Consider the following 56,483-nt stretch of genomic DNA (forward strand, 5'->3'; position numbering starts at 1 on the left):
ACCCCAGCACAAAAATACATATCTGCTATTGGGCGTCACAAATCGTAAGTATATGAACACATTATTTATATATACACTTTATGTAAAACCACAGTGTAAGGAGCTGTGGGGTAGAAGTATAATACAATATATAAAATCAAGTTAAGCATATCTTAAAATTTTGTACAGAAGTCAAAATGTTTAAAAAAAAAACTAACTTTATAATTAACATTGGATAAAATTTAAACGATTTTAAAACATTTCTGTTGCCAAATATATCATTTTCTTGTCGGCCTGAGATGATTACACTCCACCAAAATGCGGCGCACAGTCCAGTGTACACCGACAGTGTTCACACTTAGGAGGAGGGTCTTTTAAAGAAATTTAAAAATGAATGGTTCAAAAACGTATGGCTGATGCGAGCACGGCATAGGGCTACTTCATCCTTCCTGCAGCGCCTGTAGGATGACTGCCACTCTCTCAGGACGACTGCCTTGACAGAATGAAGCTTATTCACAATCGCACCGTCCCCAATGCGTCAGACATATGGTTAAGGACCACACAGATTTTTGAGAGAAAACCCACTATCGCCACTTCATGGACTACTCTTTCCGATTAGTAGCAAGGGATCTTTTATTTGTGCTTCCCACAGGCAGGATAGCACAAACCATGGCCTTTGTTGAATCGGTTATGGATAAACTGGTCGGTGCAAGTGGTTTACACCTACCCATTGAGCCTTGCGGAGCACTCACAATTGTTAAAATGGCATGGTGTTCTTACCTAATTGGATTTCTTTTTTTTCTTTTTTTAATGGAACTGAAGAACGTCTCTGGTGGCTATACAACAGGTGAATGATGGCATCACAGTTGATTGATGGCATCACGGGTGGTTGATGGTATCACAGGTGATTGATGGTATCACAGTTGATTGATGGTATGACAGGTAGTTTCTGTCACTGTTTGCTATCACATTATTATTAGTAGTAGTAGTAGTAGTAAACGACTGAAGATGGGGATACTGACAACGGGGAAGACGCTGAGAATAAAAGACATAACATAAAAACAGTCAAATAATTTACAACGGATTGTAGCCGTAAGGTTTAGATTCGATGCCATCGTCTAAAAGGTATCCCTTATCATCTAATGGTGTCAGTGCAATTTTCTTTATTTTGATGGTATATAGTTCATTATGAAAAGATCTAATCTGATGATAAGAGGCCATGGTTTGTTTATGTTTTAAAAGACAATCTTTGAACATCTCGTGACGAAGATGCTTACGAATAAATGTTTTCTGAATGCCCTTTGCTCTCAGTTCTTCCTTCGTTACACCTTCAGTTTTGTCCACTATATATGAATAATTTTTTGCTCGCAGCCCTACAAATTCCCTGATGATTTGTCCCCCCGCTTCGTCCTTCATGACACCGATAGCTTTGTGTCTGACTGTAGAATGGAGCGGGTGGTCTTTTGGATAGTTGGACGTGTCAAAAAGAGATAGATTTGCGTGCATGAAATCATAAGGGTCTCTCAATGGTCTACCCACGGGAGCCGAAATTTGATATAATAAACTATCAGTGTCAGTCATGAGTACTTTTAAACATTTTCCATATTCTTTTAGCATGATATTGTAATGAAAATCGTATAAAATACGTTTGGCGTGTTCCAAAATGGTGAAGCCAACGGACACGGGTTGATTTAGTGTGACTGACACTTTTTCCATGCTGACGGCGACCAAATGTTCCGAAAAGATATTAACAGATTTGAAATTAGGTTTTGCCGTGTACCATCGCAATTTTTTTTGGTCTGTGATTAGTTCTACCTGTTGATAATTTCTGACATTTTGCAATTGTTTACCATAGACCGAATTGGATAATAATTTAAACAGATCTTTTGAAAATTCGTCCGTGGCTTCTTTGCGTTTTTGGGTATTAAAATCAATGTATGGTTTCATCCATGGATCTTGAATGAATGTTAATACTTTGTGGATTTTGACGAGTTTCAGGCCCAATTGCAGGTAGAACTGTAAAGTGAAAAAATGAATGATATAGTGACTCTTATCTTTTAACGTCGAAAACAGTTTGGTTCCCGTAGATTTTTCGATTTTGTTCCCCATTTCTTTAAGAAGGTCTTTGTGGTAGGGGGAGAACTGGTCGTAGGGGATGCTCTCTTTGGTGGGCCCAACGGGCAAGGTTTGATGAATGCGATGCAATTCTCGGGGATATTCTAAATCGCAGTCTAGAATATACCCCACGTCTCCCTCGAGATCAAGGTGGAGCCAACCGATGTTATTTACATCTTCTTGTGGCATCCATTCAAATTCCCCTAGAGGAAGTGGTAACGACATGGCCGCCCCATTCAAATTCCCCTAGAGGAAGTGGTAACGACATGGCCGCCCCATACAAATTGTTAACATCAAAATAAAGTAAGGTCGACTCGGTTTGGGTGGGGTCAAAATCGGCCATGTGTCTGTTATTGGATTGTGCATATCTGTGATTGATGGATGCCACTCTCCCTCGAATACCCTGTTCGATAAAATTGTACATGTCGGGGTCCGTGAACAGATCTAAACTCACTTCCGTCATTTTCAAACATGCATCCATGGCCATCCCCGGGAGTGTGTAATAATGGAGGGGATCTAATTTGTAATATTGCAAACACATGTCACGGAACGCTTCCATGACGTCCGTTAAAATCAATGTGTCTACGGAGACGTAAAGCTCCATGAACTCTCGGACAGACTGACAATGAAACGTGTCCCATATCCCACGTTCAAACAGATATTCTTCTTCGGTCACGGTCTCTTCTGTCAGAAAGGAATAAAACCCATCCCGACTGGGGAAGACAGTTTCTTCTGGTTTTTCAAAACTGTCCACATATTCATAAAAATAGAGAAGTTTCCGGGTGAGCAAGTCCACGTGATCGGGAAAGTGACCACGAAGATACTTGAATTGATCTCGGCCTCTACTTCTCAAATTGTTGGCCAATGTTTGCAAGCTGGTATTTAAAAACTTATAACTGTCTAAAAACCGGAGGCCATCAATTTCAAACATGAGAAAGTGTTCCGAATTATGGGGAATACATTTAAGTTTGCTTCCAGAAAACAATTCTGCCGCTTGCAAAATCAAGTGGTTGTCGTACCGAGATGCATTGTGACAAACCACAGGGACAAATTTACACTCTTTATAATTAACATTGCAATAGGAATGACACACTCCCCGAAATTCACCCGTCAGGTGGTCGTGGTCTATATGTCGGTCATGTTCTATTTCGTCCCCGCACAAATAACACACAGTCGTGCATTCGATGAGTTGTTTATCCCACTGCGTTAAACGCACAGGGACCGGGTCTTCCAAGATCTCCTTAATCTCCTCATAATCTGCCAAAATGCTTTCCATAAAATGGTGGGCAGCATGTTCCCCACTGAACTTCTTTAAATCAAAAGAGTGGATACTAGGTTCCCGACAGACAATTTGATAAGAGTAGCCACATGGGACGTGATGTTGAATGCGTTGAGTGTGGTGACCATCAGGATTGTCTTCCTCTAAAGGTGACAAGATGCATTCAAAGTCGCTGAAAATCACGAAGGGAACTCTGACCGTTTTAGACATGTGACCTAAGCCAAATTGTTTCGTCGTCTTGTCTGGTTCGGGCATTGTAGTTTTTTGAGCTTTGTGATAGCAGTATGATTTGTGATTCAAAAGGCAATCTTCCGAACTGAATGTCCAAAGACATTTGCGACAGATGTATTTATTGTTGTGGTTATTGGATTGCCTCACCAATGCAGCCAATGAGGTGATCAAGACGTAATGCGACGTATCTTCTGTATTTATAAATAAAAGGTCGATGTGACGCTTTGGGTAAACGTGTGACACATTGTCACTGATTTTTAGGGGAAAGATTAAATTTTCTTCGTCTTCTTTTTTTTCTTTTTGACTATAGCCATACACGTTAATACTAAGATCATTTGCCTTTTCGAAATTACCCACATTTTTTAAAGCCATGGGGAATTTAAATCCTTCTACGTGCAATTCAGATATGTGTTGAATGTAATCATCTGGGAGATCCTTATGAGATGTAGATGAGGGGTGTAAATGAGCCAAAATGGCATAGATGAAACATTTGTCATCATCTAAATTCCTAATGTTGAGAAGACTTCTCTTTTTCCGTAATTCGGAGGGCAAAGGAAGATAAGAACTACCGCGGAACGGTTGAAACTGTGTTACTGTCAATTTAACATTCATGACCTCTTCAAAATCCAAACTGGATGAATCTCCTTCAAAATTATCCATATCAGTCATAATTTTTTGAAAAGCTTCGATATACATCATATTCAAATCGTCAGCTGTAGTAGCTGGGGTCATTTTAGTCCTAAAATACGGTTCGGTGTAGATCTTTTCACCATTGGGTGTTACTTTGCTAAATTTAAATTGGGTACATATGCCCCATTTGATGGAATGTTTTAATTCTGTTTCTGTTTGTAAATGTTGAACGATCTCAGGTTGAATTATTAGTAAGTAAAATATAGGATCAGCTCCCTCTTGACCACTAGGAACAAAATCAAACTCTCGCACCTGCCCGTTAATGGCTTGACGAGAGCACCCATTCGGTTGTCTGTTGGACCTCTTTGGTTTTGGTTCTACCCCACCCCCTCCTTGCTGCGCGGGACGTTTCAGATGTTTATGTTTTGTATGTGTCGTGAGAGCTTTGACAGATGGAAATTGTTTTTCACAAGCGCGACATGTAAAAGATTGATTGGAAGAGGTGGACGCTTGAATATCAGAGGCTTTGCATGCAGAAATATGTTTTCTGTAGCGGTCAAAGGATGATAGGACCAGGCTACATGTCTGACACGTCAAACTATCACTATCGTTTAAATGATACGTTTTCATGTGTCTCTGTAAATTATCCTGACGATTAAACGTTTTCAAACATTGCTCACACAAAAAAAACACTTTTTTACAGGTCCACAATTTGCTTGATGTCTTATTAATGATCGTTTTGAACCATATGTTTTGCGACAAAACTGACAGGTGTAGACAGGGGTGGTAAAAGAATTTTGAGACATGATTCCAAACTTTTCTTCTTATTTAGTCAAATAAAAACTTTATGTGATAGCAAACAAGAATATGGTAATGCTGAAATCAATAACAAAGAGTAACATTATTCTTAGTAATCAAAATAAAACATGTACTGACTCAAACCAACATTGTCCATGATGATAATAAAGCAGAGGTCATTGACTTGGTAAATATTTTACTTTCGATTACAAATTTGTGTATATTATTTGGATATAGGGTGATCAAATTATCAAAACATGTTATATAACAAAAAATACTCATTCTACTCTTAAAATTATTCATATTCCCTATTTCATCTTCTAACAAAACAATGTGTTATTGTACTGTAAAATTATGTTACTCATACATAAAATATTATTCATTATTAACTTATTATTCACAAATGACTTACCAAATCTACAATAACCAGGTATGTAGAGGGTTTTTGTTCCGTACGATCTTGTCAGCTGCGGTGTTCCAACGATAATAAACACTGCCTTCTTCTTCTGAACGCTTGATCAATACACCCGTTTGTAGCTGACCAACTTTTTTTTTTTTAAATATAAAATCGTGCATATATAATACATTAAACAAAATGTTTACTTATGGTCAAGGTACACGAGTCCACACCTTATCTTGACCACTTGAGCCATTTTTAAAATGGACAAATGTAACTTGGTTAAGCTTGTTGACTGAACACTTTAAAACTTCTATCATTTCGGCTAGTTCACCTCGATTCCACATCTCAGATTATTTACTATTACTTAGTACTAGTAATGGGATTGACCGTTTTAGTTTCTATTTAAGAACATTAGGCATATCATATTCAACCTGCCTCGATGGCGCAGTGGTTACACCATCGGCTCACAGGCTGGCATATACTTGGTTCGCACCCCGGTACCGGCTCCTACCCATAGCGAGTTTTTAATGACTCAGTGGGTAGGTGTAAGACCACTAAAACCCTCTTTCTTCTTTAACACTTCTACTAATTCACTTTCCTATCTGGGAACGATATGAATAGCATTGGTCATAACTAGCGCCCCGGACAGGCGTGCGCTATAACAGCTTGCTCTGATTGTGCATATTAAGAACTATCTTTTTACCTTTACCACATTCAGAAGACGAGTCTATTATGTATATATGAACACGTGGGGTGTCATCAGGCGAGTCTAACACGAACGAGTTTGTTAATTTCTAATTTAAACGTTTTCAGTGGACAAATATAAATACGGTTAAGCTTATTGTTTGTACACTTTAAAACTTCTATCAATTTGGTTTCTTCACCCAATTCCATACCTTATCTTGACCACTTGGTCCGTTTCTTTCTTCAATGATGGGCAAATACACATATGATAAGCAGCATAACTATTTCAAAATCACATTTCGTAGGATCTAAATATATATATATATATATATATATATATATACATATATATATATATATATATATATATATATATATATATATATATATATATATATATAACATATATGTATATACTCCCAAATAAAAAACACATTATTTCTCCGTTCATCACAACTTTCAATAGCGGTTACTGTTTCCAAAATATCAATTAACCTATTTACACGCGCCCGTCAAAAATGACATTTTGAACACGCCCACCTTTCCATCACGTGACGTCACAGTCACGCCCATCTGTCCATCGTAGTATTTCTCCGTTCATCACAACTTTCAATAGGGGTTATTGTTTCCAAACTATCAATTAACCTATTTACACACGCCCGTCAATAATGACATTTTGAACACGCCCACCTTTCCATCACTTGACTTCACGCCCATCTGTCCATCGTGTGACATCATTCACAAAAAAAACAAAAACATTATTTCTCCGTTCATCACAACTTTCAATAGCGTTTATTGTTTCCAAATATCAATTAACCTATTTACACACGGCCACGCCCCCTGCCAATCCCAGGCCACGCCCACAGCACCTCATTCCGGACCACCTGGCCATCTTAGGCCACGCCCCTTGTCAATCCCAGGCCACGCCCACAGCACCTCAGTTCGGAGGTGCGGATACATCCTACTTTCCCTCTACTGTGCTAGTGTCTGGTCGTCATCAAGATACTGATAGTATTCGCAATGACAGTGAATTTCAGATGAGTTTATACTGATACAAATTGAACTGGTTGAAAATGATTATTTAACTAAGGCTCGAACATTGACTAGAAGCTAGTTGGCTGAGACTGGCTTACCATGGACATTAGAATTTAGTTTTTTTGGCAGTTTAATTTAAGGTTGGGGTAGTGATGTGTTTGGAGTGATATCGTCATTTTGTATATTCATATTTTGTATATATATTTGTTAAAATGTTTTGTTGTTTGACTTGTTTCTTGGACAATATGTCTTACTGATAGTCAATCTCTCATCCATCTGTGACAATATTGGTGACCATCATATATTTACATGGCCCATTTATTTAAATCTGAATTTCGATAGCACCAGTGCCCTTCTTGGCTCCTAAAACTATAGGGTAGATACAATAATTGTTGTTTATCTATCAATTTATAAGCAAGCTATAGCCAATTCCCTGATATGGCCACCATTTTGGTCGCCATCTTTGATTTTTCTTCAAGGGTGCCCGGGTGGCACCCGGTAGATTATTGATGTGCACCAAATTGTGCACACTTCGATCCCAAATTGGCATTTGGCTACTGGTCTATATGTTCCATTGACAAACATGATTTTCTTCTGACTAAGCACCTTGGGTTTGCATCTTTCTAATGTCATGATACCAACTTGTAGGTTATGTAAATACCTTCTGAGTTTCCCATAACAATTGCATTCTATTTAATCACATAAAATATTTATTATAATCAATTAATGCTTGTCCTAAACTATAGTCAAACAGTTAAAACAAGTAAAAATGTTAATTAGAATTGAAGATATGTGTAAAGAAATGTATTTTGAAATTTTATGGTGGCCATTTTGAAAACAAATGGTGCCATTCCCCCTTAAAAGTAAAATTTCATTGAGGTCCACATCAAATTTTATTTAGTACCTATCATAGCATCTTTTATCAAATGTGAACGATCCATGCGCTGAATATCAAGGGCAAGTATCAAATTGTACCCAAATCAGCTCAATGGCAGAACATCCCTTTGTCATTCAGATCTGCCTAACCAGCCTCTACTATAGGGACGAGATAGTACACCTCTTCATTCAACCTGTTCTGCATGCTCCAGGTACAACTAAACTTGCAGGACAACAATGCTCGAGCCAGGAGATCCCTAGGATGGACTACGTCATCCGCTATCCTGATTTGGCACTCATGGAGCATGAAAACTATCACCCCTGTCTGTTGATGTGAAGCAACTCACCTGCAGTAGGAGTTGCAAATCATCCCCAAACAAATTCCTAGGAACATAATAAGCTTTCCATGTTGCAGCGCTGAATCAAATGTGTTGTAGCTAATGTTGGCCATACCACCATTGACTTTGCTGCCAAAAGCGGGGTGTGGTCATTTTAGAGTAAGTGTAACTATTCTTGTTGCTTGAAATCAAATAGTCCCATGTAAATTTGTCTTATATGATTGACATTACCAGTGGATTGTGTGGGGTTTTAAAAATGTTTAATGAAGTGTTCAATTGGCCCTTAACTGCTTGTGACTAGTATATGTCATAAGTAGTTCACCAGTAATGGTTTTAATCTCCATTAACACAGTTTATACAGCATGTATAAGACTAAAGGCATTACATATAAATACCTTATTATTTACTGTCATTTTGACAAATCTTTGTTTCTGAATTATGTTTTAAAGTAATCTCAAGTTTTATCTCCACCCACTAATGAAAATATTCATCTACTGATGATATACACCCTTACGTGTATAAAAAAGAAAAGTTAGATAATAGTTGAAATATTACATTCATTTTTTTTTAAATGTCCCTACCATCGATGATAGTAAACATACAGTAAGGTTATTCACATATATATATATTTTTTTAAATTATAATAATAAAATAATAATAATAATAATAATAATTTCTTATAATATGGAAATTTACCCTGATCATTTAAATAATGGATTAATCCATCATATGCTTATTTAGTTGTTAGTGTCTACATAAGAAGGTGTTTACTTAGCTGAAATATATATTAGCTAACAAATAAGTAAATTAATATACCATATTTTGGGAAAAGTACCCTCGGTGGATGATCTTGTATCCCTGGTAGTTAGGTACTATAAAATCCACCCTTTTGAAACCTTAAGTGTCTCAATTTCCTAGAACTATCCCTAGCACTGATAGCAAACATACAGTAAGGTTATTCACATATATTTAAAAAAAAAATAATAATAATAATAATAATAATGATAATAATAATAATAATAATAATAATAATAATTTTTTATAATTTAGAAATCTACCCTGATCATTTAGATAATGCATTAATGCATCATATACATATTTAATTGTTAGTGTTTATATAAGAAGGTGTTTACTTAGCTGAAATATATATTAGCTAACAAATAAGTAAATTAATATACCATATTTTGGGATAAGTACCTTCGGTAGATGATCTTGTACCCTCGGTAGTTAGGTACTGTAAAATCCACCCTATTGAAATCTTAAGTGTCTCATTTTTCTAGAACTATTCCTAGCACTAATAGTAAACATAAAGTACGGTTATTCACAAATATTAAAATATAATAATAATAAAAATAGAACAAAAAATTCTTATAAGTTTTTTGGGGGTTTAATTTAAGGTTGGGGTAGTGATGTGTTTGGAGTGAAATCGTCATTTTGTATATTTATATGGTGTATATAAATTTGTTGAAATATTTTGTTGTTTGACTTGTTTCTTGGACAATATGTCTTACTGACAGTCAATCTCTCGTCCATCTGTGACACATACCACGGCCTTTGTTACACCAGTTGTGGAGCACTGGCTGGAACGAGAAATAGCCCAATGGGTCCACCGATGGGGATTGATCCCAGACCGCCCTCGCATCAAGCGAATGCTTAATCCACTGGGCTATGTCCCGCCCCACTTTTACAAAAATAGAAAATGAAAATTACAAATAACAAATTGTAAATATACCCTGATCATTTAGATAATGGATTAATCCATCATATTCATATTTAATTTTCAGTGTCTGCATAAGAAGGCATTTATTTAGCTGAAATTGACATTGCATATAAAATGAAAAATCTACCCTGATAAAATTATATCTGAAGTTTATAATTTTTTCAAAAACTACCCCCAGTATATATAGTATATGTGCAGCTTTGGTGCAATATAAAGCCCTGACATTAGCCAAATAGCATTCTGTATATAATCTTCAGACTTTTTTCCGGCACTTGCACCATGTGTTACCAATGACAATTCCATTGTAGCCAAATAAGGTGAGTCACTAGGGTTCCAGAAACAGAAAAGATAAAGATAACCAGATAACCAGACAACAAGACAACCAGATAAATACAAGTAAGCCTATTAACTAGATAATATGTATCTTACCAATGTTGGCAATGAAGTGATAAGTAAGACTATCAGTATCCAAAAATTCGGGGGCGTGAATCAAACAAAACCAAACCAATACAACTTCTGAGATGAAACCCGGTGTACATGTATACAATTGTTGATCAATCAATCAACCAACCAATCTCTCGACACAATGAATTGTTGACGGGAACTAGAATTACCATATATGCACCATGCTTTTAATCAAAACATACACTATAAGGGTAAATTAACACCCTTCAAATTAGATAGGTAGGCTAGTATAACTCCCCCCTCTACCCTTGTATTTAATTATAATCCAAGGATAGGGGGGGTGGGGGGTGGCTCTTGAAATACCGTTGGATCACTAGAATAGGGACTTAGGACAGTAGGAACAACCTCAACATCAATAGGGCTCACATACAGATAGCACGCACGCCGCATCAGTACATAGGGTGCATTGACTAATAACAATGCACCCGCCTCCATTTAATGGCCCAGCACGTACTCTAATAAGGAGCTGGACAAAAGAATACCAGCTCCGAGTACACACCTGCACTGCACCCAGGGGAAGCTGGACAAAAGAATACCAGCCTACCCTACCCAATCCCAAAAACTGCTGCTGGTCTACTCGGTACTTGGTGACACAAAAGGAGGAAACAACAACGGCCACAACAACAACTGGATCATCTCGACAAAACCCCCGGAACAGCTGCCTTGCCTGCCAGTGTCTACACAATTGCACGAATCTCCCCTGGGTTGTCATGACACGACCAAAAGCGGGCAACCTAGGGAGACACCACAGCAAACACCGAGGTCTAATTAACGAGCTACTCTTGACTCGCTAATATCAAAACTTATACTAGCTCCGTTTTCGGCTGACCGTTCAAAATTCGCGCCAAAACTCTCATCAAAACTGCGCACCTTTTCTCTTTGGCATATTAACTGCTCCGTTCAAAATTCCATAGCACCACCACCACCCACCCCCGCCTGTTACCGATCTTGATCGGACTGCTGGTGCTCCCTTGCACCTGCCAGTGCAGGCGATCCCTCCTCTCCCTTCCCCACCTTTTCTGTCACGGCCGGCCTCTATGCCCATGACAGGCGTGCGCTACAACAGCTTGTTCTGAACGTGCACGTAAAACCCTATGACCTGACCAAATAGCATGTAATATAATATACCACATTGTTAGGTCAGTTGTTGGGTCATTTTACCCCATTCCCTCATCTTACCTGTAGGTGGTAGATAATGAATTAACCCACGATTATATATTAATTTTTACATATTATACTGTATATATATTCATGTTTACATATCTGATACAGGCGTTAAAAAAACAAAACTGCGATATATTATATTATTTAACGGGGAATAAATATTTGGCCGTTTGTATATAAATAACATATTTTATCTATTACTATTAATATTTATTTTAGGATTCTATTTATTTTATTATAGGATATTCTTAATCTGCGTTGAGAATATCATATTGGTGCATTAGACAAAGCCTTTCAGGGTTGTTTCTCGCCATACTGGCTAGGGACGAGCCATTGGTTGGTTCTATCCAATGGTTATGTGTATTTGGTGTCACGTGATTGTGAGTCAGGGCCCGTGCAGCGCCTAGTGCAGACAGTCAGAGTACACGTTACATACTTACACAGGGTACAACGACTTGCCTTTTCCTTATATATATATATATATATATATATATATATATATATATATATATATATATATATATGTCGAGGTTGTTAATTATCGTTTGAAATTATTTTTACAAAACCACGCGTATGGTGTGATAGAGCGTCACCATTTGAATAAACCATCGAACCCTTCCCAGCCTTGTTGTGTTTGTTTTGGGGAAACGAATACTTTCGAGTAGGCTACATTATCACGTATTATTAATACTGTGTCACGTTTACTAACGATTAACAATGCAGCGTTGTTTGTAGTCCGATACATCTGTTATAAACTCAGTTGACGACAGGTGTATCGGACTACGTAGGTACATCAAAACATCGAAGTACAGATAAAAAACAACAACAACAAACAAACATTGAAAAACGCTTTATTACTTAATATTTTATTAAATGCTCGTTACAATAACACAGATCTATATTTGGAATAATTTACCAATATAGTAGGGAATTAAGCCTACTCGTTCATATTTATGTTTATTTCCCGCGGAAACACTAGACTCCTTTGTGAGATGGGGCGTGGCTTACGAAAAAGGGCGTAGCTTAAAATCGCATTTCGCGAGATGTTACAACCTGCTTGCTACGATTAAGTATTTCCGGTCATTAAAGCTTAAAATTAATTCTTTTACGTCATTTTCCACAAAATATTTTATAAAATAGTACATTTTAATTCATTTTTAAAAAATATTTATGGAGTCTCGGTGGTGTCTTGGGGTATCTTGGGGTGTCTTGGCTGTAAATAGTGAGACCGGAAACTACCCGAGAAGTATCTGGAATGATGGTTGATGATTGCAATATATTTTGTATGTTTGGCCAGGTTTGTTCATCTTTATCATACAATTACATAGCTTTTTATTATCCAGAAGTACATCGTTTGTTGCCAGGATGACCACAACAGGACTCGATGTTAACACGAGCCATTGCCTTGGCCTAATAGTAATGTGATATATCGTCGATGACCATTCCGATGATTCGTGCTTTAAATTCCGTGAGATTTGTTTTATGTCGTGCAGTTAACCCAGTCATCATAATTTTTTTGTCGTCTGCTTATCGTTCTTTTGTAAACGGATTTTTATTTTGCTTTATAATAGTGTAAAAGTGTGTACATATAAAAGTATCAATAAAAAACAGTTATAATTGTTCTCAAGCACATTCCCTTCAGAACATGTCGCTGGTTTTCAACTTTCACTTTCAGCTGAAGGCCTAGAAATAATTTTGGAAAAATATCCGCCCGGTCCCCCCCTCCCTAACCCTAATCCTAACCTTAACCCCAACCCTAACCCTAACCCCTAAACCCTAACCCCTAAACCCTAAACCCTAACCCCTAACTAAAAATAATAATGGAGGGGACAGGGCGGATATTATACCATAATTTTTTGGTCATAAATGAAAATGTGCCAGTAACCAAATGTTCAAATAATGTTAAGTACTTACTGCTGTCCTGTATTAATCATGTACTGTTACATATACTGGTACGTAAAAGTTTATATGATGCAATGAATCTCCTCTAAACAGTAGCCTAAACCTAGTTCACCAAGGTAAACATCTACGGTCCGTTTTTTTACATTTTGACATTTATTGGACCCGATGTTTACAACTTGAACAGCAAAAACAAGCGTGCAGTTTCCGCCCAGATTTCAGGCGGAATCGATACAACCATGGAATTAATTATTTCGTGGCGAAATATGAGATGTACCAATAAATATAAACACTTACTGTATAAAGAAAACTTCCTGAGTCACGTTTTACGCATAAATAGACAGTTTGTCCAAATAGTAATCCTGCATTAATCCAATTTTCAGTTACGAACAAAATCTCGAATATTCCTGCCGGCCATTGTGAGCATATTTAAAATGTGATTGAAAACGGTTGTTGGAATCGGATTATTTTTATTATTATTCGTCTCGGGTTCACGAGTTTATTCCAAGATATTTAATGGAATATCACGTTTTATAATAATAAATAAATAAACTTAATTAATGAATAATATTGTTTAAAAATCAATTAATTGATAATAAATTAATAATAACAATTAAATTTAACTGAATAAAACTCCTAAAATAACTAATGACCAGTAATTATAGCTAAAAAAAAGAAATGAAATAAAACAAAAAAGAAGAGAAAAAAAGAAGAGAAAAACCTTTGAAACACATGTAAGCAATGGCCTGTAATAATAATATTTAAAAACAATTACTAAAGGAAATAATAATTTTGGAAAAAGTAAATAAATGAAGGCCTTAAAATAAGTAATGACCTGTACTAACAATCATTATTTTTTTAATAATAATAAAAAAGAATAATACACCCCAAAACTTTAATGTGATAATATTATTAACAATGCATATAATGCAACCCACACAAAGCACATATGTAGAAACAAAAATAACAAAATAAATAAATTTAATAATCAATTCCATTCAGTTCCGCAATATTTCTTTTTACTGGGTGTACGTAAAATGCTTGATACGAATAATTCTCGTTCTGCAAAATTTTCATTCCGCATTTTCGATGTGCTAGGATAAAAATAGCTTTCAAATGTTTAAATGTGTCATCTTCAAACATCTAATCCTGGAAAGGTTACCAAAGGTATTGTACTTAATATTTTTGTCTAAAATTTATTAAAATATGTTGTTGTACGTGTTGAGGCTCTTAAATAAAGCACATATGCCTGATTTTATTAAATCGTGATTGCAAATGGAAAATTCGATCCAATGGATAAACGTTACGGCACAGCAATAAACATCACAATAATAAATATCGTGCCGGAGACGTTTATCTTGATGAACTAGCCTAAACCCATAGGCCAAATTGGGCCAATCCAGTTTACAGGGGTTTGGATTGAGGTAAAAGTATTTGTTGTATTCTGTTCACCATTAATTATGCAAAAAGTAATCACACTATAAATACAATCGGTAGAACTTTCCTTTGGCACTGTCACATATAAAGAACATTATAAATACTTATCATAAATACTTAAAATAGAGTTAAGAGTTAGGGTTAGTGACAGTGCCAAAGGAAAGTCCTTCCATACAATCAAATGTGGATAAAATAATGCAATAATTTATAAGCACATGTCTTGGGAGGTGAGGTGTGTTTTCATCATCAAACAAGTTGCAATTTCATTTGAAAATGAAATACAGTCGATATATTTCCACAAATCTAAGCCGAAGAATTAACAACTAAAAATAAAATGCATGATTGTCCGGTCACTGCGAAATGGTCTACGAGATGAAAACGAATTCCAATCTTTCTCAAATTGAATAACTTTATAATAACAAAGCGAGTAGTAAACATACTGACTAATGTATACTTACTTCAAAATAAACTTCCATTTAACTTTGGTTGCTTAAAGGGACATTCCTCAGTTTGTTGCAATGCTATAAAGTTTCCGGCTAATAAAACCTTTTTTAATTGTTAGAATAACAATTTACTTACATTTCCTTGTCCAGAATATTTATATCTGTATATCCAATGTGTTTTTGGTCCCCCAAATGTTCGTAGTAGCTCAATATGCATTTTTGCCAAATATTTTTTCGTACGTATCGATTTATGTTTCCCTAGTACCTAGTCATTTCGTACCATTGCAAAAAGTCATTTCGTACCTTAGTTATTTCGTACCATTGTGAGAAGTCTTTCCATACCATAGTCATTTCATACCAGTATATTAAAAACGAATCGACCATAGCATAAAAGCAGTGTTGTTTTTTTGTTTTTTTTAAATTTACTTTGACAGTTTGAAAATCAGAACACATTATTGTGCAGCATATCGTTATTGATTTACCATAACACCTGTCAACTGTTATTTCCATTTGACCTGACAAGAGCCGTATTTGGCATGTACTACTAACGGCCAACTTCGATGTTTTCTGAAATTGGCTCCAATTGACCAAAGTGTGCTTTTTTTTACATTCATAATTAATAAATATGCTAATAATAATAAATAAATAAATAAATATGAACAATTTTTTTCAGTTACCAGCTGAAAAGGTCAAATATTACTTATTATTACTTATTATCTTATTTAAGAAATAAACAATAACAACCACTGAAAACATTGACTACCCTATCAATTACCAAATCAGCCAATTGCTCATGTTTATTACTTATACACAATGACAATATTTTTTTTGTTTTTGCTGATCAGAAACGCCCTTAAATTAACAACAAATTTGTTTCAGTGTATGGTACGAAATGATAATTTTTTAGGGATAAAATTAAATATTTAATGATTTATAAAGTCAGTTGCAGGTGGAGTTTGCATCTTATATTAGATTGGGTACGATATGACGTATAATTTTGCAATGGTACGAAAGGACCAAATTAGGTACAAAATGACTATGGTACAAAAGAACCAAGCTACGAAATGACTATGGTACGAAAGGACCAAGGTACGAAGTGACTAGCAACCGGCCGAAACGACCAGATACCCATAAAATTGCACCATCACAGTATTATGAGTATAATGCTTGGGTTGGGGCGAGTTGACTAATGGACAAAGTTCCGATCTTTCCAACATCTATAGATCTCTATAGCTATAAGTACAAGTGACCCTAACCCTAAATGCTAGAACGATCAGAAGGCTTGCCAAGCCGAAGGCAATAGAAAAGAGACAAGATCAAAAAGTTGTTGAAGTTGAAAAAAAAGAAGGAAAAAAAGAACATTATTATGAAATCTTGGAATTGTTATCGGCATCATTTCTACTTGTTTTGTTTAAAATGCGTCCATTCGTATCGCTTAGTTTAACGGAATTTTTTTTTGTAATACTACTGACTTGTAGGAAACAAATGGAAAGTCGTTGGTAATCAATGCAAAACGTCAATATTAAAAAAAAAAATAACATTAAAAACGTGCTTTCCATACGGTTCGTCCACAGACGATTGGTCTACTCGATGACTGCATTTTTTTCATACATATTAATAGTTATTTCTTTGACATTGTAATCGTTTCTTAACATTATTTTGTGGTATACTATAACCCAAAAAGTAAAATAGAGTTAGAATTCAACATTAATATCCATTTTTTATTAACTGTTTGTATTCATTATCATGCCCCGGACGATTCATCCACTCGCTCGTACATTATCTCGCATGTCACGATGTGGTAAATAGGTAATGCAAGCCTCCGCGTTGGAAGACTTTATTACCCCCTCACCCCCCCCCATGCCATGTTCTCCTTCAATGGCGTACATTATATCCATTGTACCCTCCCCCGTCACATGTTATCCCCATATGCCTAATAACCTCGAAATAAAATAAAAACTCGTCTTCAATTCCAATATAATTAAATGTACATTAAAAAACAATTCAACAAAACAACAAATGTCATTCAAACAAAGTGTGTTCGTTTTAGACGCGACTTGATTCAACTTTCCGGATCTGGTTTCACGTACTGCGATTTTGTGTTTCCGTTGACTGGTGATCGTATTGAGTCAGTTTTGTCGGAATCGAAGGAAAGGATCGGCGATCTCCCGTAACCCCCCCCCCCCCCCCCCCCCCCCAAAAAAAAAACCTGCACTTACTGAAATGTGCATTTGCTAGATCGGGGAACTTTCTCGGATTGAATCATTGCTAAAACTAGGTTGTAGAATCAAACTTTTTGTTGAACTTTGGAGTAATCATCTATCAACAATCGGAGAAGTTGGGTCATAACACCTACCCACCCCCCTATGAAAATCTCGACGGATTTACACGATTTGGAAAAACGACCCTTAGAGACCCAGAAAAAGCGGAAAATCCGGCATATGCCGGAAAACTTTCACCCATGGAAATGTACTGGGGAAATAAAAACCCAGTGGACGAATAGTCCGGAACTGATTTTTTGTAGTGGACGAATCATCTTGAGTTACTCAGTGGACGAATCGTCCGTGGACAAATTGTCCAGTGGACGAATCGACTGCATCCCAAAAACGTGTACTCGCCGAAGCCATGTTGAATATTGCATTGTGGGAAATTTGTGTTCTCGTCATCACTGCGACCTCTGACCTTCACCTTTCCGCGAGGATTTCAAATAATCGTGTCATGGGGAATCCCGAAAGTATTGTTCTATGTAAGTATTTCAATTTCGCACTTTTCATTGATTTTTTTACACAAATGTATTACAGGTGAGTTTACTAATCCATATTACTGTCTATTTTATTAGCTTTAAAGTCAGGAATGTCCCTTTAATTAATTGACATTTTTTAAAAACGCAACATCAGCTGAAGTGAAGGTACCATAGTGACAACTATTGAACTAACCCGGAGTCTCGTCCAAGGTAATATTCTGCAATAAATGACTGCTAACTGTGGGTCAGTGTGGTTTCAGAGGCACAATTTACATTAAATAAACACAATGGAACTAGATGATTCGTCCCAGTTTTGAAAGATGGGCCTAAACTTTCATGTTAAAGGATGTGTTGGTCGTTGAGCCATTTGCAACTTGTAGGACTTCTTCGGGTCCATTAATAGACATGGGGGGGAAATCTTTCCCAGGGAAAACATGAATGAATTCTAGTAACAGTATAAGCATGTGCATGATATGGTTTAAAAAAAAAAAAAAAAGACTTACATGTAAGTATGCATTTTAAAACATACTGCATCACACTGCTTCAGAAATATTTACTCTTAATGTTAAGTTTGTGATTACTAAAGCTTGGCAAATGACACATTTGTACCGGGTAACGTCCATGACTAGACACTCATTTAGGCTCGTAGAAACGATATCTGGAGTGGTGGGTGGACACAACCTTTGTGGTAGGGAGACAAGTCATATTTTCAATTTTATTGTCCGGGCCTTTTATTTCCAGACATGTTCTAAGGTCTCACTACACAGATCACTTCCGGGTGAGAGTTCATTCATCACGGTCCACTATAGTTCCTAATTGTGACACGTTATGGTTCACATAATCACTTTTAGGAAATGGTGAAGAATTAAAACAATATGTATGTTTAATGGTAAGCCTTCTGGCTGTATTTTGCCTATGTTATTTTGTAATGTTGTGCATCAACCTTTTGGGACATGGGTATATAGTGCAAGAGACAGCCGGAGTGAATCGGTTAATGAACTACCTGTTCGGACCGGTACTACAACCAGATGCGGTCATATACAAAAAACTAAGATGGAAATGTTCTCAATTTTGGAGTGAAAATACTTTTATAATGTATGTTTGCAATGGTGTATGTTGTTAGTGGCAACGAGAACCTGTTCTATTGGCAATCTTCGTTTGAAGTTGGGCAATTTAACATGGGTTTCAATGGCGGATGACATCTGTGTAGTAAGACCTAATAACAAATCAACAAGAAACCACGTAATCGGGATTATCCCGCCTTTTCACAGGTTAGTTTATCGATTATAATTTTGTTTTGTCATACAAAATTATTTTTAAGTAACATATTTCATAAAATTCACTGCAGACATATAGATAGATATAAGTTACACCTAAATAATAAAATAATAATTGTTGACTAATATATTTTTATTCTTAGATTAACCCGTCTAACAGGTTTTCATTTTATCATATTACCGATGATGTAATCAGTAATTAACAAAAATCAGAGAAACACTGACTTTCACATTTGTGGTAAACTACTTCGTTTTAAACTTAAACAAAACAATAAACTTTTTTTTCCTTTTTTTAAATACGAATGGTATCGAATATAATGTTTCAATCAAATAAATTATTTGTCAGCCGAGATGTTCTGAGTGGGGAATTCGGAACTCAATCGCAGCTACAGCTCCAAGGTATTCCAATTTATTTATGAGCTAAGATTATTATGTTATCAAGACCATGTTTATTTAACTCAAACCACGATATTTGTATGACATTTTGCGATGCGACGCTGCTGATTTTGTGTGGTACAACAACTGCTAAATATTATGATACTGCTTTGTAAAAAACAAAAAATTTACTTGTTCAACAGATAACCACTAAGGTACATTATGCTTGTACGAGTAAATTTCCACTTGTCAGGACAAATGAACAAGTGCTTATTTCGAACGCTGGGGTAAGTTTTAAGGTTAGGCTTAGGGTTAGTCTTAGAGACTTTGATATAGAGGGGTATGGGTCGAACTCTTTCCATTGCAGGAAGGTGCCAAAAAGTGTGGGGGAGCACACACACACACACACACATACATATATGTACATGTATAAATATATAAAAACCACTGCTGCTGCTAAAAAGTGGGGGGGGGGGGGGGGGGGGGGGGGGGGGGGAGTTGCATGTGGGAGCAACTAAACTCTTCCCATAACCAACTCTACCCAGTCATTGGTCAACTCACCCCAGCCATTGGTCAACTCACCCCACACTGTTTAGTCAACTTGTGTCATTACCGTTTTATTAATTAAACACACTCTCTCACAGATGGTTGACCTAATTAATGACCCAACAAGGTATTATATGACAATATATACATTTGATTTGTACCTTAAAGTACTTTATTGAACCATCTATATAACCACCATATCACACTTATTATTGATATTTTATAAAAATAATTCAATTATGGGTACAGTCCATAATTATGAGAAAAATAACGGCTATTTGGAGAGCAGAGGTGTGACATATTATTTTGAGTCACGTTATGGGCATTCCCCGAATAACCGCAGTGTCAAAACAATTTACCAAGCTCGTGTAACGAGAGCGCTTGACCGTCCTATGCGACGTAGGGTAAATAGAAAAACAACAATAGATTGCATCTATAGATAAATTTATCGTTAGTCGTATGTGAAAAACTCAACATCTGGATCACGAACACCTCCATTTTCCACCATGTCAAATTCATTATTATGCAAAATATGCCATAACAGCTGACTTGGGATAGGAATTGTTACATTTTTACAGAATACGCTGAACTAAACGATGTTTATTTATATACGATGTGACTATATATATATATATATACGAAGGCTGTGTATATAGCCTCCGCTAACGAGGGCTGGCTATATTCACAGCAAAAATGTATATAGGCGGTAAATAAGTATTTGATTAATCTATATTACCGAACCATCAGGGGAGTACATGAATTTAGCGGATCCTTTTGTGTATGTTTTCCACTGACATGAATAGCGTAATATTGCCCGTACAGTACTAGCAAAGTAAATAATAATAAAAAAAAAAAATATTAAAAATAATACACTATTATTATTATTATTATTATTATTATTACTACCATACTACTACCTTTTTGTGGTGGAGGGGGCAGTGTTTTATCTGGGGGAGTTTTGGCTATAAAAATGCAAGATTAACGTGATATGTGCCAGGCTGAATGTCCCTGCACGTAGAACTGGATTCAACTGGGTTGAGTAATAATTCAATCTGATTAAAATTAGCTCCACTATTACATGTGGATCTAACAGCAGTCCGTTGGAGCTCATGTCCAGTTGACCTTTCATTCGACCAATCAAAACCTTACTTGTAGAATCATGCCAGATTGGTAATAATTAAGACAACCTTTGGACAACAAAACATGCGACAGTACACTATGGGTTTTTTTACGCTATACATTAAACCGAATGACCACTTTGCGAACCAGTCAAAATAATTTAATAATAATAATAAATGGTGAGTTAATGTTCTGAAAGTTTTATTATACTACTCAAAAGAATTTAAGGGTCAGACGATATTTTCGACATTATTTTCTGAATGTCATTTATATTAGCTAGACCATAATGTCACGCATGGTATTGTTCCATTTTGACGAAAGTGGGTCTAAGCAACCCATAAATGAATTAAAATCCACTGTCATTGACACTGTCGACTAGTTCTAATGGCGAAAACATGCTTACATTTGCACGTAAATTAGGGCGAAAGCGAAAGGTCTGCTAAGTGCCCATAACTTGCTTTTTCACAAAGTGCTTCATTTGCACGCTTTGTACGTGTATTCCATGTTCCCAATGCTGAATTTCCGTATAATTGGAGCTTGCGTTTGTGTACGGTGCACACTCCAAATTCGACAATGGTACGACTTCAACTGACTATCGAAGATCGAGGAAGGGCTAAATTGCTTGGCTTCAGGATGGCAATACACAAAGAAATGTTGCTCTGAGACTTGATGTCAGTCAGAGTGTCGTTGGCCGACTGTGGCAACGGTGCCAAGCAACGAATTTTGTTCGAAATCGTCCACGTTCGGGAAGACCCTGAAGCACTACAAATAGAGAGGACCGCTACATCACCAATATGGCTCTACGTCAATGCACAACCACTGCACGCCAATTACGTGACAATCTGCGGACTGTGACTGGAACTCGAGTGTCTGATCAAACCATACGCAATCGTCTGAGAGCCAATAATCTACGCTGCTGTCGCCAGGCTGTTCGACCACCACTCCTACCACGTCACAGAATGGCCAGACGTCACTGGTGCACGCTTCATCTGCGGTGGCAACGTGTTCAGTGGGGTCGAGTGATGTTCACTGATGAGTCCAGGTTTAGTCTCCAGTTCAACGACGGTCGGGTTCGTGTCTACAGACGTCCTGGGGAGCGCTTCGCTGACGTTAACGTTAGACAACGTCACCAGTTCGGTGGTGGCAGCGTCATGGTGTAGAGCGGCATCTCTATCCACCACAGGACCCCCCTCTATGTGGTGGATGGCAATCTGAATGGAATCCGCTATCTGAATGAGATTTATCCGGCCGTTGGTTCTCCCAGGCCTTCAGCAGATTGGCGGCGGGGCAGTTCTGCAGGATGACAAATGCCAGAACCCACAGCGCCAGGGTGGTAATGGACTTTCTCAGACAACAAGGTATCGCCAGGATGGATTGGCCAGCATATTCGCCCCTGACTTGGCCCAATAGAGCACGCCTGGGACGAATTAGGCAGTGAGAGTTCGGGGATAACCCATGCCCCTCCGGCCAACCTTCATGATCTGGGTCAATCTTATGGCAGAGTGGCAGGCCATTCCCCAAGAGTTCTTTCAGACATCTGATCAACAGCATGAGGCAACGATGTGTCGAGTGTATTCGCGCCAGGGGTGGATTCACACACTATTAAACGAATGTTCTAATGTGTAAAATCCGTGTTTGACAACCTTCAACTTTGACAGCATGTCATGTGACTTTCTTGTATACAGTGACGTTTATTTGTGGTTTTTTGTAAATATGGAACAATAAATAAAAAATTTGGTGTAGTTTACATCATCAATCTAATACACTCTGAAAGTTATTTGGTTATAAATTTTTGACCCTTAAATTCTTTTGAGTAGTATATTTTATTTCAGTGTAGTCGCAATTATTTTCGTTATGAAATTAATAATATATTTTTTATTATTTGCCATATATATAGCTGGCCCCCATTTGCCAAGTCTCTATACACGGCAGTCATTTATATAAAATCCAAAAATACATTACGCGGTTGTCGTATATATAGCCTCATCACTACGAGTCTTGCCGTAATATTTTAACGTATAAACATGAAGAGTTCTAACTTTTAAAAATGAATCGTGTCATGGAATTTCCTCGATCGTAGTTCAATTAAAATGTTTTGGATCATACAGTAAATAGGTTTGGTATTCCAAATGAATGTAATTTTTATTTATAATCCATATTTAGAGAAATAAGGCCCACTAAATCCATGATTGAGCGCCTTTAAATATAACAATAGTTTGAAGTTGCTCAGTCACTGATGGTTGACCTAATTAATTACCAACAAGGTATTATCTGAAAATATATACATTTGATTTGTACCTAAAAGCACTTTATTGAACCATCTACATAACCACTATATCCCACTTATTATTGATATTTTATAAAAAATAATTGAATTATGTCGACAGTCCATAATTCAGAGAAAAATAATGGCTACTTCGAGAGCAGAGGTGTGACTTATTATTTTTGAGTCAAATGACTGGCATCCCTTGAATAACCGCAGTGTCAAAATGATTTACCAAGCTCGTGCAACGAGATCACTTGACTGTCCTCTGCGACGTATGGTAAATAGAAAGAAAAGAAACACACAATGAAAATAAGTTACTAAAAATTAATTAAAATGTACTGAATGATAAGCATGTACATTCATTTATTTTAGTAACAGAAGCATATTAAACATCAACAATCCTGACTAGTTAGGCCTTTGCATCTATAGGTAAATCGTACGCGAAAAAATCTAAACATCTGGATCACAAACACAGTCATTTTCCACCATGTGAAGTTCATTTTTATGCAAAATATGCTGTAACAGCTACCCTAGTTCTGCACAAAATTTGAGTACAGGTACCCCATACATGTTTCAAGCACAAGGCTACCTAACACAGTGGTACCAGATGAAATAAAATTGCATATTTTTTTACCCAGATGAAACTATTTTTGTTTACAACCAACACACTCGCATTTATCACAAATCGCAGGACTTGTGGTGTTCACTTCTCTATCAAAAGTTGGGTGCACCTCCAACTTTGACCCAGCCGGAAGTTATTTGGTTTAGTACTGCCTGTACTGATAACATACATTTTTCAAAAAGTGTCCAGTTGTGTGTCTTTATGACAACCAGGACCTGATGTATTCTGACATAAACTGACAACCTCACTGAAACTGTTGTTTCTACAGTCCAGCCTAATATAATATACACCTCATAAGACATATATATTGCACAGTTTTGTACAAATGCAATATGTCATTAAACAACAAAATGTTTTAAAATAAAACTCCTGAAGATATTTACTGCCATTTACTCAGGTAAATGTGTAGAGACAACAAAGATAGTCAGAGTACACCTATCCTTTTAAAGAATTCCATTAAAACACATGCACTTGACTGACCCCTAGATTATGAAGACCTTAACAGGCACATCAAAGAAATACAAGTACTAGTATTAAAAAAAATACACTGTCTGAGGAAGGAAAGACCAACATGACTGTACCTGTATGAAGTAATGACTTAAAAAGTCCTGAACATTAGTGTTGGGAGAAAATCCTGTATGCTGGGTGTGGGTTTCTTCAAGTTACCAGATGTGGGAATTTCAAATCCATCGGCCATGCTGATTTTCATAATGAACCATCAAAACCATTGGCAGCCACCAATATTCCTGACTATATTTTATTTATAGCTTACTGTAGTTGGAGGTTTTAATAGTTGTGATATGTGGAATTATCATCCAGCTTCCACACATTTATTTTTGATTAATTACTGAATGTTTTTTTTTTTAAATGACATATAATTATCCGAACATCTATTTTCTTGCATTATTTTCTAATCTAGAAGAATACAATGTGTATATTGGATGTATTCCTACAATCTGTAATCCATCATTTTATTTAGCTAGTAACATTGGGTAATACAGCTTTAACAATAAAATAAATTATCAACTTAAATCTGAAAAAAATTGGTTCTGAATCTAGTATAAACTTAAAATGCTCTTCATGAGAGCAAACTAAGTGATTATTAAAAAAAAAATTTTTTATCTGGAGATCTAAATATATGTTTAACAAGCTTATTGTTGTGGATAAATAAGAACAGAAGGAGGCACAATAATTGAACACACAAATTTAATTATGTTTTTGGTAAAGTTTTTCTTCAAATTTACTTAAAATTTTGCATAAAACTACAAATTTGTCTAAAATATAACTTAGCACCCTATAAATATGTCAAAATGACAATAAAAATCAAGTTCTTTACAAATTTAAGTTTTCAGAATTTCATACATGTATGAAAAATTACTTATGTTAATTATTAATGGAAACTAAAGACATTAACCCACTATTGGCACATGCTATTTTTAATATAAAAATAAATTGCTATTAAAATCTTAGTTCAGGTTGCCTATATATAATACCATATTTAAGAACAGTTGTATATGGCCAGTCAAATACCATGCAAAACGAAATTATTCAAATCTTTATAGTATGAATTATAGGCCAAAATCAACTTTTCCTTAGTGCTAACTTTGATTCAAACTCCATTCAGAGCCATGTAGGCCTACAGTGATTATTGTCATGGTCAAGGTCATTGTGACCTTGCATGGTCAAGTGATGGCGAATTAATCAACCAATATAGTTTAATTAAATAAAATGACAAAATCATGTTTTTTTATTATGCACTAAATATGTGCTATAGGGTGTATACTACCAAATCAAATCCCATAAACGACAATAGTAACATGTGGCTAAAACTCCTACCTGCAGCGTATCAATCGACATAAACGCCACAGATATAAATACTACCAACCCTCACCCTTGAAGTGAACCAGAAAATATTGTGGGTCAAGCTGCTCATTTCTGAGATAACGGGTAGCGTCTATGACTACCCTAGTTCCACACAAAATTCAAGTACTTATTTTTACATGTACCCCATACATGTTCCAAGCACAAGGCTACTTGATACAGTGGTACTAGATGAAATAAAATTGCATATTTTTACTACCCAGATGAAACCAAGACACTCACATTTATCACAAATCACAGGACATTTCACAAGAGGAGTTCAACATTTTAAAAATGAAGCATGTCATGGAATTCCCTCGATCGTGTTTTAATTAAAATGTTTTGGATGATACAATGATGAGGTTTGGTATACCAAATGAATGTAATTTCCATTTATAATCCATATTTAGAGAAGTAAGGCCCACTAAATCTGTGACTGTGTGCCTTTAAGCAATAATGTGCATTATATATTGTTGAATATGCACACCAGTCAGTCCAAAAGCCTTGCCTGATCATTCCTTTAAAGGTATAAGGGACAAACTTTGTGGACTTTTGTATGTTATTGATAATAATATTCTGTAACAATCCAGAAAGATTCAGCTCTGTACTCTTTATTTCCGAGTTAAACACTAACCCTGACTTAATTTACCTGGAATGTACTGTCCTTCCCACAGGGAACGCCTTTTTTCATACTATGAAATGTACTACAGGTAATTTATTTCTCAGTTGATTGTTTTCAAAATTGCACACACAAATAGTATATTTTCGTTATTTTCAAAACATGTTTACTGTTTTTCTTATGACTAACCAAACTAAAATTATTTACAAAAATCATTTATAGGTGGATGGGACAAACTATGGGTACGTTAAGAAAACAGGCTAAAACACAATTTTGCCCATGAGTTGGAGCGATCAACAAGCGGACCCTTTATCTAGAAATGTTCAGCTACACACACATGCTATTCGTATAAATTCCCCTTCAAGGTAACACCCCCATCCCAGTCTACGCCCAGACTATGTACATGTGCTATGTTTGCCTGCCTTTCCAACTTTATAAATTGTTGCTAAATATAAAGCACAGTAATGCCTGGCATGTCGACATTACCTGTGTACTTCTGTCTCCCCAATATAAAAACATTTTAACAAGTGGTTGTAATAGTGGAGTTTCACATTAATATTAATAAATAAAATGACACCAAAGTTGCAGATGTCCATTTTTAATTTCGTCACAATTATTTATGGAAAGTAAAGTTTGGGCTGAGTTGACCAAACGCTGGGGTGAGTTGGTAGGGGTCGAGTTGGCTTTGAGGCGAGTTGACCAGCATTTGCATATGCCCCCTTGGCCCCAGCTTTCTATGCCAGTGGTAACCCATCATGATCATGTAAATGATGTACTTGATTAAATGTGCAAACAAAAAATAGGTTATGCAATCTATTTTTACACGAGCAACATGTGAACAAAACTATTGCTCTCACAATTTTTAGAGGCCTGCTTTAAAGTTATTAAACCGGTACTTCATGATTATTAAAAAAAAATGAATGTTACCGTAACTTATGACTGAAAATTGCACGACCAATCATTTCATTCGACACAAGTCTAGTTTTGCATAACCCATTTTGCGTTTTTGCCAAAAAAAAAACAAGACATTCTGGCGGGCTAATAAATTTTAATTTGTTCTGGCCCCGTGCTTATAAACCTTAAAGTCTAGACTGTAATAAAGTCCAGACTTTAACGTCATGGCAACGCCATTCAAATAGCATTACGTTAAAGTCTGGACTTTATTAAAGTCTAGACTTTACGTTTTATAAGCATGGGCCCAGGTCCGGTGGACTAATGAAATATTAGGGGTGCCACGATATGGTCAAAACTGTATTGCAATATATTGCGATATAGTTGATATTATTTAAATTTAATATATTTTTTAAATTTTTTAATGAAAGCAGAAGGCATTAATTAGTAACATAATGTTCTTGGTCATTTTTATTTTTTAACACAATACTAGTTTACAAGAAAACCGGTGTGAGGGTGTCAAATTATTTATAAATTGTCACATTTAGAAATCCTTACTATCGGGCTTTTCCGTTACTGCTCACTTGACACGGAAATGTACGTATTGAGTTGCAATGTTTCGGCAGATCAACCGAACCAGAGGTTATTGGCAGAGGTGTTTTGAACGATCAGCCGAAGTATTCCAAGTTCAGGGATAAACAGTGAAATGCGATTCTCACTTGTTGGTTTATTTCTTTGAAGATGATAGCCGTAGTCGTATTTCAACATAAATGAACAATGAATAATAATGTGTAAATAACAAAACATTTATTTGTAATTATCGTTAACTGGTTATTTTTATTGGACTTTCAACACATTTTGTTTAGAAGTTAGAACCAAGTATAACAGACCTATCACTTTGTATGCCAACAAGTAAGCCGAATACGCTTGACGTGATTGTTACATTTCCTGTCATCACCAATTAATAAAATGATGGGTTTTTTTGTTTGTTTGTTTGCCAATATCAAGTCAAATAAGATACGAGGAAAAAATTGTGTGTAAAAATTGCGATACGCCAAACTACTGTGGTTTGTATCGAGCTGATCAATTATCGCGGTATACTGGTTTATCGGTGCAGCACTATGAAATATATTTCTGCGCCCCTGCCATACCTGTCTATATTTTGTGGTAACCTGTCGGGGCTTGAATTTAACAGGGACAAAGTTCTGCTGTGCTTGAGTTGTATGCTCTGGACAGTGTCCTGGGGTCTAATGCATGAATCGAGACAATGACGTTGTCTCGGACTATTTGCGAACGCTGAAACTTTCACGTGAAAGTCAGAATGCATGAATGAAGACAAGCCAAAGTCTGGGACTACTGGAGGGACGAAATCGCTTGAATTTTGGACCTGCTACAACCCAGGCGTAAATACAGTAGTCTCTGACAACCGGTTACATTCAGTATAGCTGACGTTGCACTGATGTGTTTTATAGACTTGCGATTAGGTTTAACTGAATTTATACCCACATTTTGGACGCATGGGCAGATCCAGCATTTTGTAAAAGGCAAATTATCCGACCTCCCAAAGAGTGCAAGATCTTTATGCGGGTTTGGGGACATGTTCATCGGAAATTGTTGAAATAGAGATACCCAGAGACGTGTTTTCATAACAGTTGAGTGTTGTGCATTGTGGGTGATGAATTTAAAAAGGGCACTTAAAACGGAAGCCCTCTGGGCCCGCCAATGGGACGTATATAATGTCGATCAAATATATCATAATTTTCTATTGTACCAGTATATCATTTATCAACTACATGTCAATAGGAATCGGGGGCCTGTGACTCCCGTCTACCACCTGATTCCATTAGTAGTTCCATTATAAATAGAAAATCAGTGTGATGTCAAAAACGTTTTCTATTATTTCTTGCAATGTTATAGTTTATATATTGGAGTGTTTCAGTGCAAGAAAATTCTTGGGATTTCCTACTTTATAAATAGAAATACAGCGAACGCTGTGACAATCGTGCTAAAGTCTCGAACTTCGTTGTCGTAGTCGCACGTCGGGTCCATGCATAGAAAACTGATGACGGCCAAAGTCTTGACATATATAGTCCGGGACAATGAGTTGTTAGAGACTTTCGATTTTCTCGGTTCATGCATGAGACCCCTGCAAATGGAACAGAGTTTTACGGACAAACTGGCCGTATTGTATTTTGCATGTTAGTAATAATTAAATTGGTAGCAGTCATCGTACACTAACGTGACTCCTGAAAGTTGTTTTATTACAGGGAACAGGGAAACTCTTTTTACGTGCCCCTATCCACAAGGGTTCAGGCACGCCCACCCCGGATTCAGCCTCTGACTACGCCAGTGACCGACTCCGGGGGGGGGGGAGTGTGTGAGAAGGGTGAATGGGGCAATTTTTAATAGTGTGGTATGACCACTTAAAAACAAAGCCAAAGTTAAAAATAATTTGGGATCTACCATTATATATGTTTATATTTATATTAATATAAAGCACCATAATTATAGTTAACCCTATACCATTCTATTATTTTATAATATAGTTAGTAGGTGCATAATTATAATTATATTTTCAATCGGGCTGTTCAAAAAATAATATAAACTATACTTATACATTTACTAATAATATCTATACATACATATATATTATACATATATATATATATAATTAATTATAATTTCTTAGTATAATTATGTAACTTTAACCCTAGAGGTAAAAGGATTCGCAAAGGGGGGAACCCAGCGCCACCGAGCAGTCCGGCGCTCCAACAGGCGGGGGCCCAATAAGGTAAGTCCGGATTTCCATGGGGGGGGGCGATCCGGGGGGGGGGGGGGGGGCCTCCTAACAGGCATCCCTACTGGCCAATGCCCTATCGCACCCAAATTGCACCCTACCACGGCGTCTCCCCCCCCCCCCCCCATCCCACCCACCCCAGGTTATCCATATAACACAGATGGGCCGTATTTAAATGAAATGAATGGTATGATATAATGATATATGAGATAACCCGCGAGCCGCCGTCTGGTGTGGTTGTGAAACGTATTAAAGTCGTTGATGTTGGTAGTTGACTACTGGATTGATCCTATTCTTGAGTTGAGGTGCCCTCGCCGTTCTCCTCAAGCATTCGTGAGCTCTACACCCCGAGGGGTGCGCCACCTAAACGGATGACAAATGTCATTGCTATATAATCCTCGGTGCCACCCAAGTAACCACTTATTCGTTAAGTGGGTGGCTCCGAGTACCGGTCAGGGTTTTTTCTGTTTGTATATATACAATTGACCGATCAAATTAATACCGTTTAAAACCTGTTTGATAATTAAAAAGAACGGGTACATGTACATTAAAATAATAGTTTTTTTTTTTTTTTAAATTGCTAAGAGGAAAGTTTTAACAATAATAACTATCTTTATTATAACAATTAATTAAAAGTATAATAACTATACCATGCTTAAATAAAATCTAAAACACATTCACACCCAGCCATAAATTCCGCCCCTGTAGGGCGGCACAGACACTGCCAGGTGTCCGCGCCGCCAAATCAAGGCGGAAAAACAACATTCACGCAACCACTCTCACACTAGGTTTAGATTATAGTTTTTGGCCAGCTAAAGGTGCGGACCAAATAGAAAACATTTATAACGGGACCGGGTTCTAATTGGTCAGAACCCGGGCCCAGAAGGCCAATCGCCTCAGCACCCAATAGTTACTCATTCCAGTAAAGGTAACAGAGAAGAGAAGACGTGCTAGCAGCGGCCAGCAAAGAAGGAAAAAAAGTGAAGCGAAAGTTTCCATACGGTTAGGTTGAGGGAAGTAGTGAGGAGTACCGGACAGGATAATGTCCCAAGGTTACCCACGGCAAGACCCGGCTCTCCGGATATCACCGAATGGCACCTCGGGAACACTCGTGAGCGGCATTCAGCAAGAAGACAGAAGAAAGAATACACAGTGTGTGTTAGAAGTGAACCGGATCGATATTCGACACTCAGTATGGAAGGGTGCGTTGCGATTGGCTAAATCTCAATCCTTAGTCAGAGTCGTTTAAAATGAAAGAAAAGCCAGTGTTAAGAAACAACAGGCAAAGAATGAAGAGCTGCGATTGGCTGGATTTCGATTCCTTCTCTGGAAAAAAAAGAAAGAAAGGAATGTGGATGTTACAAGTCTCCAGCCAACCGCCAACCTGTGAATGCAGATTATTGTGTGTAGGCTGTTTGGTGTCTTTAAAACTGTTTAAAAGGAAAAAGAGTCTTATTAATATAATTAATTAAAAAAGAATAAACATTTATGGTTAAAAAGAGTTAAAAAAATTTTTATAAAAAAGGGAAGTTATTCGGTTTGTCCACGGGAGGGTAAGGCCAGCGCCGTTACCACCGTGGGCAAGGTTTGCCACCAGCCAACTGTCAGCCGCTGTAAGGTGAGTTTAAATGTTAAGCAGGCTCCTAGTTAAGTATAGATTTATAATCCTCGGGCCGCCCTCGACCCAATTTACTTGGTTATCATATTATGTGCCAGCTACTTATTATATATGTATTTTAGTATCTTTTACAAAGTTTAAAATAGCCCGTTCCACCACCTGTTTGAGAGAGGGGGGCGGGTTAAATATTTTAACTGGATTAAATTTAATTTTACATTTATCTATTATTATTTTAAGAATATCTCTTTTCTTAATGTATTTATTACAATAGAAAAGAAAATGTCTTACATTATCTAATTTTTTACATTTAGTACAGAGTGCCGTATTACTTTTTTTAATTTTAAATTGGGTATCGTTCAGACCAAAAACAACACCAAGGCGCAGTTTGGTAATAATTGTTTCAGTTTTAACATTATGATAGGTGGGTCTTTTCGAATTAACTTTAGGTTTGATTAAATGATGCCATAGCCTTGTTTTAATATTCCATTCGGTTTGCCAAAACTTGATAAAAATTTTATGGGCTATGGCCATAGTTTCATTAAGATTAATATTAATATTAATTTCAATTTTATCTGTATCTAGAGCTTTTTTAGCTAATAAATCTGCATTTTCGTTGCCAGAGATGCCGACATGAGCAGGAACCCATTCCAAAGTTATAAATAACCCTTTACTATTGTTATAATTAATCATGTTTATAATATGCTTAATTAAATAAGAACTCTTGAATTTTAGGTTCTGGAGAGCTTGTAGTGAGCTCAAAGAGTCAGATATTATAAGAAATTTTTGGGGGGTCGAGAAATTAGTAATATTAGTAAGAATCCACTTAAGTGCAGAGTAGATTGCCATCAGTTCAGTAGTAAATACCGAAACGTGGTCAGTCACCCTGGCATAGTGGGAGCTAGAAATGTTAGGCAAGCTAGGCCTGACACAGAAAGCCATGCCTGCTTTACCAGAAAGTGGGTCCTTGGAGCCATCTGTATATATGTGGATATACTCAGAATAGTAGTCATTTAAAGCTGCTCTAAATATTATATTTTTAAATGGTTCAAATTCTGTTTTTAAGGTTTCCTTTCTTAGAAGCAAAGGGACATTCGGCGGTTTAATTAACCAGGGTGGCACCAAGGGGGGAGAGTACTTGTCCAGATTAATATCCAAGAGTTCTAAATTAGACGCCATTCTATTATTAAAATTAACTGCGGAATCAATATTAATATGTAAATAATCATCATTATTTGGTTTAGTGGTTGCTACAGGACTTAGTGGTACTAGGTATTTAGCTTTAAACCAGTGTTTAAGACAAAGCTGGGTGCGCCTAACACTAAGGGGAAGAATATTTAGCTCCACACGCAGACTGTCATTTGGTGTACCCGGGGAGATTTTGGTTATAATTCTAAGCCCTTTATTGTATGTTGATTCTAGCTTATCAAGCTGGAAAGTTGATGCACAGCAGAAGGCTTGGGCACCATATTGTAACCTGGAGACGATAAATGCTTCAAAAATCATTAAAAGAGTATGTCTGTCAGCCCCCCACTTAGTTGCAGATATAACTCTAAGTAAATTAATATAATTATTACATTTTTTAACTACATCTTTTATATGTTCATTAAAAGAAAGTGCTGGGTCAAAAATGACTCCCAGAAATTTAACTGACGTTACCTGAGCTATGGGATGATTATCTAGTGTTAGATTAAGTTTATGCCGTCTCTGGAAATTATTATTAGTAAATAGAATAGCAGAAGTCTTAGATCTTGAGATGGTAACACCCCAGGTTTCAGCCCAATTTTGAAGTATATCTATATCTTTTTGGATATCTATTTTAATCTTTTCTATACACTTTCCAGTTCGCCAAAAAGCTGTGTCATCAGCAAATAGACCAATACTAAGCTTAGTGTCCTCATTAGACGAGCCAGTGAGGGCAGTAGCTAGGTCATTAATAAAAATACTGAAAAGCATTGGGGCTAGTACAGATCCCTGGGGTATGCCGTTCTCAAGGTTAAGAATATCAGAGAATGTTTCAGTGACATTAACAGTAAAAGTTCTATTGTTAATAAAACGTTCAATAAATGCAAACATAGGCCCTCTAATGCCCATGTTATACACTTTAATTAGTAGCCCGTGTCGCCAAACCATATCATAGGCCTTTTCCAGATCAACAAATATTCCGACCACTTTGTCGCCATGACTTAAAGCATTTGCAATTTCTGATTGGAGTCGAAAAAGGTGGTCGGCAGTAGAGTGGTTTTTTCTGAAGCCACTCTGATATATGGTCAAAAGATGGTTGCTTTCTAAATAGTAGCTGAGTCTGGAATTAACCATGGCCTCCATGGTTTTGCAAACACTGGATGTTAGTGAGATTGGACGGTAATTAGATGGGTTGGATAGGTCTTTTCCTTTCTTGGGGAGGCTGACAACCTCAGCATGTTTCCATGCTAAGGGGAGATAACCCTGTTTCCAGGCTTTATTATAAAGTTCCAGGAAAAGTCTGAGGGTAGCTTCTGGCATGTTTTGGAAAAAGAGATAGCTGAATTTATCTGGCCCAGGGGCGGTACCTTTCCTGTGAGCAAAAGCCTCAGTCATTTCCTGGAGGGAGAATGGAATGTTATAATCTATATTATGTTTAGAAAATTTAGCATCCAGGGGGACCTTATAATTTTTTTCTATATTTTCTTTTATATTAGAGAATTTATGTGGAAAATTGCCATTACTTGAGTTTTCTTGAAAGGTTTGTCCAAATATTGTAGCTTTTTGTTGGTTAGTGGTATATAGCTTATTAGCTTTTAGTAGAGAAGATTTAGCAAGAGTTTTTCCCTGGATGCGTTTTATTTTTGCCCATACTTCTGTAACCCTAGATTGCCTATTTAATGATGAGCAAAATTTATTCCATGAATCTTTTTTAAGTCTAAACAATTCTTGTGTAACTTTAAATTTACTTTCTTTAAATTTACCTAAATTATCCAGAGTTTTATCACTCTGGTATTTCTTACGCATTTTATTTCTATGTTTAATAATGTTAGCTAGATTATCATTCCACCAAGGTACTGAATTATATCTAACTTTAGCATTTGAAATTGGGATAGTTTTATTGGCTATTATTGTAATCTTATCAATCAGATTTTTATTAAATTTATCTATATTATTACTTCTAATATCTTCCGGCCTAAGATTCAAGCATAACTGATAGAAACCTGGCCAGTCTGCTTTATTAAAATTCCATTTTTCTTTAGTTTTCGGTGTTTCCCTCCATGCCCCATTTAAGTTATAGTATGTAATAATGGGGAGATGGTCACTATTAAAATCATCAATGACCTGCCACTCGCATTTAGACGCAATCTCCTCTGAGACCATAGTGAGGTCTAGCCAGGTCCAGGTAAGGTAGGAGTCAGAAAAAAAGGTTGGAGACCCATCATTTAGACAAACAGTTTTAACAGTTTCTATAAATTGTTCCATAATAAGCCCCTGTTTATCGTTAGTCGTAGATCCCCATAAAGAATTACGGCAATTAAAATCTCCTAAAATAATTAATTTATTAGTTTGTGTTTTAGAAATGGAATCCAAATAATTATTTAGTAAGTTTATTTTGTTGACTACCTGGGTGAACATAAAAATTATAAATATCTATATTCTCGACTCCGCCATACACTGTAGTGCCCAAGACCTCAATATTATTTTTGGTCTCATTGAGCGGGATGCGGGAGTAAGACATGTCATTCCTGATGAAAGTAGCTATACCTCCCCTAGTAGAAAAATTATTATTATAAAAAAAACCAAAGTACCCCGGAATATTAAAGTTTCTAAAATATTTTTTATTTTTAGTTTTATCTTGGTTATCATTGTCTAACCAGGTTTCTTGTATGCAAATGACATCTATGGCCGGTTTAGCGTCTACTATATATATTTTTAATTCGTCCCCATGGTTTAGTGATTTAATGCCTTTAGCATTCCACTGGAGAATGGCCAAACCTTTAAATTTATCTATTTTAATTTTAGTTTGTTTATTAGCGCTGTTGTTGTTACTGTTAATATTATCGCTATTATTTACACTATTATTATTGTTACTGTTATTGTTAATTTTGGTTAGGTGTTTGGGTGTAGCTTTATTTCTCGTGTCTCCCATAATTGGTTTGAGGCAGTACTAATTATAAACTCTATTAGTTTAAGTAGTCTAGTCTATATTATGATGACTAGGCGTGGAGACAGGAGTTGGTTTGGCCATTCTCGGTGCATACCAGTTAAAGCTATTTGTTAAAACTTTTGGGTCTTTGATATTAATACCAAGGTGGTGCGAAAAGGCTAGACAGGCTGAGTGCGTAGCCATTTTAATGGTTTCCTCTTGTATATTTCCCTTAATAGGTGCCCCCAGGGAACCGTCCAGAAACAGCCCCGTTAAAACCCGCAGAAGTTGTTCTGCTGTTATGGGCTGGTCTGGGCCGTTGTTTATATTTCTCATTAAGGGGGGGGCGGCTTTGTGTAGGCGTTCCCAGCATTAAAATTATTAGTTCTAAGAAGGGGGGGGGTGGGGCGGATGCCGGTGTGTGTCTTTGACGCTCGACTGGGTTATAAGCCCCCCTTGGTGGGTGGACGGACTCCTCTCTGGGCTTGGAGTTTAATACCCGAATGGCTTCCTGATGGTGGTGGCACTTCTGGCTATGAGTGTAGTGCTGACCCTTACAGTTGGCACATTTTAATGCCTTGGTGCATGGGTTGTCCGTCCCCCCGCTTTGGGTGCTTGTCCCCACACCTAAAGCAGACTGGGTCCCCCCTGGAGCGACATTTTTTTATGCTGTGTCCCCATCTCTGGCACTGCACACATTTTATCGGTTTTGGTCTGAACATTAATAATGGATAAGATTGGGACCTGAAAATTATCAGGTCCACACAGTTATTTTTATCTTTTAACAGCACGTCCCAGTAGCCATTTTTCCAGATTGTAACATTTTTAATATCAAGGTCAGGGTTTTCTTTAATTAAAATATTTTGGAGGTGCACCGCAGACAGCGGTCCGGGTGGCATCCTGACCAACCGTCTGCAAGTGAAGTCTTGTATAGTAGAATTATTGTTTATGGGGTCTTTTACCTTTTCTTTAGTTGGTTTGGTACCGACCACAGTAAACTGGGGTGGTACGGTAGGTCCTGTACTGTGGAAGGGGGCGATCCCAGAACCGCCTTTAGCTGGCTCCACCCCTTTATAGAAGGCCAAGGGTACCTGGGTACCCTTGGGTGGTGGATTGGGAACTGGGGTTTTAGGTGGGAGTGGGGGATACTCCTCGTTAACTGTTGGTTGTTTGTTACTATTTTTTTTAACTAACTGATCACCCCCGGGGCAGGTTGATTTTAGTGCTACTTTCCGTTTCCGGGGGGAGGATTTTTTGTTGGGGGAACGCAAAAATTCTGCACAGACTGGGGCCTTGTTTACATTCTCAAATTGCAGACTGCGTTTAGATTTTTAATTTTTAACAACTGTAAATTCTTTTATAAATTTAGACCGAGAGAGGGTGGCTACTGGGCCAAAGATATCACACGGCTCGTCCCCCCATACTCCCACCGCAACCGGTTGAGCAGATTTTTTGGGGGGGGCCGTACAGTCGTTTGGGTTAGAGTTTGGGGTGGGTGAAGCGGGCGCTCTAACACTAGGCTGTATTGTTGATTGATTGTTTGGAGGTTCGGACTTGTCCGCAGAGGGTAGTTTACTGTCGAGAGGCCTCTCGGCCGTCTCCGAGTCCACTTCGGAGGGAGTCGGAGACCGCCGAGTGGCCTGTGAGTTGGTTTCGGGTTTGACTGGCGTTAGCATGTTTACATTTATCGGGGAAGTGCGGACCTGAACGGAGCCATACAAAGATGACGGTGGTGGGCTGTTGTTTACATTATTTTGGGGGATAGAACTTAAAACCTGAAAATGAATGTTTTGGCTAAGTTGGGAATCTTGTGTGTACCCTAGCTGGGAGGAAGAGGGGGTTGGGGTGTGAGTAGGATCCAGGCTCTTATTAACATCTATGGGCTCCTGGTAGATGGTCTCAAATAAGATCTCTACACTAAGACTGGTGTTTGGGTCAGGGCGGAGATAGAAATAACTGCCTAGTTTAAGGAGGGGGGTCTCTGTTTTGGAGTGAATGAAAACTCTTCCATCCGTGAGCCTGGTGAAAAAGAAAAGAGAGGTTTCTAAGTTGAAAGAGGCATCTGAGGAGATGGAGTTAATGGATTCCTGCAAAAAAAAGTATTCGTACCTGGATGGATTCTTTCCAGCAAAAAGGACTTGTCTAATTCCAGATATGGGGTGTGGGAGGGGTGACATGGGGGGTTTAACAAAGATTTTACTTTTTTTTGCCGATTCATCTCCTGTATATTTTTCGTATATATCATCTTCCAAAAGTCTGTAACGATTGGAAGTAGTAATATTATACTTACCCAACTCTTCATCCGTAGATGTGTGGGTCACCTCCTCCGCCACCCTCCTCTTCCTCTGGCCCTCGTGGTGTGGTGTAGGGGGGAGGATCTTTTTCTTCCTCTTCACTGTCTTGGTGGTGGCTGGTGGCGGCGTCCGTGACCCACTGGCGCTTGCTGAGTCAAGATGAAGTTTGGCGCTTACCTCGCCAGTGACAACAGAGTCGGTGGTTGGGTTGGGATATATATTTATTTCATTATGGGGGACTTCTGGTGGTTCTTCTCCAAGGTAAATGGTTAACTTGTTGGATCCAGTAGAGGAATCCGGTTCCTCATCGCCGTTACCTACATTTTTTTCAGGGTCGGCGGCGACCCCGGCGATGTTGTCCCCCCGGGGGGGTGGGGAATCCGGAAAAGATTCATCGGACGGAAATTCCTCTATGGTTGATAAACTAGGTTTAGTTAATATATCAGCCATGATGTTTCTAATGGATGTTCGGTGCGGTGGTTGTATGGGGGGTTGCGAGCCGCTTATCTTGGGGGATGAGGCATAATACGGCACTTTTTCTCCTGTTTGAGGGGTACCAAAAACATGGTCATGGTCCCAGGCAAGTTGTTCATTTGAAAATCTGTTTGGTGTCATACTGTTATTTAGAACTGCGTCTAACCTATCCATGGATGTATTATGGTTATCGCTCGATTCTTTTACCTCGTTTGTATTTAATTCTAGTTTCCAACATGGCGGCTGTCATGGCGGATAAAGGTCAAGTTGTGGTTTATTGTTATTTTATTCTTTTAATTTTACAAGGTCTTCCTATTGAGATTTATTTATTTAAATATTATAATAGTACAGTATAACAATCAATACTGTCTTAGATAGTAGCTGGCACTACTATAAAACAATAATTAAGAGTTAATAGAGTATTTTACATTTACAATAGACTGCTCAAAATAAACAAAAGGCGGCCATTAGTATCTTAGTGCAAGGGCGGTCAGAGGACGTAATCGTAAGCAATAAATATAGGAATTCTCGATCCTCGAACGGAGCCTGCAAGAAAAATACAATGGAAATACAGTGGCTGGTGACTGACTCTTGTCCAATGATGGTATACTAATATATTTAGAATGAAATAGCTCAAGGCTTTAATAAACTGGACAATATTAACGATTGACCTCTCCCGTTGAAGACAAAAACCGAACTGCGCAACTGAAAAAATGTGTTGTATTACTAAAACAGGCAGCTGTTCACACTTATTTATTGTGAATGGGTCCTGTAATTATGATTGTTGAAGTTTGCCTCGTGGCCATAATGCCCTAAAATAATCTATCAGTCTAGGACAAATGGCCTTGCCCTCTTGTTTGCTAAATTTGAGGCCTGACCTGAGGTTTACCAATCACCATGCTTGTATTGTCAGAACTGATGCCTGTGAAAACACTCTGAACTTGATAATATTTTTTTCTCTTTTGATCTCTTTCAGAAATTGCTGTGTAAGCTGATGCTTGCCGTGTTTCTGTATACGGCCTTGTGCTGCTCCTTGGTTCTCACACCGAGATCTGACGACTTTCCTTCCAAGGTATGTCTGTGTGCACACACATCCTTCAAAGTCTAAAGTCATGGTCGCCCGTCACTTGACCTGTGGGGTCATGCTAGGAGGCGATATGGGAGAAATACCACCAACCTTTGCCTCGCTTAATTGCAAGGGCAATATTGACTTCGTGTTCGATTTCTGAAAATTTTAAAGTAGTTAGATCATCAGTATTAATATGGTCATCACAAAAACAAATTATGCGGGGCTCGAAATGGAAGTAAAATATGGCCTGCTGTTGTATTTAACATAGCAGGCCAAAAGAAATCTGTCCTACTAGAAAAACTATGGCCTGCTGGATATACGGCATCACGGTCGAGGGGAGGGTTTGTGACTATGGCCTGCTGGATATAAGGCATCACGGTCGAGGGGAGGGTTTGTGACTATGGCCTGCTGGATATATGGCATCGCGGTCGAGGGAAGGGTTTGTGACTATGGCCTGCTGGATATACGGCATCGCGGTCGAGGGGAGGGTTTGTGACTATGGCCTGCTGGATATAAGGCATCGCGGTCGAGGGGAGGGTTTGTGACTATGGCCTGCTGGATATACGGCATCACGGTCGAGGGGAGGGTTTGTGACTATGGCCTGCTGGATATAAGGCATCACGGTCGAGGGGAGGGTTTGTGACTATGGCCTGCTGGATATACGGCATCACGGTCGAGGGGAGGGTTTGTGACTATGGCCTGCTGGATATAAGGCATCACGGTCGAGGGGAGGGTTTGTGACTATGGCCTGCTGGATATAAGGCATCACGGTCGAGGGGAGGGTTTGTGACTATGGCCTGCTGGATATAAGGCATCACGGTCGAGGGGAGGGTTTGTGACTATGGCCTGCTGGATATAAGGCATCACGGTCGGGGGAGGGTTTGTGACTATGGCCTGCTGGATATACGGCATCACGGTCGAGGGGAGGGTTTGTGACTATGGCCTGCTGGATATAAGGCATCACGGTCGAGGGGAGGGTTTAGGACTATGGCCTGCTGGATATACGGCATCGCGGTCGAGGGGAGGGTTTGTGACTATGGCCTGCTGGATATACGGCATCGCGGTCGAGGGGAGGGTTTGTGACTATGGCCTGCTGGATATAAGGCATCACGGTCGAGGGGAGGGTTTGTGACTATGGCCTGCTGGATATACGGCATCACGGTCGAGGGGAGGGTTTGTGACTATGGCCTGCTGGATATACGGCATCACGGTCGAGGGGAGGGTTTGGGACTGTGTGGAATATTAGGACCTCTGAGATGTATCTTAGAGCATTATAAAATTAAAATACAACAGAATCACAAGCGCAGCCTCAGCTAAATACAAGATGAGATGATCGTACATACATCTGTCTCTTGAAAAATGACCTGCAATGTTTTTAGTAATTTTAGCAGGTGAATTTTTATTTCTTCACCTACTCAAAGGGTCCAACCTAAACCGTATGACATGTGCTTGAACTTCGTATACCACTACCAAAATGGCGGATAAAGCTGGCTTCGATACACGACGGTGAGTACATTTTGTCTTACAGCTGCTTGCTGAATGCCTTTCTGATTAAAGTAATGTGACGTCACAATTGTAATTCCTAATTTTTCTCTGTTCAGCTTGAAAAAATTAAAAACTAAATTTAGTAGATATGGCAACAGAAATGTAATGCAAATCCCCTCATTTATGAAATAAGTTTCTCAATTCGTGAAGGTTGACCATCTTACATATGTCACTCACGTTAATTAATTTTCAAAACGTCACCTAAGACTAAAACCCGTGTCTTAACTAACGAGAGTGACATAAACACAATAATCAACCGTCACTCGTTGTGGAACTTTCATGTACACAATACAACTTACGTCATATTGTCATTAAATTTTGTCTAAACACATCTGAAAACCCCCAGATGTAGGTCAAGGGTCAGTCAAGGTCACAGTAACCTATTCGAGATACACGACATGCATCCATATACTAGGATTGGTGTTTTAGGTGTCCAGTGGGGGACTAACAACAAACTAATACTACATTGCATTATAATGTCGATTTATTAAACAATATATAAAAACTAAATCATTCATTCCAATGAATCTGGAAATGCGGTGTCCTTGGAGATGACTCCTAGTTAACAACACTGGTGCCCGCCTGGTCTGCCATGATGGACAACCACATGTCTACGGACGGCAGACCTTCCAGAGTATAGTTGGCCGCAGTCTTCACAAACTGTTCTGAAAAACAAAATTTGGAACATACGATTAGGTGTCCTAAACCCGGGGGAGCAGACGAAGATATGCCTAAAGTATAAGAAAATTCTTGGATGGATAATTATATAATGACTAACCAAAACGTATTTGCTTAATTTAGCTTCCAGGGTATACAAACTTTCATCAAGACACTTTTTAAGTGTATAAATATAAATTGTTTCCTTAAAATAACACCCAGAACTTTGATCATGTTTGTTTTGGCCGTCAAAACAACAAGGTTTTTCTTCAATAGCTTTTTTGTGGTTGAATAAAATCGGGAATTAAGTAAACAAATGGATAGAATATTCATTCTAGAGCCGTATCGCAATATTATTTTAATCAGAAAGGCATCCAACATATAGCTGTAAGACAAAATGTACTCACCGTCGTGTAGCGAAGTGAAGTTTTATCCGCCATTTTGGTAGTGGTATATGAAGTTCAAGCATGTGTCATACGGTTTAGGTTGGACCCCTTGCTACTAGGTCTAAAAAATGTACTGCTTTTCATTTTTTGTAGGCCTCTATTTTGATACCTGAAAATGAAATGGCAACCATGTGTATGCCAAATGTCATTATTATTGTAAACTAACTTTATTCACAGCAACTTGTATAAATTACCGACATTCAGTTAATTTACTGCGATCACAATGCATGTAAGCTCTCGGCCATGTGCACAAAATCAAGAATGAAAAATACACAAAACTGCAGTGAAGTATTCATAGATGCCAACAACTATTGTTTTTGTTTTTTTACAAACTTGCATCGCAGTTTATTTGGGTGTGATCTTTGTGTTAACTGTCTGCGACTGTATTGACATGTGCAGACTTCAAGTCTGAACCAAATTGTTAACAACTATGATAAATTACTCTTCTACATTTAATTACCGTTAGTTTTCCCCAAACATTTTGTCCAGACACAAATCATGAAAAAAACATTACAGTGACACAGATGCCACATTCGAACTGTGTAATGTATTGATGTCACAGATATCGACTTTGCTGAGATTGCATAGGGCACAGTTTATTTCTGTCTGCCATTTTATATGGAATACTCTTCAAGAGGGGCGTAAGCCTCCTATATGAGTATATGATGTAATTAATTTGATTTACTATAGTTTGACACCCAATAGCCAATGTATTTTTCGTGCCTGGTTTTCATTAAATATCTATTCTATTAATTAATCTAACTTCATGATGAGTGCATTATACCTTAACGCATGTCATGACATTGTTAGATTATGTCATACTGACCCCACCCCTCTTGAAAAGTATTCCATAAACAAGCAAAATGGCAGAAAACTGCATGTACTTTGCCCGTGCAATCTCGGCGAAATCGATACTGGTGAGATTGTTACAGTTTTGTATGTGGAATCTTTGTCATTGTAATGGTTTTTTCATGATTTGTGACTAGACCAAATTTTGGGGAAATCTAGTGGTAATTAAAGGTAGAAGTACTGTATCATAGTTGTTAACAATTTGGTTTGGCCTTTAGATGACAGTGGAGCATGACCTTTATTCACAGCTTTTGAGACTGGAGTTTGTTGATCAATAGACCATACTTAGGTTGTTGGTGTGTGCACCTCGGTAAAATGGCTGCATACACGCGATCTACATAAATGCAAACTCATCATGAAATAATGTTTTATATTGTACCAGAGTAAAAGTTAAGTTAAAGTTTGTTTTGTTTAATGACACCACTAGAGCACATCGATTAATTAATCATTGGCTAATGGATGTCAAACATTTTGAGGAAACCTGCTACATTTTCCTGAATGCAGCAAGGGATCTTTTACATGCACATTCTCACAGACAGGACAGGGGTGTAGTGTGATCTGGACCTTAGAGGGGGGTGGGGGGTGTGTTCGAATATGAACCAAGTGGACCCTTTTTCTATTTTGTTTTTGCACCACCAGAAACTCCATATGTATAAACCTGTATGTTTTAGTTCTGAAAGCGGACCATTTGCTTCAGCGGGTAGGTCGTCTGAACCCACCACCCCCCCCCACACACACACACACACACACACACACCAGCCTACACCCCTGCAGGAAACCACATACCATAGCCTTTGACCAGTTATGGTGCACTGGTTGGAACAAGAAAAAACCCAATCAGTTGAATGAATCCACTGAGGTGGTTCGATCCTGCAAACACATGCACCTCAGACAAGCACTCGGCCACCTCTGCTCCCGCCCCCTGTATTGTACAAGAATGCATAAGTCTCGAACTGGGGTGTCATTAAATAGTGTTTTCCCTAGCTTGTCTTAGCATGGTGCCTCAATAGTCTAAGACCATCTTGCCTTAATCAGCACCATGCTGCCCTGAGATTAAATAAGCCTTTTTCAGTAATTAATTCTAAAATTGCCTTTATAAAACACCAAAAAAATAGGTATTATTAATTAATAAAATATGACTTTTATATCTTTTGCCATTCATTTATTAAAGCAAGCACATAAATTACATTATAAGTTGTAGAAGCATCTCTCGGGGTATATGGCTTTTTATGTACCCTCTGTGTGTTCTTTTACCCCGAGCCGACATGTTAAACCATATAGCCAAATAATCAAAATAACGCCAGACAATAATTGTTAACAATTTATTAACAGAGCCGTACCACGCGGACGCGCTAGAAACCACTTGCCAGTGATGAAAAATAGTTCCATCGATAAACGACATTGCAGCTTTTAAAAGTATTGAAATAGTGTATTTTATAGTAGAAACAAAATTAATTATGTATACTTGATTGATTATCAATATTATTTATAATCTAATTATTGCTTTAGCATTAACTGGGGTGGCTGGAAACGTTTGGAAATTACAGACGGGGTATAAGAGAATTTGGCTCCGCCCACAGGGGTATAAGGGATTTGTCCAACGGCAAACAACCAATGAGATTAAAGAATTTTACATGAAGGCGAGATAATAATGTTTATTTCAATCAATTTTTGTGTATTTTTAATCAAAATCAAGTGCCCTGAAAATTATGAAAATGCCCCAAAAGTGTTTGGTCTACCATGCCTTGCCTAATTTCTAGGGAAATCACAATTAAACATGTATTAATTCAGTAATTCTAATTCAGTTTTGTGTGCTGTTTTAAAAAGTATAATTGATCTTCGGAGCACCACTAGCTTAGACAGGAACTTGGTTATATTTCACTTTTTGAGATTAGTTCATGGTACAGGGTAGGATCTAGCTTAGTGCTCACCAGAGGTGCTTGGGTCATACGGTCCAAATTCCGCAAGTGTTCTCTTATTGGTTTTTTCGCCCATATCAACCTGTGCCCAGGCCCCATGACTGATATTTAAGGTCATGGTAAGTGCTGTCCTGTCTGAGTAAATGCATATAAAATATCCTTTGCTGCTAATGCAAAAATGTAGCAGGTTTCCTCTGAAGACTGTGTATTGGATATTCTAAGGTGGTCTTTACAAATTAATTTAATTTCTACTACTGACAAAATTGAAAATTAAACAGTGGAGCTCTATAGGCCGATAGGCCCCTTGTGTCCTAGACAAGTTAAAACTGTGTTTTTGTTTGCAGGATGTTAGCCACACGTACCTGGTGGACGTACATCTACCAGATGGCAGCACCCGTTCAGTAACTTGTTTCAAGTGTGGTCCGGGCACCCACGTTAAGAAACACTGCTCGGAAGATTTTCAGAACTCCACATGTGAAGAGTGCGAGGATGGATATTACAACATAGGGTGGAATCAAGCAGAGAGATGCGTAAGCTGCCGTTACGTGTGTATTGATGAAAATGCGAAACTGACGAAATGTACTAAAACTGGAGAAACAGAATGCAAATGTAATGTAGGATTTACATGGGAAGTGGATGATGTGGCATTGAATGAAAAGCATTGCAAGCTGAACACCACGTCAGGTAAACAAACGCTTAAATGTGATGGCTATTATATATAACGGGCGCATCCATTTTGTACCATCCCAGTGAATACGCCCTCTGGTGAGCTGGTGGTTACGTAATACCTAACGTGTCACGCAGGAATTAGTCTTCGAACTGAAGAAACAAAACATACCTGATTCTTGTGGATGCATTGCAATGTTCTGTAATAACATCCATCCCAGTAAGCCAGCAACAAGTATATGTTATTTTTCAATACAAAATAAACCACCATTGTCAGAGTGTTGAAATAACTGTTTTATGTTTTGTCCATAAATTAACCCACGTACTGAAATAATAATCGGAGTGTTTTCTTGATTAATTGTTTTTTTCTTTCCGTGGCCTGTACCTGTGGTTCCTGATTGGCAGGTGTATATTTAGATGGTCTAGACACTACAAAGACGTGCCTCTTTTATTAAGATTACAGGGTATTGTGTGATAACCACGCGGACACCCCTCAAATCATAATGGACATTATCAGCTGTCCTGCTTTATTACTGTAAGTAATTCTGTAAAACCCTTGATTAAGTAGACTTTCCCATCTAAAATCACAAAACTGACCAATTACGTAGTCCCAAAGAAAAGAAAATTATCATTTGGATATCGTGAGTGGGAATGTACCCTACCAACAATATGCATTTTTTTCTTTAGATTTTTTAAGAGTAAAATACTATAACTTCATTTCGTTCTATTGATCCAAATTGAAATATATTTAGTTAAATAGTTTATTATACTATCAAGTCATTTATGTTGTTTTACAAGTCAGGTTGATGAAAGCGAAGCGCCTTGTCGTAAATTAGAGTGTTTGTTTACACTGCATAGAGGCGTTGGACGGAGCTGATATCACATTGCCCCAAGCTATCCCATCAGACATAACAAAAATGAAAAAAAAATTGCTGCACCCAGTTAGCAGGAATAATCACGTTTTTTTTATTAACTCTAAAATTACGCGTTTTTCATTTCTTAAAGTATCAGTATGTGTTGGTCGTCCAGGTATGCATCTTTCCAACACATCAGGCTCATATTTAATTAATCCTCCCTTTGGGGTGGGGGGGGAGGGGGGGGGGCGTAGCCCAGTGGTTGGTCTAGACTCCAGGATGGATTCCCATCAAGGGGTTACTGTTTGCAGTATGCCTGCAGTATATTACTGTAACAAATCTTCGAGTACCAGTGTCAAAATGGTATACATTACTTTTTAGATCATATGTATTGATGATATTTGGATTCTGCTTATGAGCTTGGGAAACCAAAATGGTGACCTTTTTGCTTGGGTTTTGTGGGGGAAAATACATATATTTTTTATTTAGTATTTTTGCTAGCCGTTGGGCTTGGCAGGAGAAAGTATTTACTAACCCCATGGTGAAAAATACTAACCACAGCCTTTGGGCTACGTAAGTGCAAAGTTAGTTTTCTTGCATACATGTATATGAATAGTTCAGACCATGTCGCCCAAATTGTAATAGATGCTATTTAGGAAGATTATGTGACATGACTGCAAGAGGGTAACCTTGGTCTTCTGGGAGATTCTAGCCGGTTGGCCAGTTCGTTGCTGGGGTGGGGGTCAGGTGGGGTGTCTGAAGTCAGGTTAAGTATTCATGAAAATAATAATAAAATAAAATAATCTCCATTCTGTTTTGCTGGTACTGATTGAAACGTAATGATGTCAACCGATGGGCAGGTGTCACAGAAGCCTCAATGTATTAACATTTTCTTTTTCTTCTAAAAAAACAAAGATGTGGACGAGAGTCGAGGAACTGACCCCCCGACCAGAGGAACTGACCCCCCCATGAGATGTGCGGTGGTGATCAATGAGGAGAACGGTCATTGTGTGATGTGCAACATGTGTCAACGTGGGGAGTCCATTGAGAGGTTCGGCTGTAAGGTGGTGCATGAGAAAAACTGTTTGAAAGGTACATACATAACAGATAGGATAGCACATACCACGGCCTTTGATATACCAGTCGTGATGCACTGGTTGGAACAAGAAATACCCTGATGGAGATCAGTCCTTAACTAATCGCACATCAAACGAGCACTTTACTGTTGGTCTATACCGCGCCCCTCAGTACATATTTATATATATATATATATATACACACACACACGTGTATATATATAGAGATTATTGCATGAGCAGGAGTGCCATGCAGAATTTATGGAATTTATGAAATGAGTTTGGAATTTCTGTTATTCCATGAGCGAGAGCAAGTGGTACACATGTTTAATACAATTTCCAAATGAGTTTAATAAATTTTGTATGGCACTACTGCGAATGTTATAATTTATTTATTATCCACAAACGTTAAATATGTTTGTAATGGCTTCACAGTCAAAGTTAACAGCATTCAGGGATGTCAGTTACAGTGACTACAGTTGAGTCATAAGTGTGTCGTAACAGTTGTCAGTGTGTTATTATGACCCTTACCATATACATTTAGATAGCATCAGAAAATATATGTATGTAACCATTTATTGTAGACCATATGGGTAATAAATACAATTATGTGATTATATAAAGGCACATACACCCAGTTATTTGATTATTTAAAGGTACAAGCACACAATTATGATTATTTAAAGGTACCTACACGCAACTACATGTATGTGATTATATAAAGATACAAACACAATTATGTGTCTTATGATTATTTAAAGGTACAATAACACAATTATTTGATGATTTATAGGTACAAACACAATTATGTGTTTATTTAAAGGTACAAACACACAATTATGTGACTATATAAAGGTACAAACACACAAATGTCTGATTGTTTAAATGTACATACACATAATTATGTGATTATTTAAAGGTTTATACACTCAATTTTGTGATTATATAAAGACACATACTTATAGAATATTAAATGAGCTTCCATTTCGTATCATATTTATGTCCCAAGTTAAATAGTTTTCAGTTGTCCCAAGCTTTCGTGAGTATCAAGTGAAAGTATTTCGCGAGGGACATAAACATGATACGAAATGATAATATGTTTAATATCCTGTTTATTACCCATAATTGATTATTTATATCACACAACTCTTTTGGTTGATGTTCCTGTAAGGTTATAGGCCTAGTGTCTAGTGGGACATATCACACAACTCTTTTGGTTGACGTTCCTGTAAGGTTATAGGCCTTGTGTCTAGTGGGACGTATCGCACAACTCTTTTGGTTGACGTTCCTGTAAGGTTATAGGCCTAGTGTCTAGTGGGACGTATTACACAACTCTTTTGGTTGACATTCCTGTAAGGTTATAGGCCTAGTGTCTAGTGGGACGTATCACACAACTCTTTTGGTTGACGTTCCTGTAAGGTTATAGGCCTAGTGTCTAGTGGGACATATGACACAACTCTTTTGGTTGACATTCCTGTAAGGTTATAGGCCTAGTGTCTAGTGGGACGTATCACACAACTCTTTTGGTTGACGTTCCTGTAAGGTTATAGGCCTAGTGTCTAGTGGGACGTATCACACAACTCTTTTGGTTGACGTTCCTGTAAGGTTATAGGCCTAGTGTCTAGTGGGACGTATCACACAACTCTTTTGGTTGACGTTCCTGTAAGGTTATAGGCCTAGTGTCTAGTGGGACGTATTACACAACTCTTTTGGTTGACATTCCTGTAAGGTTATAGGTCTAGTGGGACATATGACACAACTCTTTTGGTTGACGTTCCTGTAAGGTTATAGGCCTAGTGTCTAGTGGGACGTATCACACAACTCTTTTGGTTGACGTTCCTGTAAGGTTATAGGCCTAGTGTCTAGTGGGACGTATCACACAACTCTTTTGGTTGACGTTCCTGTAAGGTTATAGGCCTAGTGTCTAGTGGGACATATCACACAACTATTTTGGTTGACATTCCTGTAAGGTTATAGGCCTAGTGTCTAGTGGGACATATGACACAACTCTTTTGGTTGACATTCCTGTAAGGTTATAGGCCTAGTGTCTAGTGGGACGTATCACACAACTCTTTTGGTTGACGTTCCTGTAAGGTTATAGGCCTAGTGTCTAGTGGGACGTATCACACAACTCTTTTGGTTGACGTTCCTGTAAGGTTATAGGCCTAGTGTCTAGTGGGACGTATCACACAACTCTTTTGGTTGACGTTCCTGTAAGGTTATAGGCCTAGTGTCTAGTGGGACATATCACTTTGATATGAACCAAGATATTTTTAACCATATGGGTGTCACGGTGATCTAGTCCCACGATATGTATAATACCTTAGGTGGCTCGTACCTCTAGGGGTCATGGACTATAGTCGATCACGTGACATCAAGTAACAATCAAGCTTGTGTACTTTTATCTCCCAGCCGTAATGTTGGCTGCTATACTATGTATGGTCCTATTAAAAATAACTCCAACAACAGTGATTTTGGGAAACAATTATTATTGTACCATACAAATCCTTCATATTGTGTGACTTAATTACCCTGTTACATTAACAGTAAACAAATCTAACAAGGGATATAAGGGTTATTCTTATATTAGCCTCCCCCTTGTTAATTACAACAACTAGCCGATATCTTTATCGGATTAACTTCTGATTCTTACTTTATCAGGCTTATCTATCAGTTAGATTAATCCACAGGTTAGGGTTACCGACATCACATACGAGTTCTACTAAACAAACAATAATATCACACAAATAATACATCAACGACCAGAACAGATCAGAAAGCATACCTGACTACAAATACATGACACCTTGTTGATTTTCAGACCTCCATGGTGGCCATCTTGAATATTTTAAATTGCTCAAGGATGATGACTCTACACCCACCTAGATATTATTATATATGCCCCAAAGATAAATAAACACCATTAAAAAAAACTATAACCGCGAATTTTTGGTTAGGCCAAAAATCGCCTCTCTGCTGCCGGACTAAGACGTCATCCAAGTCATTGGTTTGTAAGCTTGAAATGGTCCAATAATAATGTACATTACACCAGTGCATCATAAGTTCTCAGTAAGAAATTATTATTTTTATTTTCCCTGTGCCCACTGGGATAATAAATGTACAAATAACTTGTTCTTGGTTGGTTTTACCACTCTCGTCACATCTAAAATAATGAAAACAAGACGAAATGGACTGTGGAATTTGTTACGCCAACAGGGCTCGAAATGACTGCCTGTAAAAAGCAGTCCAGTTTTTAGCCCTAGCAGAATTAAAAATTCACCTGCTAAACCTACCCCAAAAAATTGCAGGTCATTTTTCAGCTTCACTTTGACTGTTATATTTGTATCCCACAATTCTCATAATTAAATCTCGTAGGTCCCTTTTTTTTCACACACAATCCCAAAAACCCCTCTCATATACTGTCTTATTTCTAGCACGTCATCTTTTTTCTTAAGACATCTCTTTTTTTTGTGGCCTACTATTTTTAATTCCTATTCAAGCTAAGCTGTCTTCACTTTGGTTTGGTGTATGTTTATTTTGTATGTGCATCTGTTTATAATCCAGGCGAAATGAACCACAGTTTTATAAAACGCGCGCTTGTTTTGGGATCAATCCCTGTCGATGGGCCCATTGGGCTATTTCTTGTTCCAACCAGTGCACCACAACTGGTATATCAAAGCCTGTAGTATGTGCTGTCCTGTCTGGGATGATGCATATAAACCATGTTTCCTCTCTGAGACTCAGAATTACCAGTGTGACATCTGATAGACAATGATTCATAAATCAATATGCTCCAGTGGTGGTGTTGATCAAAACAAACTAACTGCTGCATAGTTCAGTTGGACCACCTCAGAAAGTCTTTAGTAAATCAATATGCTCCAGTGGTGGTGTTGATCAAAACAAACTAACTGCTGCATAGTTCAGTTGGACCACCTCAGAAAGTCTTTAATAAATCAATATGCTCCAGTGGTGGTGTTGATCAAAACAAACTAACTGCTGCATAGTTCAGTTGGACCACCTCAGAAAGTCTTTAATAAATCAATATGCTCCAGTGGTGGTGTTGATCAAAACTAACTGCTGCATAGTTCAGTTGGACCACCTCAGAAAGTCTTTAATAAATCAATATGCTCCAGTGGTGGTGTTGATCAAAACAAACTAACTGCTGCATAGTTCAGTTGGACCACCTCAGAAAGTCTTTAGTAAATCAATATGCTCCAGTGGTGGTGTTGATCAAAACAAACTAACTGCTGCATAGTTCAGTTGGACCACCTCAGAAAGTCTTTAGTAAATCAATATGCTCCAGTGGTGGTGTTGATCAAAACAAACTAACTGCTGCATAGTTCAGTTGGACCACCTCAGAAAGTCTTTAGTAAATCAATATGCTCCAGTGGTGGTGTTGATCAAAACAAACTAACTGCTGCATAGTTCAGTTGGACCACCTCAGAAAGTCTTTAGTAAATCAATATGCTCCAGTGGTGGTGTTGATCAAAACAAACTAACTGCTGCATAGTTCAGTTGGACCACCTCAGAAAGTCTTTAGTAAATCAATATGCTCCAGTGGTGGTGTTGATCAAAACAAACTAACTGCTGCATAGTTCAGTTGGACCACCTCAGAAAGTCTTTAATAAATCAATATGCTCCAGTGGTGGTGTTGATCAAAACAAACTAACTACTGCATAGTTCAGTTGGACCACCTCAGAAAGTCTTTAATAAATCAATATGCTCCAGTGGTGGTGTTGATCAAAACAAACTAACTGCTGCATAGTTCAGTTGGACCACCTCAGAAAGTCTTTAATAAATCAATATGCTCCAGTGGTGGTGTTGATCAAAACAAACTAACTGCTGCATAGTTCAGTTGGACCACCTCAGAAAGTCTTTAGTAAATCAATATGCTCCAGTGGTGGTGTTGATCAAAACAAACTAACTGCTGCATAGTTCAGTTGGACCACCTCAGAAAGTCTTTAATGAATCAATATGCTCCAGTGGTGGTGTTGATCAAAACAAACTAACTGCTGCATAGTTCAGATGGACCACCTCAGAAAGTCTTTAATAAACCAATATGCTCCAGTGGTGGTGTTGATCAAAACAAACTAACTGCTGCATAGTTCAGTTGGACCACCTCAGAAAGTCTTTAATAAATCAATATGCTCCAGTGGTGGTGTTGATCAAAACAAACTAACTGCTGCATAGTTCAGTTGGACCACCTCAGAAAGTCTTTAATAAATCAATATGCTCCAGTGGTGGTGTTGATCAAAACAAACTAACTGCTGCATTGGAGTTCAGTTGGACCACCTCAGAAAGTCAATAAATCAATATGCTCCAGTGGTGGTGTTGATCAAAACAAACTAACTGCTGCATAGTTCAGTTGGACCACCTCAGAAAGTCTTTAATAAATCAATATGCTCCAGTGGTGGTGTTGATCAAAACAAACTAACTGCTGCATAGTTCAGTTGGACCACCTCAGAAAGTCTTTAGTAAATCAATATGCTCCAGTGGTGGTGTTGATCAAAACAAACTAACTGCTGCATAGTTCAGTTGGACCACCTCAGAAAGTCTTTAGTAAATCAATATGCTCCAGTGGTGGTGTTGATCAAAACAAACTAACTGCTGCATAGTTCAGTTGGACCACCTCAGAAAGTCTTTAATAAATCAATATGCTCCAGTGGTGGTGTTGATCAAAACAAACTAACTGCTGCATAGTTCAGTTGGACCACCTCAGAAAGTCTTTAGTAAATCAATATGCTCCAGTGGTGGTGTTGATCAAAACAAACAAACTGCTGCATAGTTCAGTTGGACCACCTCAGAAAGTCTTTAGTAAATCAATATGCTCCAGTGGTGGTGTTGATCAAAACAAACTAACTGCTGCATAGTTCAGTTGGACCACCTCAGAAAGTCTTTAGTAAATCAATATGCTCCAGTGGTGGTGTTGATCAAAACAAACTAACTGCTGCATAGTTCAGTTGGACCACCTCAGAAAGTCTTTAGTAAATCAATATGCTCCAGTGGTGGTGTTGATCAAAACAAACTAACTGCTGCATAGTTCAGTTGGACCACCTCAGAAAGTCTTTAATAAATCAATATGCTCCAGTGGTGGTGTTGATCAAAACAAACTAACTGCTGCATAGTTCAGTTGGACCACCTCAGAAAGTCTTTAGTAAATCAATATGCTCCAGTGGTGGTGTTGATCAAAACAAACTAACTGCTGCATAGTTCAGTTGGACCACCTCAGAAAGTCTTGTATCTGGCATCATTTTCAATTTTTAAAATAAATCTTAGGTTTTATTACATTTCGTTTGGCTAATGAAAGGTAGCATTAGGCTAAAGGTTTTCTGATCAAATTGGAAGCTGGTAAGCAATTTACGAGGGTATTGTACTGTAGATTCAGTGTTATGTTGGGAGGAGGGGTGGAGGTATACAACTGTAGATTAAGTGTTATGTTGGGAGGAGGGGTGGAGGTATACAACCGTAGATTCAGTGTTATGTTGAGAGGAGGGGTGGAGGTATACAACCGTAGATTCAGTGTTATGTTGGGAGGAGGGGTGGAGGTATATAACTATAGATTCAGTGTTTTAAATTCAGTGTTATGTTGGGAGGAGGGGTGGAGGTATACAACCATAGATTCAGTGTTATGTTGAGAGGAGGGGTGGAGGTATACAACCGTAGATTCAGTGTTATGTTGGGAGGAGGGGTGGAGGTATATAACTATAGATTCAGTGTTGTAAATTCACTGTTCTGTTGGGAGGAGGGGTGGAGGTATATAACCGTTGTGACGGAACATGCTCTTAATTTTGTTTTCGCCTGTGGCGATATTAATTGTTTTAGAGGGCTGTGTGCAGTTCCAATATGCACTTAAGCCCAGGTGGGCACTTTGTTACGTAATACCTCTGCGCGACAGTGGTCGAGCTGTACCCTCTAATACACACCCAGTCCAGGTGTGAAGGCCATGTGGCCAGTAGTTACGTAATACCTCCACTAGTTCGGTACGTTCGGGGTATTGCTGGCGAACTAGGCGACGACAGTCTAGGCTTGTAAGAAAAAAATACTGCTTGGTCGCTGTGGAAATATACACATCATAAGATTCGGTTCCGCGTACTGTCTCCGGACCAGTCTGGGATTTTTATAATAAATAGCTATGGTTTTAGAGATATCGGGGAGAAACAAAAGGAAGGCTCCAAGGGATCGTTGTCCGTTTGGACTTGGTAAATATTATTTCTGCTCTGTTGTATAACCTTGATGTGATTGATGTGACTTTAAATATTTTAATACTGTATTATACCAATATTATTTAGACGGTGCTGCCGGTCTGACGCAGTAAACTGTAGGCTCACTGTTCTAATATATATAAAGCTTAACCAGTCATCCTAGAGGACCTAGGTAAACTGTAGGTTATTGTCTTTATTGTGATAGGTACCAGTATTAATTCTGTATTACAAGGTTACTGAATGAGTAGTTAAGGGTTAATTAAAAATTAACCAGTTAGGAATAGAGTTGTAATTCCTTTATTAATTAAGTTCCCCTGGAAGCGTTTCTCAATTATCACACGTGTGGGTGTTGTGTCACGGTGAAGTGATTAGAATATTGTGTAAACTAGACACCTAGTGATTAACTAATTAAGTAATCAGTTCTGGGTTGTTATTATTTGTTGTTGTTAATTAACTACTGCGGCAGTACATTTGTCAGCATAGTATTAATACGGATTCCAAAGTGTATTGTGTTTTTGTTGTGTTTTCTAGTGAACTAAACGTGCTATATTACATATACTTTATATAAGATCTTATCTCTGATCATACCTAGACGAGCCACGCGGGTATAACTGCCTGTTACAGAGAGATCTAATAGATATACAGTTAGGAGAGATATTTGGATAATCGTGTTTCATTCAGTTACGGGTATTATAGGATCCCCGTGACAACCGTAGATTCACTGTTATGTTGGGTGGAGGTGTACAACCGTAGATTCACTGTTATGTTTGGAGGAGGGGTGGGGATGGGGGACATGTATGCAAACTTTAGATCTCACTTATTTAGGATAACGGGGACTTTTCTGAGGGCAGGAAGGTTGTTTTAGTTCAGTACTGTCATTAACACGTGCTGTAGAGTTGTCAAGTTATTTTAACGTACATGTACATGTAATTAACCGTAATATTTCAGTGGTTTTGAGGTGTTTTAGTTCAGTACTGTCATTAACACATGCTGTAGAGTTGTCAAGTTATTTTAACGTACATGTACATGTAATTAACCGTAATATTTCAGTGGTTTTGAGGTGTTTTAGTTCAGTACTGTCATTAACACATGCTG

At 37.9% G+C, this 56,483-nt stretch overlaps 2 protein-coding genes across 2 annotated transcripts; one reads left to right on the plus strand and one right to left on the minus strand.

Moving 5' to 3' along the window:
- Window positions 1-2,287: 2,287 nt before the first annotated feature.
- Window positions 2,288-4,336, minus strand: LOC121389858. Its single transcript, XM_041521506.1, has one exon. The coding sequence runs from the start codon at window positions 4,334-4,336 to the stop codon at window positions 2,288-2,290; it is 2,049 nt and encodes a 682-aa protein (XP_041377440.1).
- A 26,812-nt stretch (window positions 4,337-31,148) lies between these two features.
- On the plus strand, window positions 31,149-51,072 carry LOC121389859 (tumor necrosis factor receptor superfamily member 11B-like). Its single transcript, XM_041521507.1, has 5 exons — window positions 31,149-31,810; window positions 40,082-40,177; window positions 45,935-46,274; window positions 48,026-48,202; window positions 51,008-51,072. Exons 2-5 carry the CDS (start codon window positions 40,100-40,102, stop codon window positions 51,070-51,072), a joined length of 660 nt encoding a protein of 219 aa, XP_041377441.1. The 5' UTR covers window positions 31,149-31,810; window positions 40,082-40,099.
- Window positions 51,073-56,483: the final 5,411 nt, after the last annotated feature.

The sequence above is a fragment of the Gigantopelta aegis genome, chromosome 15, assembly GCF_016097555.1.
Source record: "Gigantopelta aegis isolate Gae_Host chromosome 15, Gae_host_genome, whole genome shotgun sequence".
In the NCBI taxonomy this organism is placed as follows: domain Eukaryota; kingdom Metazoa; phylum Mollusca; class Gastropoda; order Neomphalida; family Peltospiridae; genus Gigantopelta; species Gigantopelta aegis.

Bases quoted from the DNA above. Each gene is read 5' to 3' on its own strand.
- LOC121389858 (XM_041521506.1), bottom strand. From the start codon at position 4,336: ATGACCCCAGCTACTACAGCTGACGATTTGAATATGATGTATATCGAA.
- LOC121389859 (XM_041521507.1), top strand. From the start codon at position 40,100: ATGCTTGCCGTGTTTCTGTATACGGCCTTGTGCTGCTCCTTGGTTCTC. The intron at 40,178-45,934 runs GTATGTCTGTGT...TTTTGTTTGCAG, and splicing joins CTGACGACTTTCCTTCCAAG to GATGTTAGCCACACGTACCT. The intron at 48,203-51,007 runs GTACATACATAA...GTTGATTTTCAG, and splicing joins TGAGAAAAACTGTTTGAAAG to ACCTCCATGGTGGCCATCTT.